We start from the raw sequence: 56,933 nt of genomic DNA, 5'->3' as shown, positions 1-56,933 counted from the left end.
CTTTTTAATATTTAAAAGGTTAAACAGCTTACATATTACTACATGTTAATATAACAGATAACAACTGTTATAATAATTAACAATTATTGAAATTGCTAATTTTTATCAAATATTTCATTCGATTGGTACAAAACCGTATCATATAAAATAGCCGTAATAATAAAATTAATTAACTTGTGAATATTTGATAGAAAAATTACAAAATAGACTCTCTCTTTTTCATTATACGACACGTGTTAAATATTTGTGATTACAAAATACTCTATGGCGTGAAATAGATGAGTATGTTTCGTTTAGCTTGCATGTGTGTGAGAATTGAAGTTGTCTTTTCACTTGTAGGACATACTAAAGAGTGGCTTGGCTCAGCAGCTGATGAATTTCTCAGCAATGGCTTCTCCAGGGAAACGTAAAAAAAAAATCCTTTTTTCACAAATTGTAGCATGCAAAAAAATTATACATATCTTCAACGATCAAATTTCACAGATTCAGTGTAACTATGAACTGTTCTATGTAATTCCACCATAAGAAAACGCCAGAAAATCAAAAGAAAGGATGTTAATATCAGACTTGAGTCTAACTTTCGAAAGATGTCAGACTTCAGTCTCCTTGTTTCCTACCCTTTCTAACACTAACAGACATTCTATGCTTATTGAAAACGTGAAGAAAAATAAAGTTGAAATGTCAAGATAATTTATTTTCTTCTGCTTAATCAGTGAGTAAGGAAACACATTGAACAAACTAAACATACCAAGATTCCAAACAAAATTAAAGATTAAATAGTAAAACTTCTCACACATCATGTTAGGACCCCGGCAATAAAATTACAAGAATAATTACAGCAGCAGAAAATTATGACACACAGAAATTTACGTGATCCATCCTTAACTGTTTAAGGCGACGTCTACAGGACAAATCCGAATTATTCTTCCACTGTACAAATAGTAGGCTTACAAAGAGAGTAGTATAAAAATAGTAGCACTCAAAGTGTTTTTAGAAAACACCCCAAAATAATTTTCTCACTATTTTCTCTCCCCTAATTTTAGGAAACCCTTCCTAAAACTAAAGAACTCTTTCTAAGTATGAGTTCTCTTCTTCTTATTGTGTGTATTGATGAAGCAAACTTCTCCTCTATTTACAGGAGAAGTTAGGGTCCCAATTGAGTTGGCACACCACTTGCACTCATGTGGATACACCACTTCTTCATAATTGTTGTGGATTCCACTTAAGTAGGCACATCACAACACATCACAAGTTCTCACACTCATTAAACAACAAAGAAGTAACTTCACTCAGCAATTTATTTCCAGCAAAAAGAATTTTGAACAAAGAAATTAACAAAAAGAAACGTATCAAAAGCTAAAATAATGGAGCACTGTACTTAATTCTTCCGTTCTTGTTTACCGTTTAATCACGAAAGTGCATCAGTTGGATATTTTGATTCGCTTTGCCTCACTTGGATTGCTTGTATCGATTGCCCTTACAGTTTCTTTGTCAAGCAATACTAAGCTTTACACATAACTATGAATAGAATTTTGTGGCAGTGCCCACTCAGTGCGACCCATACACATGTATGAAAGAAAGAAAGAAAAGAAAAAGGAAAGTAAATAATGGAGGCAATTGTTTTTGACAAAATGGAGAGCCGTGAATGAGTTATACACGGTTCATTCGTTAACCTCTCCTATAAATAGAGGTAGCGAATCCTCAAGCAAACACACACAATAGCAAAACAAAGAAAAACAAAAGATATATAGAGAGAATTATCTAATTTTAGGAAGGTTTTCCTAAAATTAAGGGAGAGAAAAATAATGAGAAAATTATTTTTATTGGTTTTGGAAAACACTTTTGAGTGTCACTATTTTTGTATTACTCTCTTTGTAAGCCTACTATTTTAATAGTGGAAGAAATATTCGGAGTTGATCCCGTAGACGTAACCCTAAACAGTTAAGGGTGAACCACGTAAATTTCTGTCACAATTTTCTATTTTCACTGCATAATTATTCTCGTAATTTTATTGCCAGGACCCTAACAAGTGGTATCAGAGCTGAAGGTTTTAGCCAGTCTAGCCGGTCAGATAGCGGTATCGGATCCGTGGATATATTTTGAAAATAATTATACCACGACGACGAGAAAATTATGAGTCCATTGGTGCAGTCCTTCGAAAAGACGTTGCAGAATCAATTTAATGATGAATAGTAAAAGAGTAACTCTGGTGAATAGTAATATTGGCGTTACTATTGCTGATCCAGCACCATTCACGTATAGTACTATTCACGCATACATGTACTATTTACGTATAGTACTATTCATGTATATTACTATTCACGTATACATTTACTACTCTCGTATATTGATACTATTTATATATACGGATACTATTCACTCAAAAAGTTATAGAGGCTAGGACAAGCAGAATGATCAGTCTAAATGGCGCAAAACCATATATGGAGAAATAAAATGAGAGATCTCCTTATGGTAACCAAAATGCATCTGCCCGTGTTTGGTTCAAGTAAATCGGAAGACAAGACTGATGAAGAATGGGCTTTTGAGCATGAGCAAGTTTGCAGCTATATTTGACAATTTATCGATGATAATGTGTACAACCACATTTGTAATGAAATTCATGCCAGAACATTATAGGACAAACTTAAACAGCTATATGCCTCCAAATCTGGTAACAACCAATTGTTTTATTTGACAAAGCAGATAAATTTCAAATACCAAGAAAGTACTTCTGTAGGAGATCATTTGAGTGAAATGCAGGCGACTATTCACAGCTGTCAAATATGGGCATAAAATTTGATGATAAAATCCTAGGCCTTATGGTGCTTACCTCCTTACCAGAGTCATGGGAGACTTTGAAGATATCAATAACAAACTCTACACGACATAATGGAGTTAGCTGGGAATTTGTTAAAAATGCTGTTCTGAATGAAGAAATGAGACGCAAAGCACATAATTCTTCTTCATCTCAGTCAGACATTCTTTTAGCAGACGCTAAAAGAAATGATCGGCCCAGAGGGAGGAGCCAATCTAGAAGTTCAAATACAAAAGATAAGAGCAGGGGTAAATCAAATAGATTTGCCAATATTGTGTGCCATCACTATGGGAAGAAGGGGCACATTAAAAGGTATTGCTCGAAGTTCAAAAGTGATCAGGAGAAGATCAAAGGCAAAACAAAGAAAGAAGAAAGCAGTGATGATGAAGCTAATGTTATTACTGAGTTCCAATTGTTCATTAAAGACACTATCAACCTTGTAGCCCAGGAGACTAGTTCGGTAATTGATAGTGGGGCTACACTTCATGCAACATCCTGGAGAGAAAATTTTTCATCTTACACACCAGACAATCTGGGTGTGATCAAGATAGCAGACGACAAACTGTTGAAAGTCGTCGATAAGGGAGATATTTGTTTGGAGACAGAAAATGGTTCGAGATTAATTCAAAAAGATGTCGTGCATGTACCAGACATGCATTCTAAATTAATCTCGGTTGGTAGACTTGATGCTGAAGATTTCTATAGCACCTTCAGAAATGGTAAGTGGAAGCTCACAAAAGGTTCCATGGTGATAGCCAATGGAAGAAAAGACCCAAAGTTGAATGTAATGCATGCGAAGCTCTCCCAAGACACTTTAAATGTAGCAGAGGATGACAGTACGATTGAATTGTGGCATAAACGACTAGGCCACATGAGTGAGAAAGGAATGACAACTTTGGTTAGAAACAACATGTTATCTGGATTGAATAAAGTCCATTTAGGGAAGTGTTCTGATTGTATAGCAGGAAAACAGAATAGAGTAACTTTTAAGACTTCTCAACCTTCCAGAATGAAGAATGTGTTAGATCTGGTACATTCAGATCTATGTGGACCTTTGATGATGTCATATGGTGGAAATCGATACTTCGTAACATTTATCGATGACCATTCTAGGAAGACCTGGGTATATTCTTTGAAGTCTAAAGATCAAGTTTTAGATGTTTTCAAACAATTTCTAAACTTGGTTGAGAGACAGACAAGTAAAAAGTTGAAGTGCAGCAGAATAGATAATGGTAGATAATACACTAGGCCATTTGATGCTTTCTGCAAAGAGCATGTTATTCGACATCAAACAACACCTCCCAAGACTCCGCAATTGAATGGTTGGGCTGAGAGGATGAACAGAACTTTGATGGAGAGAGTCAGATGTTTACTCTCACATGCAAAATTGTCTAAAAGATTTTGGGGTGAAGCTCTTCTTACAGCAGTTCACCTTATAAATCGTTCACCTTGTGTTCCTCTACAGTATGATACTCCAGAAAGAGTATGGTCAGGAAAGGATGTTTCCTATGATCATTTGCAGGTGTTTGATTGCAAAGCCTTCGTGCATATTCCTAAGGATGAGAGGTTTAAGCTTGATGTTAAGACTCGACAATGTGTATTCATTGGCTATGGCCAAGATCAATTTGGCTATAGATTTTATCGTCCAGTCTAGAAAAAGATGATAAGAAGTAGAGATGTTGTATTTGTTGAAAATCAGACTATTGAAGATGTTAAAAAGACTTAGAAGCAAGCTGCTGATAGATTTGAAGATGATTCAACACATGTGCAAATAGTTCCTCCAACAACAGATCAAAGACAAGTTGGAGACGAAAAAAATGCTCTACAAGAACAAGAGCCAGAGTTAGAAAATCTAGAAGTTCCTTATCAAAATGAACTAGAAGATGATTTTGATGGTGTTCATGTTCAGCCACCAGCCCTAGAAGGTTCTCGAACATTAAGAGAGTCTAGTAGAGTCAGAAAACCATCTACTAGATATCCAGCAAATGAATATATATTGATGACTGACGGGGGAGAACCTGAATGCTTTGAAGAAGCAATGGAAAGTGAACATAAAAGGAACTGGATTGAAGCCATGCAAGATGAAATGAAATCCTTGCATGAGAATAAAACATTTTAGCTGGTGATGTTGCCCAAAGGCAAGAAAGCTTTGAAGAACAAGTGGGTGTTCAGGATCAATCAGGAAGAACATATCTCCCAACCACGATTCAAAGTGAGATTGGTTGTGAAAGGATTCACTCAGAAGAAAGGAGTTGACTTTGAAGAAATTTTCTCACCCGTAGTCAAGATGTCTTCTATCAGAGTTGTGCTCGGTTTAGCAGCTAGCTTAAATTCGTAGATCGAACAACTTGATGTAAAGACCGCTTTCTTTCATGGTGACTTAGAGGAGGAAATTTATATGGAGTAGCTAGAAGGGTTTAGAGTCAAAGGCAAAGAACACTTGGTGTGTAAATCGCAGAAGAGCTTGTATGGCCTCAAACAAGCTCCCAGACAATGGTACAATAAGTTTGACTCTTTCATGGTAAATTACGGGTATGAGAAAACTACTTCTGATCATTGTGTGTTTGTGAAAAAGTTCGAAGAAGGTGACTTTATTATTCTCTTGTTATATGTGGATGATATGCTAATTGTAGGCCATGATACTAAGAAAATTGAGAGTTTGAAAAAAGAGCTTGGAAAATCCTTTGCCCTGAAGGATTTGGGATCGGCAAAACAGATTCTCAAAATGAAGATCTCTAGAGACAGGAAAAAGAGAAAGTTGTGGTTGTCTCAAGAGAAGTACATCGAGAAAGTTGTCAGCAGATTCAATATGAGCAATGTGAAACTAGTTTGTACTCCACTTGCAGGTCATTTCAAATTAAGTCTCAGTCAATGTCCTTCAAGTGAGAAAGAAAAAGAAGAACTGAAGAAAATTCGTTATGCATCCACTGTTGGCAGCTTGATGTACGCCATGGTATGCACAAGACCGGATATTGCTCATGCTGTTGGTTTTGTTAGCCGATTTATTTTAAATTCAGGTAAAGAACACTGGAATACAGTGAAGTGGATTCTCAGGTATCTTAAGGGCACTTCCAAAATCTGCTTATGTTTTAGTAATAATAGACCTGTATTAGATGGTTATACAGATGCAGATATGGGTGGTGATGTTGATTCACGCAAATCAACTTCTGGATATCTGATGATCTTTGCAGGAGCAGCAGTTTCTTGGCAATCTAAATTACAAAAATGCGTTGCACTCTCATCCATTGAGGCGAGATATATCGCCATTACAGAAGCTAGCAAAGAACTCTTGTGGATAAAGAAATTCCTATAAGAATTGGGTATAGAACAAGAAAAGTACATTCTATGTGATAGTCAAAGCGCGATACATCTCAGCAAGAATTTGACTGTTCATTCAAGGTCAAAGCACATTGATGTGAGGTATCATTGGATACATAATGCGCTGGAGATGAAGTTATTTCAGATAGAAAAGATTCATACTGATAATAATGGCGCTGATATGATGACCAAAGCTTTGCCTATGGAGAAGCTTGTCACTTGTAGAAAAATAGCCGGTATGGCTAACGTCCTCACTTGAGCATGCAGGGGGAGATTTGCTGTGGCGGTGCCCACTCAGTGGGACCCACACACATGTATGAAAGAAAGTAAGAAAAGAAAAAGGAGAGTAAACAATGGCAGGCAATTGTTTTTGACAAAATGGAGAGCCGTGAATGAGTTATACATGGCTCATTCATTAACCTCTCCTATAAATAGAGGTAGCGAATCCTCAAGCAAACACTCACAATAGCAAAAAAAAGAAAAAAAAAAAAAGATATAGATAGAGTTATCTAGTTTTAGGAAGAGTTTCCTAAGATTAAGAAAGAGAAAAATAATGAGGAAATTATTTTTTGGGTGTTTTTGGGAAACACTTTTAAGTGCCACTATTTTTGTATTACTCTCTTTGTAAGCCTACTACTTTAATAGTGGAAGAAATATTCGGAGTTGGTTCCGTGAACGTGGCCCTAAACAGTTAAGGGTGAACCATGTAAATTTTTATATCAGAATTTTCTATTTTCGCTCCATAATTATTCTTATAATTTTATTGTCGGAGCCCTAACATAGAAGATCTAGCTTTTTTATCCGTAACAATTAGATTTTTTATCCATTGGCTCTCTAAGTTCTATGAAGCTATGCCTTCACGATCAAATTGCAAACCACACCTCCATTATTCCTAAAACCCAACACCTTTGACCTTCCTCCCCAGCGTTTGTCCATGGTTCCCAACATCGACCACGATGCCACTACACCATACTCTTTCATCATCCATATATCAGACTTCTTGATGTCTCTCCAATCTTTATAAAGAACTGGAATTGATGATTTCCCAAATACATAAACCAATCTCGAAACCAAATATTCAGGCAGCATTATCTCGAGAAAGACCTCATCTCCTAAATCAAACACCATAATAAAACTTTCCCACCCATTGTTATTTTTCTTATCAGTAATCCAATCACAAGTTTGAAGTATATACATTTTTTAGTTCAGGGCATATTGACAATCAAATTTCAGAATATTAATCTAATATCAGCATATCACATAAACTCTTGAAATTGGAAAGATCATAATAGCAGAACAAGTACATATACATTTAGCATCTGAGTCTGATATTAAGAAATTCACTCTCCATCATAGAAAAAGAGTCATATTAGAAATACAAAATCAATCAAGTACCCACAAAAATCCATGATCCTATATATGATCGGCAGTACTATAATTCTTGGTTAGAGTGTCAACACTTTCACAATTCACCAACAGCTATATGATCCTGCAAAGAAATTTAAAACCTAGCCCAAGTCAGGCCAAAATCAAATTAAATCAAAGATAATACTGAAAACAGAGTAAAGAATAGAACTTAACTCCGTGTCGGATCTTCTGGCTCTCTTTGGACGTTTTTCTTCTACAGCATTTCCTTTGTCCAGTAATGCTAGGCTCTCCACATAGGTATCAATGGAAGCATATGCACTTGAAAGAGTTAATGGTTTACGAAAAAATTTTGGTATGACTTCTCCATTTCTTTTGAACCCCAACACTGTCAATCTCCCTCTCCTTTGATCACCATCAACCTCTATTAATTTCTCCCACGACTCCACAACGCGATACTCTTTCATCACCCATATATGAGCCGAATGGAGATCAATACTGTTAATAACTGCAATTGATGAGTCCCTAAATACCTTGAGACACAATTGAGATGCAACATCTTTTGCCAAACATTCTGGCAACATAATTTCACGAAGAACCTCATCTTTCATATCAAACACCAAGATAAGTTTATATTTCGAATGATTCACAATCCAATGCAATGCATTATTCAAACAAGCCGCTCTCTTTATTAAACGAAGACGAGAACCATATGGCCATTGGTTTTCTATCCAATCTGTAGGTACATCACCAGTAACAATCTTCCAAGAATTCATGTTAAATGAGTAAATTTCGATCTGAAACTTAAGTTCTTCATCATTGTCGTGGTGCTCATTTAGGTGTATCATCATTCTGAGGACTTTGTAGTCATTAGTGTTGGAATCAAACCCAAAACCAACATAATCATTGCAGAAGACACAAAGGGAAAACGCAAAATTGGGTTGAGGAACTGTGAATGATTTTCTAATAGAGGGATTCCAGAGGATAAATTTGTCTTCATACCTGCCTAATGCGACACGCCTATCCAAGAGGCATAACAGTCCGTTAGAATAACCCATTGCGTGAGGGAGCCTGGAGCCGGACTTGAACGGGAAATGTAGTGGGATGTACTTCTTTAACTCTTGATTTTCAAAACCCACGGAGTATTCATCGGCATGGATGTGAGATAGCAGTAATCGATTAGGGTTGCTTTCGATGTTAATCAATGAGGTTTTGGCAATTTGGGCGGAAATGAAATGAGGGTTTTTGATTAGAGAGTACCATAGCTTGCAAACACTAGTGCATCGAATCAAGGACTTAACAGGTAGATTGTGTAAGATCTTTGTGATCACTTCTTCAGATAAGTAGTCCGACATGTTTTCCGTCCTTTTCGTCTCTGAACACAGTAGCAGGGATCAAGAACAAGATCAAGACCAGGGATCTTGGGAGAGAGAAAGGAAACTTGCAGGCTACTCAAGTTACTGTTAGCCAATAAGCTTGCAAGTGGACGTAAGGGCAATAGGAATTAGGAAGAGCTGGGCAGTTATAATTCCGAATTTCAAGTATACAACTAGTTACTAATTGAAGTCACGAAAGTAGTAACTAAGTAATTTTCATTTTAATTTATATTACCATTAGATGTTTGAATAAACATATTTATTAATATTAACATAAAATATTATTTAAATTACAGATGTTATAGTAGCTTTTTTGAATAGAGAACTAAAAGTGTTAATTAAAATTTACTTTAGAACCAATGTCTGTTTTACTCTCAAGATAACAGTTAAATTTGGCACACTATCCCTTTCTTTTTTTTTTTTTTTTTTTTTAAAGGAATTTAATACTATACTAGATTAGAAAAAAAAACAAGGAAAAAAATCCTTAGCATTGGAAAAAAAAAAGGTTTTTAATGCGAAATAACAACTTTCTTTTATAGAAATTGAACATTTAAAATGATAAAAATATGTTCTTGATATCAAATATTCACATATTACACAGGCCAAGGTATAATTTGATGAAAGTACATATACGATCTGACAATTGATTTAGGTTCGAATTCTCCTCCCCAATGCTAAAAAAAAAAAAAAAAAAAAATTCACATATTACATATTAGATGAAATTAATAAATATCATGTATTATAAAACAAACATTGGCTTATCCATTAACAAGACAGTCGATGGTTTACCTTCAATTTTAACCTGGAAATAAAAAAAAAGAGAAAAGAGAAGTGATAGTGAATCAGTTGCAAGTTTCAGTGCTCTTTGCCTTAACAAAGAAATATGATGTATAAGATTGAAAAACATTCTAGCAAGATAATCTCTTAAGAAAATCCTATCTCTTAGATCAGGTGGCATGACTATTAAATGTATGAGTTACAGTCCAATGCAATGCATGTCATTAACAATACTTGAAACAACAGGCCCTTTTATTCTAAACTTCAGAGCAATTTGAGAGACGTTCTTCCAAGAATTTGCATTAAGCTAGTTTCATTCTCAGTTTTAGATTGAACTTTATGATTTATGATTCTTGAGACATTACATTCATGGTTTTAGAATCGAACCTAATCCCAATAAGATTATCATCGCATTGAAAAGAATTTCCGTCTTTTTGTATGTTTTTTTTTTTGTTAAGAATTAATCTCAAATAATTCAATAATAACCTAGATCGTGCAAACCACTAGATTCAACAAAATAGATTGAATAAGAAAATGTTGCGTACCTGGCATCGTTGTTCGTCGATCTTGATGTATAGAATTAGGTTTGCAGCCTTGCAGAGAATTGAAGAATCGATTTAGCGGAAGCAGTACGAAAGGAATGAATCGTATTCAACTCCTCTGGGGACCACGACCTTTATATACCTGTAGGGTTAGTACAATTCCTATTTCGGTCCTTTAACGAAATAGGAATTATATAATGGTCTCTACACTTAATATCTATAATTAGTTGATACCTCAATAGTCAATTATTCACAATCAAGACCACATTTAAAATTGACTTTACAATTGGACTGCTGTACATATTTAATTTTACATATTAAGCCCACAATAGAAAATTAAATCCAACAATCTCCCACTTGGGCGAACATATGTTAAATAAAATACATACACCAAAATGAGCTCAACAAACGCAGTCATATAAGGTATCCAAAAACAATCTCGTCCATTAGTTATATTGATAAAGAGCCGAAGAAACATTCGCCATAGATCTCATGACTAAGTCCATCATCAACTACATTACCAATATCCCTAAATGACATAGATTCATTATAGAAGTGTAGCATGAAAACTAGATGCAATGTGATCATCATGTCTGTTTCCAACTGATCACCAACAAAAGTGAGATCAAGCAAAACAACAATAATAATACAGAGTGTAACCATCAACCAAAATGAGTACTCAACAAAATTTCATAATAAAACATATCCAAAACAAAATAGAGCATTCAAAAACATAATGCATACATAAAGAGCAAACTCCCACTAAAACTAGACAGTCTCAAACAAAACGATACCCATATGAGCGGTGTGCTCATGGAAAACTTTCGGTATTACTGCCTTTGTAAGCGGATCCGCAATCATAGAGTTTGTTCCAATATGCTCTAAGGATATTTGTCCACTCTGTACCCTCTCCTTCACAGCCAAGAACTTAATCTCAATGTGTTTTGATCGAGAAGAGCTCCTGTTGTTGTTGGAGAATAAAACGGCTGACCTGCTGTCACAATACAACTTCAATGGTCTTTCTATTCCACCTACTACACGCAGCCCAGTGACAAGGTTTCTCAGCCAAATAGCTTGATTGGATGCCTCATAAGATGCTACAAATTCAGCTTCCATGGTGGAGGTTGCTACTAGAGTTTGTTTCACACTCTTCCAAGAAATAGCACCGCCAGCCAATAGAAAAACGTAGCCAGATGTGGATTTTCTACTGTCTTGGCATCCAGAGAAATCAGAATTAGTATACCCAATGATCTCAAGCTGATCTGATCTCCTATATGTGAGCATATGTCCCTTAGTCCTCTGAAGATATCTCATGACTCTTTTGGCTGCTTTCCAATGATCCATTCCTGGATTGCTAAGATATCTACCTAACATGCCAACTATAAAAGAAATGTCTGGACGAGTACAAACTTGAACATACATAAGACTTCCTACAACTGACGCATAAGGAACCTTTTGCATTTCCTAAATTTCAAGTTCACTCTTTGGACACTGTTGATTACTAAATTTATCACCTTTTGCAATAGGGGTATCCAATGTTCTAGAATTCTGCATACCAAATCTCTTGAGCACTTTATCAATATAGCTCTTTTGTGATAATCCAAGAATACCTCGAGAACGGTCTCGATGTATCTGAATCCCTAAAACAAAAGAAGCTTCACCTAAATCTTTCATCTCAAAATGCTTTGAAAGAAAAACTTTGGTTTCATGCAGCAAGACTTTACAATTAGTAGCAAGAAGTATGTCATCCACATATAAGACCAAAAAGATAAACCTACTCCCACTGAACTTATGGTACACACAATTTTCAACAGCATTTGCCTCAAAGCCAAACGAGACAATTACTTGGTTGAACTTAAAGTACCATTGACGAGAAGCTTGCTTGAGTCCATAAATGGATTTCTTTAATTTGCATACCAGATGTTTTGGATCTCCAATTACAAAATTTTCTGGTTTCACCATATATATTGTTTCATCAATGTCGCCATTGAGAAACGCAGCCTTAACATCCATTTGATGAAGCTCAAGATCAAGATTTGCAACTAAGGCCATGATTGTCCTAAAAGAATCCTTCGAAGAAACTGGAGAGAAGGTTTCTTTATAGTCAATCCCTTCCTTTTGAGTAAAGCCTTTTGCTACAAGACGTGCTTTATATCTTTCCACATTACCTTGAGAATCCCTTTTGGTTTTAAATATCCATTTGCAACCAATGGGTTTCTTTCCTTCAGGTAATTGAACAAGATCCCAAACTTGATTGTCTTGCATAGACTTATACTCTTCGTTCATTGCCTCAATCCACTTATGAGAGTCAAAACTATGCATGGCATGATAGAAACTAACTGGATCATCATCTATGTCTACAGTATCCTCATGTTCCTGAACAAACACTATATAATCATCTGGAATAGCACTTCTTCTCTCCCTAGTAGATCTCCTCAAAGGCATTTGAACAGGCTCTAATTCTTAAGGTTATTGAATTTGTTCTTGAGGAAGAATAGCATTGTCTTGAATTGGATCTTGAATAACGACAGGAGCAACTGGAGTCTGTACGCTATCAGAAACAACAAAAGGAATGAGAATCGAATCATCCTTACTTGGTTCCTCTTCAAAGACAATGTTTCTTTCTTTATTTCTCCCTCCAAAATCAACATCCTCAAAAAATGTTGCAATTCTCGTTTCAAAAAAAGTTCTGGAAGTAGGATTATAAAACTTGTAACCCCTAGACCGCTCAGAATATCCAACAAAGTAGCTGCTAATAGTTTTGGAGTCCAGTTTTGTTTCATTCGGCTTATAAGGCCTTGCTTCAGCTGGACATCCCCAAACATGAAGATGCTTTAGACTAGGCTTACGTCCAGTCCAAAATTCATAAGGTGTTTTAGCAACTGCTTTAGATGGAATCCTATTGAGAAGATAAGCTGCTGTCTTTAACGCTTCACCCCACAGAGACTCTGGTAAAGTAGAATGACTAATCATACTCCTTACCATATCCATAAGAGTCCTATTACGTCTCTCAGATACACCATTCATGCTGGGAGTACCAGGCATTGTATATTGAGGGACAATTCCACATTCCTGTAGGAAAAGCGCAAAAGGTCCTGGACGTTGTTCGCCTGAACCGTCATATTTACCATAATATTCACCACCACGGTCAGATCGAACAGATTTAATCTTCTTTCCTAGTTGATTTTCAACTTCGGCTTTATAAGATTTGAACACGTCCAAAGACTCAGATTTTTCATGAATGAGATATAAGTAACCATAACGAGAATAGTCATCAATGAATGATATAAAATATCTTTGGCCATTTCTAGCTGCAATGTGGAATGGACCGCAAATATCTGTATGAATCAGTTCTAAAACATTGGATGACCGAATGGCACCTAGTCTCTTTTGTTTAGTCTGTTTTCCTTTAATACACTCAATACAAGAATCCAAACCTGTGTAATCAAGTGTATCTAAGATACCATCAGAAACAAGACGCTCAATTCTTGATTTGGATACATGACCCAAACGTCTATGCCAAAGTACAGCTGAGTTATCAATATTCAACTTTCTTTTGGTACCTCTTGTAGTAACATGCAGGGATTCATGATAACTAGTATCAATGTCTAACATATATAGATTATCACATTCATTCAAGCAACCAGTACCCAAAACTTTTGAATTCATAGATAAAGTGAATACACTGTCTCCAAAAGAACAATGAAAACCAGATTTGTCCAAAAAGGAAACAGAAATCAAATTCCTTCTAAAAGAGGGAATAACAAAAGTATCTATAAGATCCAAAAAATAGCCAGTACTTAAACATAATCTAAAATGTCCAATTGCCTCTACTTCAACCAGATCGCCATTTCCCACATAGATGTATCTTTCACCGTCAGTTGGCTTTCTGTAGTTGAGGCAGCCCTGCAATGAAACACTTATATGAGCGGTAGCACCAGAATCCACCCAATAAGTGTTTTTAGGAGCTGAAGTTAAATTAACTTCACAACAGACTAAAACAAGGCACTTACCCTTCTTTGCAAGTCAAATAATTTAGGACAGTCCTTTCTCAAGTGATCCGTCTTTCCACAAAAGAAGCATTTTGGCACATAAGGCTTCTTTTGTACTGGATCTACAGCAGTAGCAGCAGCAGGTTTCTCAATAGCCTTTTCAACAGTCTTTGCAAAAGGCCTCTTTCTTTTCTTGTTCTTGCCCTTTCCAGCTGAAGAAACAAAATGAGCACTCTCTCTTTTGTTAGAATTCATCTTTTCCTCCTCATCAACACAATGAGAAATGAGCTCGTTAAGAGTCCATTTATTCGGCTGACAATTATAGGAAGTCCTAATTTGTCCATACTGAGAAGGAAGAGAATTCATAACCAAATGGACTAAAAGGTCATCTGGTAAAGCCATACCCAGCGCCTTCAGTCTCTTTGCAATCTTAGACATGCTAAGAATATGCTCCCGAACACCACCATTGCCAGCAACCTTCATGGAGGTTAATTTTCCTAAAAGTGTTCCCACTTCGGCTTTGTCATTCTTGACATAAGCCCTCTCCAGCTCGGCAAGATAGTTTTGAGCATTGTTCTTTTCAGCTAAGACAGAGTCTCGAACATGTTCTGGGACTCCTTTCTGCATGATCATCAGACCTAAGCGATTAGAACGCTCCCACTTCTCATACTGAAACCTTTGAACTTCAGTGCTCATATCAGTAAGAGGAGCAGGTTCGTCCATCCTGAATGCAAGATCCAAATCCATACAGCCCAGAAAGATCATAATGTCTGATTTCCAAGACTCAAAATTTGATCCCTCAAGTTTAGGGACACAATCAGGATTAAATGACATGTTAGCTGACATCAGAGAAAATAAACAAATAGACAAGTATAAGCTCACAATCCACAAATGAAACAATTCACATAAGTAGAGATCAAAAATTGGAAATAAGACACAGACACAATATTAATATTCTCATCTTTGGATGTAAAACATTAATTTGTAATTAGTATCTCAACGCAGCAATCAATATTGATAACATAGTCCTGACAAATAATAAATCTTCCTTTGGGCCGACATATCATTGTCATGGAAAATAATCAAACAATTATCACATACTTATTGCCAAACATGTATTCAAAACTCAGCCAGATAGCAACCTTCCTTTGGGCCGATTAACTATCCGCAATGAATTTTAATACACCTGTCTAATATTCTAAAATAAATCAATTCAAGCAATAGAGGTTACTTTGGTGACTTATTGATCAAATCAATTTATTTTAACAAATATCAAACACAATAGGGACTTAATCACTCCAAAATTTAATCTCAAGTCGACAAATTAAATCATTTAATTGTAATTAAAACAAAACAATTGCAATTAAATGAATTGATTGTCTAAATATTTAATAATCTAAAATTATTTAGCCCCAAAAAAATTATAATCTAGTCTTTAAGTCACTAAATTAGAGACTAAGTTATAAAATAGGACTAAATAAATTTGAATAAATAAAGTTCGGGGTCTAATGTAATTAAATATATGTCCATGGGTCTAGACGAAAGAAAACAGAAAATTAAGAGCCTAATCTGAAGTTACAGAAAATTAGGGGCCTAATCTGAAGTTACAGAAACTTAAAGGCCTAATCTGAAGTTACAGAAAAATTAAGGACCTAATACGAAATTTTCCAGGGACCTAACTGTTATTTTCCATCCCTAACCCTAAAAACACAAAAACGATTAAAGAGGAAAATAACAGGTGCCGCCGACTTCCTCTTTTTTTTTTTTTTTTTTTTAATAAAATCCTGCCAAAAAAAAAAATACCAAACGAACAAGTAATCATCAATGGCGTTAGTCCAAAACCTCTTAACTGTTCTTGGAGAATCCGAAGAACAGTGAGAACAAAAAAAAAAAAATTTTTTTTTTTTTATTAAACAAAACCCTCAATCCGTAAACAATAGGGTAAACAAATAAAAAAAAAACATACGAAAATCAATCTAAAATCTAGCAATTATGCACAAGGCTCTGATACCACTTGTTAAGAATTAATCTCAAATAATTCAATAATAACCTAGATCGTGCAAACCACTAGATTCAACAAAATAGATTGAATAAGAAAAGGTTGCGTACCTGACATCGTTGTTCGTCGATCTTGATGTATAGAATTAGGTTTGTAGCCTTCCAGAGAATTAAAGAATCGATTTAGCGGAAGCAGTACGAAAGGAATGTAAAACTGAATCGTATTCAACTCCTCTGGGGACCACGACCTTTATATACCTGTAGGGTTAGTACAATTCCTATTTCGGTCCTTTAACGAAATAGGAATTATATAATGGTCTCTACACTTAATATCTATAATTAGTTGATACCTCAATAGTCAATTATTCACAATCAAGACCACATTTAAAATTGACTTTACAATTGGACTGCTGTACATATTTAATTTTACATATTAAGCCCACAATAGAAAATTAAATCCAACATTTTTTAAATAAGAGAGACCATCAAAAATCAAATTTTAAAATACTCGTTGACTATCCAATTTGATAGGTTAAAAAATGAACTATCAAAAACTCTCTTTCCTCAAAATATTTTCCTAGAATCCAAAAAACTTAATCTTATTTTATTCTCATAAACCTCCCAAAATCATCCATTCATACAAGTTATGAAGTAAGGAATTATGAGAGTAATGGGTATAATGAACCTATCAAAAAACTTTAACATCCATGTAGGATATATAAATTTAATGCCAACACAAAGTATGACCTGTTTTAGCTAATGAATGCACTAATGAACCTGAGTCATAAACATCAATCCCAGACATTGTCAAGGTTGTCCTATTCACTTAAATTGGAGGGTGCTAACCAGTAAATTACACTTGAAGAGAGCGTCATAATTTTTGTAACAAGCAACTGCAAGTTATAACTCCCCATAAGCGTAAAAGATGATCAAAGAATATACACGAAGCTCTCTAGCAATTGGGACCTCGCAGAAATCTCATAGCAATATACAGAGCTAAAGTTTCTATAATGAAGCTTCTCTCTCAATAATGGAGTGCAGTAGATGACCTCATTAACAAAAGTTTAGCCACTGCCTATTTATCTATAGCAGTAACACTATTGGTGTGATCAATTGGAAGAATTAACTTAAATCAACGACATTGCCAATTCAAAATCAACCACAAATGCCAAAATGCTAATCCAATCAAATGCAATTTCAGATTACATAGTGAATGTTAACACAAATAACGTATCAGAACAGACATTTGCTTTATCCATTAACTAACATTGGAAGAATCTAAGAAGAAGTTTGTACTGTTACCTTCAGTCTCATGGAACCGGAATCAATCAACACAAAAACAGAGAAAAGCTGCACATATTTAAAGCTTCTGTTCCAGACTTTCTAAGTCATGAAGTACTTAGTGTTGGTAGTGGTGTGCCCACCCACGTGATAAAAAAAAAAAAAAAAGACGAAAAAAACGTGTTATTTAAAAGTTTGGCAGAAGGTTGGCAACCAACCTTCTGCCTAACTGGAGAGCCGTGTCACATTATCTCTCATTCCCTCTCCTATAAATAGGAGAGGATGCTTCACAGTTCAGTGTACCAACAATAAGTGAGAGACATTAGAGAGCCACAGATATAACAAATTAATCTGTGAAGAATATTTGAGAGTTATTAGTTTTAAGAAGGGTTCTTAAAACTAAGGGTTTAGAAAATAGTGAAAGGATGTTTCCTATGATCACTTGCGGGTGTTTGGTTGTAAAGCATTTGTGCATATTCCTAAGGATGAGAGGTCTAAGCTTGATGTCAAAACTCGACGATGTGTATTCATTGGCTATGGCCAAGATCAATTTGGCTATAGATTTTATGATCCAGTCCAGAAAAAGATGATAAGAAGTAGAGATGCTGTATTTGTTGAAAATCATACTATTGAAGATGTTGAAAAGACTCAGAAGCAAGCTGCCGATAGATCTGAAGATGATTCAACAGATGTGCAGATAGTTCCTCCAACAACAGAACAAAGACAAGTTGGAGATGAAGAAAATGTTCCACAGGAACAAGAGCCAGAGTTAGAAAATCCAGAAGTTCCTCATCAAAATGAACCACAAGACGATTTTGATGGTGTTCAGCCACCAGCACCAGAAGGTTCTCAAATATTAAGAAGGTCTAGTAGAATCAGACAATCATCTACTAGATATTCAGCAAATGAATATGTATTGATGACTGACGGGGGAGAACCTGAATGTTTTGAAGAAGCAATGGAAAGTGAACACAAAAGAAACTGGATTGAAGCCATGCAAGAAGAAATGAAATCCTTGCATGAAAATAAAACATTTGAGCTGGTAAAGTTGCCCAAAGGCAAGAAAGCTTTGAAGAACAAGTGGGTGTTCAGGATCAAGCAGGAAGAACACAGCTCCCAACCACGATTCAAAGCTAGACTGGTTGTGAAAGGATTCAATCAAAGAAAGGGTATAGATTTTGATGAGATCTTTTCACCAGTTGTGAAAATGACATCCATTCGGACAGTGCTCGGAATGGCCGCCAGTTTTGATCTGGAAATCGAGCAAATGGATGTAAAGACTGCCTTCCTACATGGAGACTTGGAAGAAGAAATATACATGGAGCAGCCAGAGGGTTTCATAAAAAAGGGGAAAGAAGATTGTGTTTGTAAACTGAAGAAGAGCCTGTACGGCTTGAAGCAGGCACCAAGACAGTGGTACAAGAAGTTTGAATCTGTTATGGGGGAGCAAGGTTACAAAAAGACTACTTCAGATCACTGTGTCTTCGTAAAGAAATTCTCTGATGATGACGACTACATTATTCTCTTGCTCTATGTAGATGATATGTTGATTGTTGGTCAAAATTCTATCAGAATTAATAGCTTGAAGAAACAGCTAAATAAGTCTTTTGCTATGAAAGACTTGGGACCAGCAAAACAGATTCTTGGTATGAAGATTACAAGAAATCGAAGAACCAAGAAATTATGGTTGTCACAGGAGAAGTACATTGAGAAAGTACTTCAAAGGTTTAAAATGGAGAATTCTAAAGCGGTTAGTTGCCCTCTTGCTAATCACTTTAAATTAAGCTCAAAATAGTGCCCTTCTACTGATGGAGAGAAGGAAGAGATGGAAAAGATCCCATATGCTTCAGCTGTTGGAAGCTTGATGTATGCCATGGTCTGTACACGGCCAGATATTGCTTACTCAGTCGGAGCAGTGAGTCGGTTTCTTTCAAATCCGGGAAAGGAACATTGGGCTGCAGTGAAATGGATTTTCAGGTATCTTCGAGGTACGACTAAAGTATGTTTATGTTTTGGAGATGAAAAGCCAGTATTAGTCGGTTATACTGATGCAGATATGGCTGGGGATGTTGACTCGAGAAAGTCCACATCAGGATATCTAATTACATTTGCAGGGGGAGCCGTGTCATGGCAATCAAGATTGCAGAAATGTATTGCTCTATCAACAACTGAGGCAGAATTCATAGCACTAACAGAAGCATGCAAAGAGTTGCTGTGGATGAAGAAGTTCTTGAATGAACTCGGAATTCATCAAGAACGATATTTGATTTTCTGCGATAGTCAGAGTGCGATTCATCTTGGGAAGAATTCCTCCTTTCATTCAAGATCAAAGCACATTGATGTTAGATATCATTGGATCAGGGATGTACTGGAGATGAAGCAGTTACAGCTTGAGAAGATCCATACAAATGAAAATGGATCAGATATGTTAACGAAGATTCTTCCAAAAGACAAGTTTGAATATTGTCGATTAGCTTCAGGGATGATGGAGAATATGGCTGACGTCCCCACTTGAGCGTGCAGGGGGAGATTTGTTGGTAGTGGTGTGCCCACTCAAGTGGGACCCACATATTTGTTAGTAGTGTGAATATTTGTTAGTGGCGTGGCGGTGCCCACCCACGTGATAAAAAAAAAAAAAGGAGGAAAGAAAAGTGTTATTTAAAAGTTTGGCAGAAGGTTGGCAACCAACCTTCTGCCTAACTGGAGAGCCGTGTCACATTATCTCTCATTCCCTCTCCTATAAATAGGAGAGGATGCTTCACAGTTCAGTGTACCAACAATAAGTGAGAGACATTAGAGAGCCACAGATATAACAAATTAATCTGTGAAGAATATTTGAGAGTTATTAGTTTTAAGAAGGGTTCTTAAAACTAAGGGTTTAGAAAATAGTGAAGATTATTAGGGTGTTTTTGGGAAACACTTGTGAGTGCCACTATTTTATATTACTCTCATTGTAAGCCTATTATTTTGTAATAGTAGAAGAATTATTCGGAGTTGGTCCCGTGGACGTAGCCCTAAACAGTTGAGGGTGAACCACGTAAATCTCTGTGTGTCCCATTTTTATTTTTCCGCTGCCGTAATTATTCTCGTAATTTTATTGCCGGTATCCTAACACTTAGGCACAAGTTTTAGCCCAGTTGAAACCTGGGTATCATCATTTCCTCTGTCAAGTATATATGTTTTTAGCATCTGAGTTGATACTGAGACAGTTACATTCTATTCTACCGAAAGAACCGTTCACATTATGAATACATAAATCAAGTACCCCCAAAAAATATTATCCTATATGTGATCAAAACTGCTGTAAATTCTTGGTTAGAGTCTCAACACTTTCGCATACTTTAGCAGTTCATCGTCAGCCTCTCGTTTGGAAAGTTTTTCTTCTACCGCATTTCCTTTGATCACCACACTTTGGTAATTTCTCCCTCGACTCCACAGCACCATACTCTGTCATCACCCATGCATTAGCGAAATAGGAATTAATACGGCCAATAACTGCAATTGATGAGTTCCCAAATACCTTGACACACGATCCATAACCAATACGTTCTTCCAAAGAAAAAGGCAACAAAATTTCAAAAAGAACCTCATCTTTCATATCAAACACCATAATACAACTACACACCCTCTCTATTTTTTCGTCCCAATAATTCACAATCCAATGCAATGCATTATTCAAAAAAGCTGCTCTCTGCTCTATCCAATGGGTGGAAGCAGTAATAATCTTCCAAGAATTCATGTTAAATGAGTAAATTTCAATCTGAGTTTCTTCAAACTTTACAGTACGGGGCATGGTGCATCCTGATTCTGAGGAGTTTGTAGTCATCAGTGTCAGAATCAAATCCAAAACCAATATAATCATTGCAAGAGAAGTAACAAATGGCTGAAAGGCCAAGAAAGGGTTGAGGAACTTTGAATGATTTTCTAATGGAGGGATTCCAGAGGATAAATTCGTCTTCATACATGTTGAATAGGATACGCCTATGGCAGAGGCATAACAATCCGTTAGAATAACCCATTGCGCGAAAGAATCTTGAGCCTTACTTGAACGGGAAATGTATGTGCTCCTTAAAGTCCAGATTTTCAAAAAACAAATAGTATTGATGATCTTGGAAGTGAGATAGCAGTAATGGGGTAGGGTTGCTTGAGGTTTTGGCAATTTGGGCGGAAATGAAATGAGGGTTTTTGATTAGGGAGTACCACAGCTTGCAAACACTAGTGCATTGAATCAAGGACTTAACAGGTAGGTTCTGTAAGATCTCTATGATCATATATCTTCAGGCAAGTAGTCGGACATTTTTTCCGTCCTTTTCCTCTCTGATCACATACAGAACACAGTAGCAAGGATCAAGAACAAGAACAAGAACAAGAACGGGATCTTGTGAGAGAGAAAAAGGAAACTTGCAGGCTACTCAAGCTTACAGGAGGACGTAAGGGCAATAAGAAGTAGAAAGAGCTGGGCAGTTATATTCCCAATTTCCATTACTCACAAATTCTAACAAAATAAAATATAATTTCACCACGATAAAGCTAAACTGCACTTATATCCATAGATTATATTCTAATTAATATTTTCATCCCTTACTTTTTGAAAACTAACATCATGCGTTTAACTTTTGCTTCAAATTAATTATCAGGTCCTTACATCTAAAAATCTAAATTAATACTGAACTAGATTGAAAAAAACAAAAAGAAAATCCTTACCATTGGAAAAAAAAAAAAAAGAAAGTTTTTAATGCGAAACAAACTTTTTTTTTTTTTTTATAGAGTTGAACATATAAAATAATAAATTTTTTTTTATAGAGTTGAACATATAAAATGATAAAATCAAAAAATCAGAACAGACATTTTTGCATTATCCATTAACCAACATAGGAAGCATCTAAGAAGAAGTTTGTACTGTTACCTTCAGTTCTATCAGTTTTTAAAACAGAGAAAACAGGAAACAAACAACACAAAACAGAGAAAAGAACAGCTGCACATTTTTAAAAACTGTGTCCCATGCTTTCTAAATCTTGAAGTACACAGTTGCAAGTTTTAGCCTGCTTCACTTCACTTTGACCGGTTGTATCAGTTGGAAACCTAGTATCCTCATTTACTTTACAAAGTACATTTCCTCTGTCAAGTAATGCTAGGCTCTCCAGGTAGCTATGAGCATATACAGCATGATAAGCAGGACATCCACTTAAGGTAACAAGATTCTTAATAAGTTCAGTCTCTACATTTTGTGAAGATACTATAGGTCCATGAGAAAACTGCACCAAGATTTCTCCATCATCCCTAAAACCCAGAACACGGGGGATTCCACCAACCATAGCTAACTTAACCCACGACCCGATTACACCATACTCTTTCATCAACCAAATAGACTGATACTGTTGATTATTGAGATCTGTACAAACAATTGCAATTGATGACTTCTTATATACCTTAAGAGACAAATATGATAAATATGATGCATGCTGAATGGACAAACATTCCGGCAACACAATCTCTCGAAAAACCTTATCTTTCACATCAAAAGCCACAATAAAACTCTTCGCAGAATTGTTTCCCTCAATCTGGGGAATCACAAAAAAATGCAATGCACCATTCACAAAAGCTGGAACAGATAGCTCATCTTCTATCCAATAATATTTAGGAGTAATTTGAGTAATATCTTCCCAACAATCTGCATTAAGTGAGTAAAGCTCAGCCTTTATTTCAGGTGCAATATTAGATGTAGTTTGTGAGGTCATGATCCTTAACACTCTATAATCATGGGTCCTTGAATCAAATCCAAACCCAAAAAGACCATCATCAAAACCGTAACAATTCTTTGAATAATCATGCATAAAATTGGGTTTTGGAAGATTTAGGAATTTTCCTATGGAGGGATTCCAGAGAATGAGTTGTGACAACTCATTTACGCTACCTGAGTGTGTACCACAAACGAGACAGACTAGGCCATTGCAAGAACCAGCAACACGAAATTGTTTGAAGGGGAAATGGAGAGGCATGTATTGCTTGAACTCTTTATTGTCAAAATGTAAGGAGTATTGAAATTCACATTCTGAGAAGTATGGAACTTCTGCTTCCGGTGAGTATTCAACTTCTGGTTCTGGTAAGAAACAACGGTTATGGATAAGGAATTGGGGAGTTTTGTTTGAGGAGAGGGTTTTAATGAGGTGGGTGGAAATGAAGTTGCGGCTCTTGATGAGGAAGTACCATGATTTGCATACACTGGTGCATTTCAACAAACACTTGGTAGGCAGCTTGTATAAGATTTCTGCTATAACTGCTTCCGGCAAATTATCCGACATTTTTTTTCCTGATGGATTATTGGCTCTCGCAAAAATCACTCGGTGGGCTTCTGATGAGGGAATACTCGTCTTCTAGATGGGTTAGGATTTGTGTTTTTGTTGTTTTTGTTTGCTTGTTCTTCGACTATGACGCCTCAAAACTCAAAGTCCTACTTTTTCTTAGAAACGGGTCTGTCTGTTTTTCTTATAATTTCAACTTTAGCCCCATCCAATTTTGTTTTATTGTTTTAGCCATAGTATAATATTTATTTAGTCTTTATTGTTATATCTTTTTTCATTTTACTCATGAAAAAAACTCCATTTGACCCGTCTACATTTTTTATTTAATTGTTTTGGCCCTATTAGATTATAATGGAACCAGGAAGAAATAAATAATCAGACAACCTTGATCAAGGAAAAACATATTTATTCAAAAATTACTACACCAAGGATCCTATATGGTTATTTGAAAATTTTGATTTAGAACTTTTTTTTCTACTATACTTAAATTTATATTGAATTTAAACTCAATATTGCTCTTATTAAAAAAACATTACTCTTGTTAAATTACTATAACAAAATTTTTTTTAAAAAACTCTTTTTCCAATGTACTGGACTAAGCCAAGGCTATTATTTTGTTAATGCTTACTTGTATATATTTTTTTTTGAGTACTGGAAGAAGAAGGATTTAAATCCGGATCTATTGTCAGATCGTATATGCACTGCAATACTTATATTGAGTGCTTATCGATTCTTCGTACATCCAATTAATAGTTGATTATCATCTTAAAAAAAATAAGAAATCTGGGAAAACTCCCAGTGTACAACAAGTTCATCTGGATTTATTTCCAGGTATACAAAACAGCTAGAAATAAGTTAATATTATATATCATATAAATTCTTGAAATTGAAAACATGGCCGCAGAACGATGACATATATTCTTGACATCTATGTCTAATATTTATGCAGTCAAATTCCATTCTAGCAAAAGAAACATTCACATCACAAATACAAAATTAACCAAAGTATCCACAAAAAGCTATGATCCTATATTTGATCATCAGTATTATAAATTCTTGGTTATGGCGTCTAACCCTTTCAGAATTCATCAACCTATACGATCCTGCAAAGATGTCTAAAACCCAGGTTAGGCCAAAATTAAATTAATTCAAAGATAAAACTGAAAATATAGTAAAGAATAGAACTTCAACTCTGTGTTGGATCTTCTGCCTCTCCTTGTACCTTTTTTTTCTACAGCATTACCTTTGTCAAGTAATGCGAGACTCTCCACATAAGTATCAACAAAAGCATATGCAATTGAAGAAGTTAATCTTCTACGATAAAATTTCAATAAGATCTCTCCATTTCTTGTGAACCCCAACACTCTTACTTTCCCTCTCTTCTTGTCACCAACGTCTGGTAAATTCACCCATGACTCCACAACACCATACTCTCTCATCACCCATACACGAGTGAAATAAGAATCATCAAATTCAACAACAGCAATTGATGAGTCCCCAAATACCTTAACAGACCATCCAGATGCAAAAGGGTTCGCCTAACAATTTGACAACATAATTTCACCAAAAACCTCATCTTTCATATCAAACTACCAGCTTTACCATTCTCCATAGAAAAACAAGTCACAGTCCAATGCAGTACATTGTTTACATAAGCTGCTACACAATGTTTCCGTGAGGGACACACACCCACAATCCGGTTTTCTATCCAATATCTGGGTGCCTCACCACCAGAATAATCTTCCAAGAATTCCTGTTAAATGAGTAAATTTCAATCTGAACCTCAGGTTCTTGAACATTTTTACAGTCGTTCTAGTAGCTGCATCATCATTCTAAAGACTGTGTAGTCATTACTGTTAGAATCAAACCCAAAACCAACATAATCAATGCATAAAGAACAGAAGGCCAAAAAGGAAAAATTGGGTTGGGGAAGTGTGAAAGATTTTCTGATAGAGGGATTCCAGAAGATAAATTTATCTTCATACCTGTCCAATGCGACATGTCTATCGCAGAGACGTAACAAGCCATTAGAATAACCCACTGGGCGAAAGCAGGGCTTGAACGGGAAATGCAGCGGCATGTAATCCTTGAACTCTTGATTTTCAAAACCCAAAGAATACTGACTGGCGTAGAAATGAGATAGGAGTAATGGGTTAGGGTTGCTTTCGGTGTTAATAGATGAGGTTTTGGCAATTTGGGTGGAAACGAAATCAGGGTTTTTGATGATACAGTACCACAGCTTGCTAACAGTAGTTCATTGAATCAAGGACTTAACTGGTAGTCTGTAAGATTTGTATGATCACGCCTTCAGGCAAGTAGTCCGACATTTCTTAAGTTGTTTCTCCCTCTCAGATTGCTTTTACAAAACAGTGTAACCCTCAGCCAGATGAAATAGGAAGGGTAAAGAAGACGATGGTAGTTATATAATAGATATCCAAACTTGAAAGCTTCTCAAGCTACAGTAACCAATATTGAAATTTAAAACAAAAATCTGCAAACGGGTCTGCTGCTGCAGGACAACAGGTACAATTGGATGTGATGCTATGGCTAGGCTTTCTTAGAATGAACTGTACCATTCAGTTACGTCTGATTATAGCTTTTTAGTGTTTTAATCTATCCTTTGTAATCAAACAGCTTTTAATTAACTCAAGAAGAGAATTTTTTAGCTTTCTTTTTCTGTTTTGCACTTACATGTTTAGTTTCACTATATTTTTTTTTTCACTTAATTTTTTTTAGTTATGGGTGTTGTAACTTTTTAGTTCACGTTGGTTTGTTTGAATAAATTAAGTTTTTCTAGTTATATTAATAAAATAAATTCATTTTTCTGAAAAAGAAAATATAAAAAATGCTTATAATTATAAATTTGAAGAACATATATGTTTTAGTTGAGGACATATTGATAATCAAATTTGAGAACAATAAATTAACATCAATATATCATATAAACTCTTGAAATTGGAAACTTTATATTATATGATAGGAGAACGACTGAACAAGTAATTATCTGATATTTAGCATCTAAGTCTAATAGTTACACCGTTACATTCCATTCTAGCAAAATAACCATTCATATGAAAAATACAGAATCCATCAAGTACCCACAAAAAAAATATGATTCCAAATTTGATCAGCACTACTGTAAATTCTTGGTTAGGGAGTCGACACTTTCACACTTTTCCACATTTCATCAACGCCAATGATCCTGCAAATATACTTCAATTGTTATTGGCTGAATTAATTAAAAATCGAGGTCGGGTCAGAATTAAATCAATTCAAAGATAATACTGAAAATAGAGAAAAGAATAGAACTTTAACTCTGTGTTGGATCTTCTGCCTCTCTTTGTACTTTTCTTTTCCACAGCTTTACCTTTGTCAAGTAATGCTAGGCTCTCCACATAATAATAAATAAAAGCATCTCCATTTGATTTAGTAAGCAATGGTCTGCGATAAAATTTCAATATGATTTCTCCATTTTTTTTAAATCCCAAAACTCTTACTTTCCGTTTCTTTTCATCAACAACCTTTGGTAAATTCACCCAAGACTCCACGACACCATACTCTTTCATCACCCATGGAATAGCGAAAGGGGAAACCGAAGCAATTTGGATAATTGCAATAGATGACTCCCCATATACCTTAACACACTTTTGACTACCACTAGATGGTTCCAGATGATGTGGAAACATAATTTCACCAAAACCTCGTCTTTCATGTCAAACACCAGAATAAAATCTTTGTTTCTGAAATCAGGAATAACTTCATCATCATCATGATAATTTACAATCCAATGCAATGCATTGTTCACGTAAGCTGCTTTCCGTGAGGGATCTTCATTTGTCATTTCCTTTTTTATCCAACACGTGGGTGGATTAACAGTAATAATCTTCAAAGAATTCATGTTGAAAGAGTAAATTTCAATGTGAATCTTAGTTTCTTCGACATTTTTCCAGAAAGGGGCTTGATGTATCATCAGTCTGAAGACTTTGTAGTCGTTGCTATAGGAATCAAACCCAAAACCAACATAATCATAGCAGGACCAAAGGCTGGCCGGAAAGGCAAAATTGGGCTAAGGATGTGTGAATGGTTTTCTAATAGAGGGATTCCCAAGGATGAATTTGTCTTCTTACCTGTCCAATACGACATTTCTATCAGAGAGGCATAACAAGCCACTAGAATAACCCACTGCGCGAAAGAACCTGGAGCCGGGCTTGAACGGGAAATGAAGTGGCATGTACTCCTTGAACTCTTGATCACCAAAACCCAAAGAGTATTGATCGGCATCGAAGTGAAATAGGAGTAATGGTTAGTGTTGTTTTTGAGATGAATCGAAGAGATTTTGGCAATTTGGGTGGAAATGAAATCAGGGCTTTTGATGAGAGAGTTCCATAACTTGCAAACACTAGTACATTGAATCAAGGACTTAACTGGTAGTTTCTGTAAGATTTGTATGATCACTCCTGCGGGCAAGTAGTCCGACATTTCTTAAGTTGTTTTTCCTCTCCTACCACATTTACAACACAGTGAAACCCTCAGCCAGGTGAAATAGGCAGGAGAAAGAAGACGATGGTACATATAAATAATAGATACCGTAATAAAATTAGTAATTAGTAATAATAATAAAACGAAAACTTGAAAGCTACTCAATTTCATATTCAATTTGATTTAAAAATTATTAGTTTATCAATTTAGCACTTAAACTTTTCTATATAAACCAATTTAACTCAATTCTTATTAAAAAAAATATTTTTTTAATATTTTTAAGTAATAAAAACCTTTTAACTTTAAAACTAATCATCTTAAAAATTTAAAAAAGATTTCAAATTTTAAAACGGAACCATTTGTCTTTAAATTAACATTTTTTTTCTAGCTTTTCTCCATTTTCTTTTTCTCCATTTTCTTTAACTTTCTCATGAATCTATATACCCATTCTCATGAAATTTTTAAATCTATACATTCCAAATCTATGCTTAATTTTCTCTTTTCTTTCATAGTTTTAAAATCCCAACAACACTTCTCCGCTATTCCTAAATCCCAACACTATTAACCTTCGACTCCAAAGTTTACCCAATGTCGCCAATTTCATCTGCAATCCTGCTATGCATGATATTTCATCACCCATTAAAGGGATACAGGTTATTATCATAATGCTTACCACTAATAATCGCTATTGTCAAGTCAACAAATATTCAATGAACCAAAATCAACCAATCAACATTCTGCCAACATAATCTCAAGAAAGACCTCATCTTACAAATCAAACACCATAACAAAAAAGTAATACCCTCAAATTTCTTAGTCCAGTAAGTTACAGGTCAGTGCAATGCATAATTAACAAAAGCAGGAACAACACGATGATCCATATCAAACTTACTAGGAGCAAGCAATATCAGTAACATCCATGCAAGAATTTGAATTTGAAGAACATACCTCAGCTTTAAACTGAGCTTGAACTCTAACATCAAATTGAGCAGGGCAGCTCATAAATTTTGACAATGTATAAACATTTGTACTATAATCAAACCCTATCCAATAAATTTCTACAACGAGAGAAAAATTTATATCAAACACCATTCAGGCAACATAATGTCAAGAAAAGACTCATCTTTCCAATCAAACACCATTACTGATGAACTCGCACCAGTAACATCTTCCTGATTAGCTATAATCCAATGTAATGCACCAAAAGCAATTGAAAAGAAGAAAACAGAGGAGAAAATGCAAAACCATTCAGCAAGATTCATTGCCCACGTTCATTATACCATCATAAAGCACCTTCAAAGAACAACCACAACTAAGCAACATGTAGACCATGGAAATTGGGAAGCAAAAAGACATCCTTCATGCAGATTTCTGCAAAAAGGAGCATAATAACTTGACAAGTATCTTGACATTTCATATGGTTTACAAAATGCAAATAAATTTGCAATATTGTAAATATGGAATTCCAATACTAATACCATTAAGCAATGGTATTAATGAGGTAATGCACTAGAATAGTAGACATGCCAAAAGACTTCTACTACCCGTGCAAGATGACATCTACGCTGAAAACATCTGGCCATTTTGTGGCCACTTTACCACCAGCAGCTTTCACTAAGGAAAAACATTTTTGCACTTGACAAAGTCATTACACAGGAAGATGAAAAACGGACAGATGGTAGAGTATAAATATCCACATTTCGGAACAAACTAGACGAAATCATATATTATCCAATACAAGCTGGTATACATGGCACATTAGAACTGAATTTACTTTCTCAATTAACAAGCATGAAACACTTAACACTAAGAAACTAATGTGAAAACAAGTTTGAACTATTTACCTTCATATGCAACACAAAGCCAAGCAACACTAAATAGCAAACCAAATGTCTGTATCACATAAAATAAATAAAATACTCTACTCCAGTCCACTTGCTTCTCTAATCCAAAGTCCAAATCAGCTACCGGCTGTAGAACAAATCATATTACTGGGACTACTTGTACCTGCTCAAATCCTTTGATTGTGTCCTTTATCGAGTAATGCTAGGCTCTCCACATATCTATAAACAAAAGAACCTCCACCTTGCACTTTCATAAGATTGCTAGTTTGCAGGCTATGTGGGTCATGTGAGACAATTTGTCCATCATAAAGTTCCAATAATACTTCTCCATCATTCCTAAATCCCATCACTCTTCTGTTATTCCTAAATCCCAACACTAATGACCTTTGTCTCCCAACATTACCCAAGGTTGGCCCAACATTACCCAATTCCGGCAATTTCACCCACGACCCTGCTGCGCCATAATCTTTCATCACCCATATATCAGAATTCTTATCATCAATAACCGCTATTGTCGATTCTTCAAATGCCTTAAGAAATATGTAAGCTGAATCCAGATTAACCAAACATTCAGGCAACATAATCTCATGAAAGACCTCATCTTTCAAATCAAACACCATAACAAAAGTACGAGCCTCTTTCTCATTCCAATGAGTTACAGGCCAATGCAATGCGCCATTTACAAAAGCGGGAACAACATAATCAGCGATATAAAACTCAGTAGGAACAATATCAGTAATATCCCTCCAAGAATTCGAATTTAGCGAATATAACTCAGCTTTAAACTGAAAGGTAGGGCAACTCATAAATCTTAACAATTTATAATCATTTGTACTGTCATCAAACCCTAAACCAATAAAACTTCTACAACAAGAGGAAAAATATACAAAATTAGGTTGCGGAACAAAAAAGGATTTTCTAATGGAAGGATTCCAGAGAACGAACAGACAGCGAGAATGGAGTGAAACCACACCGTTGCAAGAACCGGCTACATGAAGATAATGACCAACGGTCTTCGGGTAAAGGACTGGCATGTAATCTGTAAATTTTTTGTCGTCGAAACGCAGAGTATAGCGTTGTTCGATGGAGCCTATAGAGGCGACAGGGAAGCGATGGAGAATCAACTGAAGCTTGGGCTTTTTAAGATGGGTGTGAATGAAATTAGGGTTTTTAATTAGAGAATTCCATGATTTACAGACAGAGGTGCATCGTATTATGGATTTAATTGGCAATTTGCAGAATATTTCTGCCATTACTTCTACAGGCAAATTGTGCCAAATATCTGATTTTCGTTTTTCCCTCTGCAGAGGCATCGCGAAACATAGAAATCTGAAAGGTCTGGCTTTTCTTTATCACTACTGTGCGAGGGTCTGGCTTTTCTTTATAAGGATAAATATTGTGCACTGTGTATTATTTAGAAATGTAGAAGAAAATAAGGCTAAATATAAGAGTTTTGTTATAACTTTATAAATATCTGAAATATTTTTTCAAAATGAAAAAAATAAATTGGTCATGACTTATAGTCAAATTAATATATACAAATTTTTATTTTTATTTTTAAAAATTAATTATGAAGGTCCTAACGTATGGATTTTGTAAACACGATGATCCTATCAAAAATATTTTATAAACAGGATGGTCTTATCAAAAATATCTTTTTTTAATTGTCAATTGACTAAAAATTTGGTCTTTAAATTAACAGCCGATCTCAAACTTATGGTTTCTATTAACACTTTAATCATTCTCTTATAATTTCCCCTAATATTTTTTCTCTATTTTGGACAAAAGGATTGATGCGTTAATAAAATCATAATTTAGAAATTTCATAATATTTTAAGAAGAGAGGTCCTCACGAGTTAATTTAATTATAATCAAAGGATCAATTTATTTTTTTTTTTCATTTTCAATAATAAGTTATTTGTATATTCAAGATGAAATCTTAGATTTGTTGTCGCATTACACTTTTTGTAGAGAGAAGAGTGCTGATTAAGGTAAATCTCTAGATGATTAATTGATATAGCTTATTTTCTCATTCAAAATTGTCAAGTATATATTAACTTTTCTATAATCAATATTTATCTATTACTCTCGTAAGAAATTCAATTCTCTTCAAGATTTTCTATATTCGGTTAATACTCTTCAAGGTTTTCTATATTTGGCTGTAAGAAATTTAATACTCTTCAAGGTTTGTATACTTAGGTGCAATGTTTTTTATTACTTCTATAAGAAATTTAGCAGTTTTCAATAAGGTTACGAAGCAAAGCGAGTTTTCGTGCATATCCAAAGCGGGTTTGAGCATTGATCAAATGATTTTGGGACAAAATTTATTAAATAAAATAATAAATATGTAAATTGATTCTTTTTTTTTTTTTCTATATTTAAGTAGAATATTTAACTATTTCTTTTATAAAAGATTTTTAATCCTCTTCGATCAACATGTTGGATGAGGTTCAAAAAAATCTTAATTACTGATAATATTATTAAAAAACTAATATTTTAACTTACCAACTCAATTAGAAATCTTAAAATTTAATTAACATTAAAATGATTATAATATTTATCTTTTAACCATGATTAAGACTTAACAGTCAGATTTGGAAGTTTGAAAATCTATTCAAAGCGAACTTATAAGTGTCACCACTTGCAAATTAAATCTCAGGACACCAAGGGAAAGTTGCATATACGACTAACATTGCATATACAACCATCAGGAGAGTACTAAATGATTCTCTTTCAACTAATCATCCTACATAGCTAAGATTGCATCATTGATATATGATATTATAATAGAAAAGATTATAGTAGCAGAACAATGCATATCGTAACTGAAAAAGAAGAAAAAAAAAAAAAAAAAAAAAAAAGAAACATAGAATGTAAACCTAACAGCAAGCTTGATAAACTAAAAGAAATTATGACAACCAAAAATCATGAACTCAACATTTTTCGAAAACAAAATTTCATAGGATCAAGTTAAAGTTTGGGTACTACTCAACAAAATATATCTTTCAATTCAAGCATGTGATAACACACTTTGCTTAATTGTTTTTCATAAGAAGAAGTTGCCTGCTGATTCAGAAACAGGAAAAAATATCTGGAGGACACCACATAAATAACCTCTACATTGGTATAAGCAGACATATGATCAAAAGAAGGAAAACAAAAAACAGTCAGATATATTGCATGTGAAGAGCAAACCATAAAATATTCAAGAAAAAATAACTGCAGAAAGTACCTGTGCATACCTTGGAATCAGAATGAATTCTAAGGCCTTATCCAGGAAAACATTTTGGATCAATCAAGGTGCATCCAGGTCCTAGTGCTCTAGCAACAGCACCATCGTATCTGTTGACAGTTTATACTGTATTATAGATCACACAATGGATTTGCTATAGAATTTGTGAAAGATATCAACACTGCTTGGTCCCAATATTGACCTGAAATCTTTGCTTTTAAGATTTTTTTTATGGTTTTGCAATAGAGCGTGCCTTAGGAAAGGAAAGAAACAGAGACAGAAGAAAGATAGGTAGGTTGTCTTACTCTAATCAATGGGATAGCTAAGCTCCATTTATTTGTTCCTTTTGTGGCCAAGAACTTTAACAATTACAAGCATGTGTTGTTCAAAAAAAAAAAAAAAAAAAAAAAAAAAAAAAAAAAAAAACGGCACATTTTGTTCATTGGTTTCAACTTTCATTATTATGAGAGATCAACGCCGGTGCTTAATGGAATGCAAAATAGAGCTTTTCACACCAAAAAACTACACATTTTACAGATAAACAGGAGAAGATGTTCCTTTTGCAGATTCTAAACATACTATTGCCAATACATAATTCAATATTTAAAATTCCTTTCACTTTCTCACCAAGTTCTGACAATCATTGCAAGGGAGTTCAAAATCTGTTATGAACATTACCACAGTACTGAATATTCATTGCCACAGGGCTTTAATAATGATTTAGTAAGATGGGAGGAAATGGAGTTGAATCTTCCAAAGGGAGCATCATGACTTGAAGAATTCACATGCTAGTGCATTTCAAATATATATGATGTGCGAATTTTAAACGGTTTCTATTGCAAATGTTTCAAAGGAGTGATTACTATATTCCACCTACTTAACCAACTGTCATAAAAGATGCTGCAGGTATTCTCCGTACAAACATGCTAAATACTTTAACTCGATCAACATTTAAGCACAACTAAAAGGATATATTAACAGATTTTAACTGAAATTTCGCTTAAATGCATTGACCAACATGGAAAATAAAGAAGCATCGCTACTTATAGATTAAAGGTTGATACAAGTTTCAATTGCCATCTTCGCATGTGAAAGCTAAATAACATAGTGTTTGTGTGTGTGTGTGTGTGTGTGTGTATACCAAAACCAAAATGGCAAATAGCAAACAGAAAAGCTTAAGGCACTTAACTTCTACTCAGAAAGTGCATCAGTTAAATCTGTTACTTAGCTTTGCATCACCTGTTCTGTGGCCTGTATCAGTTGCAATCATTGCACCATTTCCTTAATTGAGGAGAATTAGGCTCTCGACATGGGAAAAATAACATGAATACCTACGTATGTGATTAACCACAAGATTCTTAAATCGTTGGCTAACAAGGTCAAAGGAAGCTATTTGCCCCCGATCAAATTTCATCAAGACTTGGCCATTTGCTCTAAACCCCAACACTGTTGACCTTCCTTTCCAACGTTTACCTACAGTAAACTTCTCCCATGAATTCCTTACACCGTACTCTTTCATCATCCATATATGCGAATGATAAGGATCAGTGCCGTTTGGTTCTTTAATAACTGCAATTGATGACTTTGCAAATGCAATAACAGATAATTTAAACGCAGCAACCTTTACCAAGCACTCTGGCAGCATAATCTCCCGAAAGACTTCATCTTTTACATCAAACACCATGACTATACTCTTGAACCCAACATCCTTGTCTCCGTCACCCACAACCCAATGCAATGCACCATTTACAGAAGCCCCAGTGACATGCCCTTTAATCTTGTAAAAGGGAGCAATTTCTGTTATATCCTTCCAAGATCCTGAATTCAAAGAGTAAAGCTCAGTCTTAAATGGATGTCCGTACAACATTCTAAACACTTTGTAATCGTTGGTGCTTGAATCAAAGCCAAAACCAACTATTCCTCTAGAGTTGAAAGCGGCTTGTGGAAGAATTAAGGATTTTCTAATGGATGGATTCCAGAGAATGATATTCAACTCATACATGTTAGAGAAGCAAACTATGCCATTGCAAGAGCCGACGATCTCAAAGTGCTCGATGGGAATTAATGGGATTGATGGGCCAGGTAGAGACATGTACTTTTCTAACGCTTTGTTGTCAAAATGCAAAGAGTATTGATCAGGGCAATCGACGCGGACTAATACCAATTGTCGATTACGATTTCTGTTAACGGCGGCAAGGTGGGTGGAAATGAATTGGGGGCTTTTGATCAGAGAATACCATGACTTGCACACGATTGTGCATTTTATCAAACACTTGGGTGGCAAATGGGAGAGAATTTCCAGTATCACCTCATCAAGCAAGTGATCTGTCACTTTTAGGGCTTTCATTGTTGACTCACTATGTGGAAGAAGAAGAAGAGAAGAAGAAGAGAAGACGAAAGAGCAGAGTCCCCAAATTATTATGTTGAAAGGAAATGTTTGATTTGCCTCTCAGAAAGCATTGTACAATTTGCCTCAAAATCAATTTCTTTTTATGATATAAAACTATAATTATAGAAATTTAAAATTTTATATCCAGTATACATTTATCATTAAATTTAAGCTACTTAATCATGACTTTTAGATTAAAAAAACATTTAATAATTCATTACCTATAAAATAGGTGATTAATTATTATTCATGTATCTTATTATTAAACACTAATAAAAATTATTCAATAACAATAAAAAATATGAATTTTCCTTTTAATAAACAATTAAAATAAAGAAACCAATTCAGTTTACCTGTAAAATAAAATTAAAAACCAATCATAATCAAACCGTGACAATCATATTTTGAAGTTTGAACATCTATTCAAAGTGAATTTCTAAATGTCACCACCTGCAAATTAAATTTCAGGACACTTAAAATGGCAAGTAGCATGTATAACTATCCTTGCATACATAACCATCGACGGAACTAAATAATTTTCTTTGAACGAATCATCCCACTTAGCTAGATCTTACGATATAAAAGATTATAGAGTAAACCATTAAAAATACCATGAAATTTAGGATTTGTTATAATTATATCATATTCTTAAGTTAATTCAGGTATTTTAACTTTTAACTTTTATAATAATTACATTCTTAATTCAAATTTATCCTTTATAAATGAATAAAATAATAGAATATGAGACCCATCCGGTGCTATTGTATTAAAATTTAACCATTTATAGTTAAGTAAAATAGTGCATTGAATTGTTTAGACGAACCCTAAATACTCTCCCTCATCGATTTGAACTGTTGAGAGACCATACAAAACTTGCTTTTTCTCTCATCCCTCGCTACTGTTATACTTGATTATGTTGGTCAATTGATCTATTTGGTAGCTTGAGTGATATTGGATGCGGAAACTAGATTACAGAAGGCGAAATGACAACAGGGAAGAAGAGAGGATTGCTGGAGCTAGAGAGCTCCATTGAAGATATTTCTAGTTTCTAGTTGCTTGCACCCACATGATACAGCAGACTAGTTTGTTCTTGAATTACTGGAGCTAGAAAGCAATATTGAAGATATTTCTGCAAACTAAGAGAGGACCTGAGCTTTGTGAGAGGCAGGTTAGAACCGATAAAAAGGAGAAATTTTGTATGTTCGATTAAGTTTTAAAGCACTACGTTTTCAAAACTTAACTATGATGGTTAGCTTTTAACTCGGCCTTTTGTGGTGGGATCCACATATAGTATTATTTTATTTATTTATAAATGATAAATTTGAATTAGGGTGCAATTATTACAAAAGTTAGAAATTTGGGTGCTTAAGGGTTAATTTAAAAATAAGGTGCAATTATAATAAAATGCAAATTTCAGGGTATTTTTAGTAGATTACTCAAAGATTATAGTAGCAGAATAATGGATATCGTAACTGACAAAGAAGAAAAAAAAAAAAAAAAACATAGAATGTAAAAGTTACAGCAAGCTTTATAAACTAAAACAAATTATGGCAACCAAAAATCATGAACTTAACATTCCTCGAAAACAAAGTTTCATAAGGTCAAGTTAAATTTTTGTTACTACTCAACAAAATATATCTTTCAATTAATGCATATGATAGCACATAGTGTTACTTAAATCGCCGTACGCCATGATATGTATATAGATACAGATATAGATACGGGGTATGATACTTTTTAACTTTGTGATACGTGATGAGTTACACGGATATGTAACATGATAAAAATTTTTATTGAATTAGCTTTGAATTATATGCATGATAAATAATATAATTAAAAGCAATTATTTAAAAATCTATTAAACATACTAATTGACTAACTACTATAATTAAAAGTCTGAAATTTAGAGGTATTTAACTAGAATTTTGACCCTAAGTATCCTATAATAACCTATTCGCTCCATTGGCTAATTTTTGGTATTTTGGTATGCATTTATATCGCGACTGGGTACTGCGTTTTGAAAACGCGGTACAGAGGGCAAACCACCGATTTAAGTAACACTGATAGCACACTTGCTTAATTGTTTTTCATATGAAGAAGTTGTCTGCTGATCCAGAAACAGGAAAATATCTTGGAGAGAACAGTTTGTCCCCATATTTTCCTTTTGTGGCCAAGAACTTTAACAATCACAGGCATATGTTGTTCTAAAAAAAAAAAAACAAATTATAAACAAATTTAGTTCGCTTTTGCTTTTCTTGGACTACTTCTCTTGGTCAGTAGCGAATCATACGAGCAGCAACCACTGTATCATTCTCTTTGTCGAGCAATGCCAGGCTCTCAACGTAATTGTAAATAGAATCAGCAAACATTCTAGCTTTCCAAGGATTAGAGGTTGGAATAATCTTGTCAATCTCTCGTTGACTCTCCAGTTCGTATGAAGCTATTTGATTAGCAGTACCAATGAACAGCTCTCTATAATTTCTGAACCCCAAAACTGTTAGTTTTTGTCGGCAGCTTCCTTTAACAGTTGCTAGCTTCATCCATGTCTCTGTTACACCATACTCTTTCATCACCCATATATGAAAATGAGACTGACTACCCAAATCTTTATAAATAATCGCAATTGATGACTCCAAAAATGGCTTTATTGAAGTAAATAATGGACAAGCATCAGAAACACGTTCAGGTAACATCATCTCACGAAAAAGCTCATCTTTCATATCAAACAGCATTATTGATAAACTCGTACCAAAAGCATCTTTTTTTCCACTAGCTATAATCCAATGCAATGCACCTTTAAAATAAACTGCAGGATTCACCATCTTATTCGTTATATAAAATTTTGGAGGAAGGCTAGTGATATTCTTCCAACAATTCGAATTAAGCGAGTAGAGCTCAGCCTTAATCTCAGTTTCGCTCCTAATGATGCTTAAAACTTTATAATCTTTGGTTGTATAACGAAATCCAAAGCCAATCAATTTGGTATATTTATTTGCAGCCAGAAAGCGTCCAGGTGTAAACTAAATTGGAAATTGGAAGAGCTAAAAATTTTCTGATGGAAGGATTCCAGAGAATGAAGTTGAACTCATGCTTATAATTTCTATAAGAATCAACAAAGAGAGAGACTAGGCCATTGCAAGAACCAGCTATACGATAGTTTTCGAAGGGGAATTGGATAGGGATATGCTCTTGAAATTCATTGTTGTCAAAATACAAGGAACATTGAACCTCTCGATACGAATAGGAGCGACGAACAAGGAAATAATGGGAATTTTTGTTCGAGGAGGGGTAGACAGAATTGAAATAAGGGCTTTTGAGAAGAGAGAATATGAGTTACACACGCTGGTGAGTCTCAACAAACTTCTGGCCGCAACCTGCATAAGATTTGTACTACCAGTTCATCAGGCAAACTATGTGACAGATCCTGCTTTTGTTTTTCGCTTTCCCTTGCAAATCCGAGCTCAAACATGTAGGCAGATGGGATGGGAATCGGTGTGTGATGATAAAAAGAAAAGGCGACTGTGTAGAACTAGAAATAAGAACAAGAGAAGCAATAATTCCCAATTGTATTATTGAGAATAATTTTGTATCATGAAAATAACAGGGCCTATTTATAGTGTTCGCAATTGCATAAACAATGATTCAAAAGCAAAACAAAATAAGAAAACAACTATTCAACAAGACTTATCGCCTCGTTCATTATCCCAACTTCAAAGAACCGCCACAACTAAGTAGAGTGAAGCAAAAATAAATCTTTCATGAAGCAAAAATACCAAGTAGCGTGAACCACCGGAATAATTTGTACACTTGACTTATGCACCATATGCAGTACTATTCCTTTTACAAAAATTAGTTTTTTCTTTTTTTTTGTGAGCTGTGTTGCATGTTGCCATTATTTTTTATTTACTTGTTATATAGATTTTTATTATATTAAAGTATGATTTCATATTGAGATTAAGATAAATACGATGACTAATTACATTAAACTTCATAAATTAATACAATGAGTGCTTATATTTTTGTTACACATTTGTTACTGTAACAATAAATTTAAAAGAAGAAAAATAGCAATTTGAATATGAAATATATATATCAAAACTAATATTAAGTTATTCAATAAAGAAAAATATTACATGAATTTGTATAATTAGAAAGTTATTGATAATGCATGAAGATGTTAAAATTAATAATTAATTAAATGTAATTAAATATAAGAATCAATTGACTATCGATCGCCTATAAATTTCAAGAGAAATATTTAACGGAAAATAAATATGGAAACTTACAACTAATATATGGGAGGAATATCTTAGATTCATATTCAAAATTTATTATTATTACTTAATTTGTACGTTGCTATTATTTTTTTAAGTAAAAATTATTTAATGTAAGCATATTTTAGAGAATCTGCTAGTCCCCTCCTTCTTACATCTGTATATGTTATTAATATATAATATTACTAATTTATTATAGATGAGTAATTAAGTTTGTTGAGTTTTAATTTTAAATAAAATTATAATGTATTTATTATTTTATTAGTCATAGTTGTTAGCTTTTTTAAATAAATCATATTAATAAATTAATTAATTAAAATAGATAAATAATATATTTTGATTATTTTAAATAAATCTTATTAATTAAATTAATTAATTAAAAATGAGTAATCATCTTAATTTGATTATTTTTAATAATCATATCAATTTGATTTTTCAGATAATGCATATTTAATTAAATTAATTGACATTTTTTTGAGAATAATTAAATTAATTAACATTGCTAATGATATTAATTTAATATTTAAATCAAAAATAAAAAATTAATCAAATAGTATTTTGTATTTTTTAAATTAAAATCTTTTAATATTGGCTATGACTAAGGATAATATAGGATACTAAAATTTAAATAAGTATATTTTAGAAAATTCTATTATTTTCCCCTCAATTCCATTTTTACGTATATTATGGTTTATAAATTATATATATAAAAGTAAAAGTATATATATATAATGCAGGTTATGAAACTCCAATTTTGATAATTAACGAGGCGAGTATAAAATAATACAAACATTTTTTAATTCTTAATTTTATTTTATGTTTTATTTATTTATTTATTTTAGTCTCCGGAATCAATCCAGGACTTCTTTCTCATGATCCAACTTCTATTAGATGTCCTAATCCGAGTCCAGTAAGAAAATCACCCTATAAATAGTGTGTTTTTGCTTCATGAATTTCCACATTCTAATTTAGCGTTTCTGTCTCTAATCTATTCCTCTGCGTTCTGTTTTTACTCTTTTGGAGTCATTGAGAATGTCTTCCTCTTCGTCAACAAAGAAGATCACGCTCAAAACCTCCGATGAGGAGATATTCGAACTGGAGGAGCAATTCGCTTTGGCATCCGAAACAATCAAGCATATGATAGAGGACGGGTGCGCCGAAACTACTATTCCGTTGCCCAATGTGAACAGCCGTACAATGGCAAAGGTGATTGAGTACATCAAGAAGCATCATGAGTTGGCCGCTGAAGGCAAGGATAAGAATTATGCCGGCGAGGAATCTGAAGAACTCAAGAACTGGGATGCTAATTTTGCCAAGGAAATTCGGGCTGATCAGGAGATTCTTTTTAATGTAATTTTGGCTTCAAATTTTTTGGACATTAAAGACCTTTTGGATTTGCTTTGCAAAGAAGTGGCTAGTATGATGAGTGGAAAGACTGTTGATCAGATTCGACAGATTTTTCACATCAAGAATGACTACACTCCAGAGGAAGAGGAAGAGGTTCGTAGAGAGAACCAATGGGCTTTTGAGTAGCTTAGTTACTTGAGTATCACCATGCATCTGTCTATATATTACAAATACACAGTATGTTACATCTGATAGGGATGGTTTTAGGTTCAGTATGCTAATTCTGGGGTTTATATTGTTAATGGTTTGTGATGGGTGAGATTTTGGTTACATTAGTATTTGGTTTTAGACTTTAGTAAAGGATTTAGTGTAATCTTTAACTTGCCCATTATTCATATATTCATATATTCCAGTTTCAACTTTCAATTAACGGTTTTCAAGAATCCTAAACATGGATCAAATTGATGGACTTGGTAATACACGAGTTTCTCTGCATAAATTTTGAAGGCCCATGAAAATTAAGGCACAAACCAAAATAAAAAATAAAAAAGAAGTACAGGAAACTCAGTTAATGGTTTTTTTGACCGGTGTGTTCATTAATTTAGTAGAGTAACTTGGTTTTCATCTGACTACATGGATTAAGTTGAGGACACAGAAGGAGATTTCATGGCCTCCCTCCTGATCTAAAAAAAATGTTCTGTTGGGAAGTTATATTTAGCTTTTCTTGAAACTGGCTTTCAATTTTTCTATTTCAGCTGTTTGTTGTTTTTCCGCTGGGAGTATAGAAATGGAGGGGTCAGACTCTTGTATGGGATAAATTATGTTTTTAATAAAATTGAAAAAATCAATAAATAAGGCTGGTTAATTCGGACAATTTTACGGCACGTGGAAACCTTCTGTTTTTGCATCATCACACTACTCGCATTACACAGAGTGCCCCGAAAGGGCGAAATCTTGTTCTGCTGAGCTTTCAAGTACACAAGAGGTTTTGTGTTTGGGGATGTATTTAAGTTCAATGAAAGTGATAATCTGAGTATTAATGATTGTCTTGAAAAATGCTCAAGAAATTGTTCTTTGTGTTGCCTATGCACCTGCAAATGAAATTGATGGCACTGGCTGTGAGATTTGGAGCAAAGCGACAATTGAGATATCAGTATACAGAAAATATTGGCAGGCCATTTATGTCCTAAAATCCAAAAGTAAGATCACTTAGTTACATGGAAAAAAAAATTCTTGAAGGTATATAATAAGTCTTCTAATTTTATTGGCATAAATCAATAACACAAATTATCGCATCCCCTACAAAATTTCCTTTATCAAAGTAACACTAGGCTCTCCATATAGCTATAAACAAAAGAAGAATCCATTCTCACTCGATTCTTGATAAGATTCTGAATATTCCTAGTCTCAAAGTCAAATGAAACTATTTCTCCACTTTCAAATTGCAATAACATTTCTGTATTATTCCTAAATCCCAGCAATCTTGAGTTTTCTGTCAACTGTTTACCCTCAAGTTCTATCAAAATCCAACCCAGTTCTTTCTCCTACGTTTCACCTACTCCGTCAACCTGTAACTTGACCCGTGATTCAACTACTCCATACTCTTCTATCACCCATATTCCCGAGTTAAAATTACCATTTTCACGCTTGTCAACAACTGCAATGGATGTGTTCATAAATTCCATTGTACACATTTTATACAATCCCAAAGACTTCAAATTCTCCATGCACTTCGGCAAAGAATCCTCCGAAAGACCTCATTTCTCATATCAAATACCACAATTTCACCATTAGTAATCCAATGCAACGCATGGTCAACGAAAACCGGAACCACTCGTTCATTTACATAATAATATCGTTTAGTATTATAAATATTCTTCCAACGACCTGCAGAAACCGAATAGAGCTCAGCCTTAACGGATGATTCTTGTTCTTGTTCGCTTCTGTGCATTGTAATTCGTAAAACTTTGTAGTCGCCAATGCTTGAATCGAACCCAAAACCAATCATGTCAATATCATTTCTTTCTTTGGAAATAAAATTGGGATTGGAAGTGTTAAGTGTTTTCTAATGGAGGGGTTCCAGAGGATGGCTTCACAATAATTGTCATCGTAGAAGCTGATCAAGTCATTACAGTAACCGAAAAGGCGAAAATCTATGGTGTTCAGTGGCACAAGAAGAGGCATATACTCGTCTAACTGGTCATTGTTGAAATGTAAGGAGTATTGCTCCTGGTAATTGTCGTAAAAGCCTAATAAAAGCAATTTGGGATTGTTTATGGATCTGTAAAAATGGGTGGAAATGACATAAGGGCTTTTTATGAGAAAGTATAATGACTTGCATATGGATGTGCACTGCAATATGAACTTGATGGGTAGGTTAAACAAGATTTCTGCTGTCACTTCTTGTGGAAGACGATCTCACATTTTCTTGGATTTTTGTTTTTCTTCAGAGAGTAGCCACTGGAGGGTCTATTTATAGATAGAAATTTAGCAGGCAATGAAATTAATTTTGCTGATTAATGTTATAATGCTCAAAAATGAACTTTTTCTTTTTGTTTTAGCATACTAAACTATGGATGGTCTGATATTGCTATTACATATAGTTGATTTTGTTTTAATTACGAGTAATTCTATTGGCCAAATAATTTTAGTTTCTTGCAATTTCGTTTTTTATATTCCAAAAGCTTATTTTAATTTCTGGATTATTCATAATTAGAATTATTTGGTTATTTCTAATCATCTCAGATCCAGAAAAATCAGGATCAATCCAGAAAAAATGCAAGATCTTACACCAACTGTAATCACAGTATATTGTTTGTTTTGGGAGATTTCCGAATTGATGGTGTTTTTAATTTTGTTCATCAAATTATCAATATTTTAAGTTCCATTGCAAGTCAAAAAAATAAACATGACCCATTTAACAGCATTTGGTATCCATTTCTCAAACCCATGCATATAAAATAAGTATATGTGTTTGCATAAATAAACTATAATAAAAGATAAATATTTTTATTAACACTGTTGATGAAATTATAAAATAAATATTATTTTAAATTTGTTAATAAAATTAGCATTTTATAGTAATATAAATTATTGATAAAAGTATATATATATATATATATATATATATATATATATATATAAATTACTAGTCAAATTAATTTTAGGTTTTGTTATTTTTATTAGACTACATAGTTGGTTTTAGATTTTATTTCTCTCTCTTGAATGTAATAAGTACGAGTAATGCAACTGTTAATCGTTCACTTTATTTTTGATATTTTATTTTTTCTTAATAAAAACAAAATTAATTCTTGATTTGGGAAATTTAAGTAAAAAGAAACTCCAATTTTCAGAATTACACTAATACAGCGGCCAAAGAAGAAACTCAATTTTATATTGAAAGAAACCCTCGATAACACGAGGATATTTGCAATGTAGTTTGACAATATACCGATAGATTAGCAATTAATTTTTTATTAAAATTTTGTATTTCAGACTGTATAAATGTACGTTAAATGATAAAATTTAGTGATAAAATTATTGACTCATTAGGGACAAAACTTTCCGTGAGTAAAACTAGTAAACTTATATATTTGAAATAAATATTATAATTGATCCAAATATGAAATCTTATTTGCAAACATAATGTTATTGTGATATATGAACTTATATCTTAGAAGAGGAAAACATCTAATTATATATATTTGAACAATTGGGAAATTCTTGCAGACAAGAAAGAATACAAAACTAACACAACAAAAAGTCTTGCAGGTTGAACTAATCCTTTTCCCCTGCACATTTAAGATCTTCAATTGCCTCATGTCCATACCTAGTTTAATCAAAGCTCAAGCAACACCAGGCTTTCCATAAAAGTATCCACAAAAGAATACCCAGAAGAAGCAGAATGAATTCCAAGACCTTCAATCTCTAAGCTTTTTGCATCAACTGAAACTAAATCTCCATTATATAATTCAAAAATCACACCACCATTTCTCCTAAATCCCAATGCTCTTGGAACACCACCTTCATATCTCCCAACAGTTAGTATCTTTTCCCAGGATTCTGCTACACCATACTCTTTCATCACCCATATATCGCTATCGGAGAATCTAACGTAATTTCTTCTAAACACTGCAATGCTTGAATCTTCGTAAATAGAAATTGTCAAAAACATAGGATTTTCATTAACCAGACATTCTGGCAATATTAATTCACGAAAATTCTCATTGCTCATGTTAAGGCTCATAACCAAATTATTACACTCGCCATTGCTTTTTCTTTTGGTTGCAATCCAATGGACTGCTCCATTGACAAAAGCTTGTGAACTTCTTTCAACAATGTCATACTGGGGTGCTATATCAGTAATAACTTTCCAAGAATTCTTTCTAAGTGAGAAAATCTCAACCTCAATTGCTACTTCATCATCTTCTTCACTTTCGTTTTCATATTCCAGAAGTCTCAAAACTCTTACCACTTTATAATCATAACTGCAAGAATCAAATCCAAAACCCACAAAAGCCTCAAAAGCACCATGAGAGTCAAACTTGATGTTCGGTTCAGGGAGTTCCAGAGATTTTCCAATCACTGGATTCCATAATACGAAAGTGTAGTTGTAAGTGTATAGATTGTGCATAAGGCAAACCAATCCATTACAAGAACCAACAATGGAGAAAGATTGATTGTTTTCTTTAAAAGGAACTCCAAGCTGCAAGTATTTGCTGAATTTTTCGTTGTCAAAATGCAAAGAATATTGTATTTCTTGTGTTTCCTGAGAGGAAAGCTTAAGCAAGAACAAATGTTCTTTGTTGGAAGAAATTGTTTGGATAAGGTGAGTAGAAACAAAGCTGGGGTTCTTTATGAGAGAGAGCCAATATTTGCAGACACAGATGCATCTTCCGATGGATTTGTTTGGAAGCCTGTGAAAGATGTTTAGTAACACTTCTTGGGGCAAATAGTCTTCCATTATTAGGTTCAAAAACCAAGATTTCGATATAATTAAGAAGATGCAGAGGAAACAGAGTGTGGAAGTTATAACATTGTCTAGTCAATTACTTGTCAACTAGTTTACGCGTTCATGACAATAGAAAAATCCCAATTTCTGCTTAGGTTTCAGTTTTCAACATTTGAATGCTAATCACTGATGTGTACATAGAAATTTCCTGGAAAGAAAATTGTGTTTCAGTCAAGTAAAGAATAGATAAAGAAAAAGCATTTGGAGATTCTAGAAGCCAATTAGTCTTCAATTCTTAATGCTGTCACCAAACTTACAACAAACAATGTTAAGTTACCCTTCTGCCCTTCGTTTAACTAAAACAATTTGAAATTCCAGCGAATTTGTGCAAAATCATTTACAACACGTCTTCGTGGAATGTTGAGTAACAGCTATTTTTATAATAGTTAGCCATTAGCTATTTGAGTAGTTTTTCACGAAATACTAAAGTTATATTCGGCAACAGTTTTTTAAGTAGTTTTTAGCGATTTAATTGGTCAAACCGCTAAACGCTACTTAAAAAGTTGTTCGATAACATAGTATTTGAACTAATTTTTAAAAGTTAGGATAACGTTTGATGAAAAATTTAACTCATGTGATGTTTAACTTTTAGTATTTTATAAATAGCTAGTCAAATAGCTAACAATTAAATACTACTAAAACAGCTAATAGCTGTCAAAATAATTAATTTTGCCGAACAAACTATAAAAACTAAATGTTATATGAGAATTTTTTATCAAACACTAACTTAACTTCTAAAAACTAATTCAAATTCTATGTTATCGAATATTATAAATAATGGGATTTAGCGTTTTGATAAGTGAAAATACTAAAAGTTATTTAAAAAGCTACTGTCAACGCCACGAAGGTTGCAAAAGAATAGCTTAAAATGCACTATGTCTCAAAACAAATTCCAAAGCCATTTCTCTTTCAAAAAACAAGACATCATTTGTTATTATTATTATTCGAAGAAATTAATTAAAATTTATTTAATTATATACCATAAAATTTTTTTACTCTATGCATGTGTGCATGAGAATAGAATTTTCAAATATTAATATTTACTCTATTATTGCATAGTGCACTGTTGTTTGTACAATCTGATCTAATTCATTTCACTTCTTGAGTTCTTTCAAGGTTGAATTGATTTTAAATCCATTTGAGTTTAGTTGAATCATCGAATATTATTTGCAAAGCTAAACATTTTTTTGCTTTGTAATTTTCTAGTCTGGTTGGAAATACGTTGGGTCCCTTTTTAATCCAGTTCTTTTTTTTTTTTTTTTGGATTCTACCGATTCCTTGGGCCGAATGGATCAGGCCCAATTGAGTTCAAGGAGAAAGCCAGGTGAGTGGGCTTTCGGCTAGTTAATTCCCATTTGCAATGTTGAACCTCTGTAAACATTTCTACAGCAACCATAAACTACATGCAACTAATGTCTAAAGGTTTAATCATACATATAAATTAAGAAAATATATTTAATTATATTCCTCTTAAAGTTATATATATAATTTTAATTATTAAGCTGAATATATATACATATATATATCGTGATATTTCTTTATTATCATATTCTTCTTTGTTATTCATCTAAATTTGTTCAAGTTTAAACTCTTATTTTCTTGTGGTATAAAATATGTATAAGATAGACACTGGACTAATCACATTTGAATTTTAGGTTAACGACTTAATTTTTGAGGCTAAACTAATTTGATAAAATAATTTGATTAAAGCAGCAATTCTTTTTCAAAGGTATCATGATAAAATAGAAAATGAGTAAGTCCACAAAGTTGCATATTTTCAAGTAATTAAGATAAGGATGCTACAAAATCTCTTAATGTCCTTTTAATCAAGGACATTAGATAGGCAACTCAATAAGTAATAACATAGAGAAAATATAGTTTAAAAAATTTGACTCCAAATAAAATAATCCCAAAAATTATAATAGTTTATTATTGGGTATGACTGTTAAAAACTATATGAGGAGAACTTATTTTTGTTTGCTTCTAAAGTTCTAATCTTTAAATTATTTGGGATTTTCTTTTCATTCTTGGGTATTTAATTTTTTTACATTATTAAATAAATTTAAATCAAGAATATTGAATGGGAGAATACAAATTGGCTTAAAATGAAAATGGATAGTGAAAGGAGTATTTTTAACGAGTTTAAGTCAAGAAAGGGTAGTTTAAAATTTATAAATATCTGATATGTTTAAGAGATATTTTAAATGAGTTTGAAAAAAATATAAATGATAAAACTTTTAATAGATCCAAATCAGGTGTAAACGAGTCAAGTTGGATTAAATTCAAATTCAATTCGTGAAAAAGTCTTCAAATTTGAAAAAACAAGTTTGAACTCGGGTTGTTTACAGTTTACAATTAAAATAAAAAAAGTTCTCGTTAGAAGCTCAAACTCAAACTTAAGTTTAACTCATTTAGTAACTACACTCCATAAACATATTTCAATTTGGTTCATTAAACTTATCAAAAGAGCTCCATTAATCTTCTTTCGAATTGAGTTTCTAACAACTCACTACTAGTTTAGCTTATGCATAACTCAAAATTTATGTATGGATATTTTAAACAGAATTTTAAATATATTGAGAACAAATAAATTTATTAAAATTTTAAACAGAAGTGAATATAAATTGTTTAAAATTAGTAATATACGCCCTTTCTCTATCTCCAGCTTTTCACATGTTGCTCAATTTTTATGCATTGAAAATTTTTTAACGAAAATGGAAGTTGACTTTCAACTCTTAACTTGGTACAACTATGAATAAATGTCTTGATAATTAGAAAACAAATCCAGTAGTATTATATTTATTTGTGTATTTTTAAAAATGGCTCGAGTGGTCTTCTCATTTACGTGGAAAATTACTTTTTGATGGCAAGAGATTTCACTAATTTCATGAGTAAACCGGAGGAGAAGTACCTTTTTATATAGCATATGATGTTCTTTCGACTCATTGTCCTCCTAACGAATAAGAAGAAAGAATCACTCAAGTGAAATATATGTATAATCCAAAACAAGCAAAAGATAATTTTGAGAAAGAATCAAACAAAAATGTGCCGTCATCTCTACAGAGGATAAGTTTAACCTTTCTCTTTTCTTTTTTGTTTTTTTGTTTGTTGAGATAGAAGTTTAACCTTCCTAGAAAACCTATTAATTTCTTACTACAGGACCATTAATGGGTTACGGTTCAAACATGGCTCAGATCACAATCAAACACTAAAGTCACCTTTCATGGTGGTGAAAAACTGAAAAGAGATAAGAGCAATTGACAGATGATCACCATTATTATTTGATGATTACATTTAATTAATTAAGATAAGATTATTTTCTGGGTTTGCTGCAATTTTTTGAAGGAACTTGAATGCAGTCATAATATTTCTTAACTGGTTGGTTGCAGACTGTAGCTATTTTTGTCCTTAATTACAAAAATGGCAAGTAATTCTATTAATTAAATAAAAATCAGGTTGAAAAAGCTGTTTATGAAAGCAACATTATATTGCATATCACATCACATTTTCTTTATTAAGGTAAAGCAAAAATTTATCATTAACACCTCATTGTTTGCCTTTGTTAAGACCTATACTTATTGAGTCACCAATCACCATAATTTGCTTTGTTAATATATATCTTTCCTAAGTTGAAAGGGATAATTAATCTCTTTCTTATTATTAATATCATTAATTAAAACTGATGGTGGCATGACACAAGTGATTTGTTTAAGACTAATCAATGTTTTAATCATGTAAAATTTATTAATTTCATTTATAAATAAAAAAAACAGTTTGTAGTATTGGAGTTTGTGGTGTTAGGCCGTATTCAACAACAGCTTTTTAAGTAACTTTTAGCGTTTTAACTAGCTTTATTTTTTTATAGTGTTCGGTAACATAGCGTTTGAACTAGCCTTTAAAGGTTAATATAGCATTTTATAAAAAGTTTAACTCATGTAACGTTTAACTTTTAGCGTTTTATGAAAAACTACTCAAATAGATAATAGTCAAACGCTACTAAAACGGCTAACAACTACTAAAACAATTAATTTTACCGAATAGATCCTAGTATATGTGTGTGGTCAAAATGGTGGTGTAATTATGTGTACTAATTAAGTTTGGAATTAGCTGTCTTACACGTTTAATTAGCTTTCCAAATGCAAAGAAAACAACTTCTGTGCATGCTAATTAAAATGATCACTACAGTTTCTGTAAGTGGAAAAACTTGACATAAACTGAGCAAGAAAATATTTTTTCTTTTATCCACTAATTATAATATAATGAGCTCTCTTAATTTATAGTCTTCTTAATGTGATAATTTGATGGCTGTTCAATCAGTCAAAGGGTATTTTGATGCTTCTTCGTATGTGCAAGCTTTAGGCCTACTCCGTCTTAATGAGTGTATATCCTGGTTTCGCATATTTGTCGCAAAGGTGCCCATTGGTAGTAACTTATGCTTCTTCAAAACCTCTGAATATTCAAATCCTGCAGGATCTTCTTGATATATCTGGCTAGTTTGTTCGAGGTAGTGTAATTGTTAGTCTTTTGCTTTCACTTCCATTCAACAGATTTATATTTTTGATTTTGGCTTCGGTAGCAACTTTTTAAATTTCGCTTTTAATTGTATTTAGTAAAATACTATTTTTTATAGTGTTCGGTGACATAATATTTGAATTAATTTTTGTATATTAAGATAACATTTATAAAAGATTAACCCATATAAGGTTTAAATTTTAAGTGTCTTACGAAAAATTACTAAAAACAGCTATTAGCTACTAAAATAACTAAACGTTACTAAAACAGCTAACATCTATAAAAATAACTAAGTTGGTTCTTGAACAAGTCTGGTTCTTGAAAAATGGATTATAGTTTTGATTTGGCAACAACTATATCAAATTAGCAACTTGCCAGTGCGTTGACTAAGAACTTATCTCATATGATAATAGGAAAATATAACTAGAACTTTTAGAATTTCAATTTGAAGATTTCAGATTAAGATCAATTAAACATATAACACAATTGTTACTTTTCAATCTAATGCGAGTAGTTCAATCATTAAATTTTTTTGAAAAAAAAAAAAAAAAAAAAAAAAAAAAGGAGTAAAGAAAAGGCTTCGAGTTTTATAAACCCATATTCCCTTTTGATAGCAGCTTTTGTATTTTGTAGGCAAAGGGCATAGACCAGTTTCTTTGATGGCTAATCCAAATTCTTATTGTAGAAAAATGAAATCATTTCATCTACTTTCAGTTACTTCCATCTTCTTAGATACCAAAAGGGGAAAGCTTCAAAAGCTTGAAACCCTTATATATCTAGATAACTAGTTTGACATTTGAACTATACTTTACACATGTTTATGCACATGGACTTTCTTCCTCTTTCCCGTCTTTGAAAAAAAGGGATCTTTCGTAATCATAGACTTCCACTTCTTGATATTTTAGGGGGACTGAGGTATAAATGTCAATGAATTTTCCATTGCAAATTTTTCCTGTTGAGTTAGCAAATTTTATTTTTTCAAGGTTACTGGTTATCGTTGACTCTACCAATATATAACCAATTTCTTATGCTATAAAAATCTGTTTCACTGCTAATGAGTTCTTTTGGTGCAATGAAACTAAAGTTACTGACTTCAAACTCTATCGGAATTTAATTAACTAAACAAAATTATATCACTATGAACATTGTTATACAGTTCATCTATAGTCATATGAGTGGATTTGGTAGCTAATTGTGACTTGTAAATAAGTCAATTTGCAAGTGAAAACAATCGCAGGTTTCAATTTATGAAGAAATTTGCGGGTTATGCATGCAAGAACTTTGTAAATTTTGGCATTTCCGAAACTTAATCGCCATCCATAGATAGATCTTTAAGTATAAATGGTGTAAACAAGTTGAGCATAGCTCAAACATGCCAGGCTCAAAACTTGGATCAAGACTCGAGAAAACCTAAAATAAATCTTATAACAATTCACGAGTGAGAACAATTGCAGGTTTCAATCTATAATGAATATTGCAGGTTATGCATGCAAGGTCTTCGGAAATTTTGGCATTTTCAAAACTTAATCTCTATCTATGAATAGGTCTCTAAATTTAAGAGTGTAAATGAGTTGAGTTGAGCCGAGCTCGAACTTGTCAGGCTTGAGCTCGGCTCGAGTAAGCTGAAAATAAATATTATACGTATGTACATAAAAAAGACTCAGCAAGACTTAATAAAGCTCGATGAGCTTTCAAGTTGAATATCATTAGACTCAAGTTCAATTCGAGCTAAACTTTTATAACTTTTTTCGATCCAAGCTCGAACAGCTCGTGAGCCGGTTTAGCTCATATATACTCTACCTATGTATATTGAAATTCAATATAACAAGATAAATGTTGGACCGTTTGAGCTACTATATAATCCATTTTCTATTGGTAGATGATTTGCTTCTCTACGAAAACTAAATTCCATTAGGGCGACAAATTTTTTGGTAAGCTTTTTTCTTTGAGTTTGTAAATTCATCAATTCAAGAGATAATAACAACAATGGTACTAAGTATTAATTAATTAAATAATTAATAATCCTTTTTAATATGTGTTGTAACGTGTAAGAATTAATTTGCGGCTTTAGGCCTCAAGTAGAACGTGGGATGAAAGTATAACTATAATTTGGTATACAAGCAGAGAAGTTGAAGAGAAGTACTCATAACTAAGTTTTAGCATTACTGGTATTATTACAAAATTTCTTCTAGTCTTTGACCATGGAGATGCTTAATTTCATTGCTGTCACATTCTCTAGCTAGCTAGCTTTCAGATGTATATATAAAGCTAGGCAATCACTCATGAAAATGATTTTGATAACTTCTGCCCTCATTAATTAAATGGCAATACACTAATTTCCCATCTAATGGGACAAATTTCGTGAATCTTAAATTTTGGATATACAAAAAATCCTATCACATATGCCGTGTTGGATAACAACATTTTAACTAGCTTTTGTTAAAAATTTAAACGATCTGTTTGATAACATAATCTTTAAATTAGCTTTTAGAGGTTTATACAGCGTTTTATAAAAGGTTAATCCACATAACATTTAGTTTTTTATGTTTTATGAAAAGCTACTCAAGCAGCTGTTAGATACTTAAACAGCTAAGGTATGTTCGATAAAAGTAGTTGTTCTAATAACTGTTAGTTGTTTTAGTATTGTTTAGCTGTTAGCTATTTCAACAGCTTTTCATAAAACGCTAAAAGTTAAACCTTACATGAGTTAATTTTTTTATAAAATATTATATTAACATTTACACGCTAGTTCAAATACTATGTTACCGAACACTATAAAAAATAACGTTTGGCGTTTTGACTAAAAGCAATCTAAAAAACGGTTGCTGAATATGCCTAAATGCTAGTAAACTACTAACATCTACAAAAACAGCTAATTTTACCAAACAGTCTCATATTCATGCACATATAAATGACACATCAATAATCATCAAATTTATCAACTCATATATAAAATGAGAATATCAGATACACTGAATATATAATTGGTGGTCAAAATTAGGAAAATTAACGAAAAGTCTTAATATTCAATGCCCCTATCCATGCTATTGAAAGTTGTCATGTAAGAAACGAAACCCTAATGGCCTCATGCGTTGGTTTATGTATGACAATGATGTTTTGTGATATAGGAAAGCAAAAGGAGTTGGCAGAGATTAAGGGCATTGGTGTAAGGAAAAGTTGAAGATTGATTTAGTTGCATAATTTGGTGTAATGTGCCAAATTGATGACCAGGTGTTTCATGTATGGATAATGGCTCGTAACAAATTATAGAAAGGTCTATTTCACTTAATTTTCACCAAAAAAATAATAATAAAATTTATTAAAAGATGGAGAAAATTAGGCCTTTCTTATGGCATAATCTTTGGAGCTTGTCCTTTAGACTTGTTTGGCATTAATAATTAATTTCAGTGGAAAAGAAAGCTACAAAGGGAAAAAGGGTTATCAAGAAAATATCAAATCGAAATTATTTTTTATCCAAATTAAGAAAGATAAAATTTTCTAACCATTATACAATGCTTGCCAAAAGGTTTACTCATTTCTGAAGAAAAGGGTATATCAGTAAAGCTTTACATGTATTCATTTAATATAATGGGACAAATAATAAAATATTCTAATTAATTTTTTTTTTTAATTATTGAAAGTCAAGAGAATTGGAATAATATTCAAAGGGAAATGTATATATTCTGCGTATAAATTCCGAACATTCTCTATTTTTCTAAACTTTTTACCCATATTTAATTAAACGGAAAAGCAAAAATTGGGTTCCTCTTTAAGCTTTTTATGTACAACTCTTCAAAGGAAGGATCACAAACTTCTGTGGTGTGTTTACATATACAATCTCCGAATATATATTAAAAGTCAATTATTTTTGAAAAAGTTGCAGATATTATTATATTAACTTGAGACAAGCTAGATGTCAACTTTTAGTCAGTTGAATAAAAAAACATAAGATATCCTAATTTCATATCTTATCTTATCATTAATCACCATGTAAAATTCCTGTATTAAGAATCTGACCTTTAAAAATAATTAACTAAATTCAATTAATGTACCTTTAACACAAAATGATCTAAGTCATTTTAGTTCGTTTATCTTTTTCATTATATATCAACTCAACTTATATTTATTCAATATGGGATTATCCACGCACTTTTACATATTGATTTGGTTTATAGATGAGGTCATAGACCGAATTTAAGCAAACTTAAACTTGCCCTTAAATCTCAAAAAAAATTTGTAGGCTGAAAATTCTAAAATTTAATTAATTGTAATAATAACAATAAAGAAAACAACCCATATTCCTGAAAGCTTTAGTCCACATACATGTTATATGTAACTCGCTTTATTCATAGACATGGAGATTATATAAAAGAAGATAGTTAATAACTATACATAGATATAGATATCTTCAAATCAATGTGATAGTGATTAGGGTTGTATTTATAAACTCATAATTAAGTATTAAAGATTTGAAGGGATCCACAATTACATCACAAAAACTACATAACAAAATATTTAGTTGGGCGGCTTGCAACTTGTAAAAGTATTTATTTTTTATTATAACATAAGATTTAGTTTTATCTCTTTAATTATTTGCAGTTTCAGTTGATATGGACGCATGCAAGTTGTACAAATCAAATGCCTTTCATTGTAATTATTGCAAGTTTTTTTTTTTTTTTCTTTTTCTTTTTTTGTTCTTGCTAATATTTATAATATTTCTTTGGAGATAATTTCACTTTTTGTTATTTATTACATAGAATATTATATATAATAAGGGAGTAAAACGTGTAACAATTGCTCCCGTCTATACCCAACCTGTTATAAAAATTTGGAATAAGGACCTATGAATATTGTTCGTTCACTATCTTTTTTCTTTTCAGTATAAAGGGGAAAGCAAGCTTAAAAAAAAAAAGAAAAAAAAGAAAAAAAAGAAAGAAGAAGCCTTAACTAATATAACTACGACGACCGAAACTCACTCCACTGATGTCGTAATCTATCCAAAAAAAGGATGGAGAGAAGCTTGCAACCGTGCCGATAGATTCCTATTGTAAAAGAAGAAGCCCACTTTCTTTCTTTCTTTCTTTTTTATTTATTTCAAATTATTTTTATGAATTTAATTACTTAATTACATTTTGAGTTAAATTAAACAAATTTATAAATAGAATATGTACTAATTAACAAGTTAGTAAGATAACAAATTTAAAATAAATTTAATTTCTAATACATAACACAACGGACATGAAAATTTTTCCTAAAATTATTCAAAATTAGAAGAATTTTGAGTTTGATTAATTGATATTAAACCTAAATTTCGAACTAAAAAACAAGCATCGACTGTATGTGTGATTGTATGTGAACTAAAGCTGAAGTGACGAATTTAATGCTGACCAATTTGGACGGTATGGATAAGTCATAGTCATAGTCTTTGTTTTACTAATAAGAAAAAGAAGATTGTATGTGTGATTTTGTTATTCAACATCTACGTGTCTGATCTGATGTTTGGTGACTTGTTGGCTGTGCCATTGCCATTACATTCTATTCACCCTTTTCGCATGCTAAGGATATTCTTTTCTATCACTAATTAAAGTTACCCATGTCTTAGATTCCATTTACCACTCCAACAATGCTTATTTATTTATTTATTTATTTATACAATTTATCATATTTGAAAATCCATTTCATTAAGATTTTTTAATCTAAAAAAATAAATATATTTATGCTATGTTAATTTGGATGAAGGTTAACGATTGAGAAAGAAGTTAAAATCTACTTCTAGCAATAAAACTTATGGATGATTTTGTTTGTGATTAATTTAGTATATAGGCGAGCTCATGCACCAAACAATAGATAAATCTTTCTCATTAAAAAATTAATATCAATCAATTAAGTTTTTAACTTTTCATTCTTATATGTCATTTGTAATGTAAGTAATGTCCGGTTGATCTAGTAAGATGATTCAGTTTTTAATTTTAAACAATGTCCAGGATTCGAATCATGACGTTGTGCCCAGGATTCGAATCATGACGTTGTGAACGAAGAAAACTAGGTTAAAATGATCGCTCCATAATAAATTTCTGCA

General features: G+C 33.1%; 9 protein-coding genes and 1 non-coding gene across 10 annotated transcripts; 2 read left to right on the top strand and 8 right to left on the bottom strand.

The window, feature by feature from the left end:
• The first annotated feature begins 2,783 nt into the window (after positions 1 to 2,783).
• On the top strand, positions 2,784 to 6,128 carry LOC149494979 (uncharacterized). Its single transcript, XM_089724473.1, has 5 exons — positions 2,784 to 3,651; positions 3,757 to 3,845; positions 4,338 to 4,412; positions 4,542 to 4,740; positions 5,449 to 6,128. The coding sequence occupies exons 1-5, from the start codon at positions 2,784 to 2,786 to the stop codon at positions 6,126 to 6,128; spliced, it is 1,911 nt and encodes a 636-aa protein (XP_089580599.1).
• Positions 6,129 to 7,389: 1,261 nt separating this feature from the next.
• On the bottom strand, positions 7,390 to 9,013 carry LOC105633200 (F-box protein CPR1). Its single transcript, XM_012215782.4, has 2 exons — positions 7,715 to 9,013; positions 7,390 to 7,622 (listed from the first exon to the last, which is right to left on the bottom strand). The coding sequence occupies exons 1-2, from the start codon at positions 8,851 to 8,853 to the stop codon at positions 7,613 to 7,615; spliced, it is 1,149 nt and encodes a 382-aa protein (XP_012071172.2). The 5' UTR covers positions 8,854 to 9,013; the 3' UTR covers positions 7,390 to 7,612.
• Positions 9,014 to 22,283: 13,270 nt separating this feature from the next.
• On the bottom strand, positions 22,284 to 24,030 carry LOC149494978 (F-box/kelch-repeat protein At3g23880-like). Its single transcript, XM_089723786.1, has one exon. The coding sequence runs from the start codon at positions 23,764 to 23,766 to the stop codon at positions 22,450 to 22,452; it is 1,317 nt and encodes a 438-aa protein (XP_089579912.1). The 5' UTR covers positions 23,767 to 24,030; the 3' UTR covers positions 22,284 to 22,449.
• Positions 24,031 to 24,610: 580 nt separating this feature from the next.
• On the bottom strand, positions 24,611 to 26,449 carry LOC149494977 (uncharacterized). Its single transcript, XM_089724472.1, is given in 4 exon segments — positions 24,611 to 25,304; positions 25,409 to 25,519; positions 25,571 to 26,051; positions 26,053 to 26,449. Coding segments are annotated over 4 exon segments (1,023 nt in total). The 5' UTR covers positions 26,094 to 26,449; the 3' UTR covers positions 24,611 to 24,914.
• A 259-nt stretch (positions 26,450 to 26,708) lies between these two features.
• Positions 26,709 to 33,458, bottom strand: LOC149494976 (uncharacterized). The gene is made up of 4 exons (XM_089724471.1): positions 33,322 to 33,458; positions 27,749 to 28,267; positions 27,082 to 27,471; positions 26,709 to 26,968 (listed from the first exon to the last, which is right to left on the bottom strand). Exons 2-4 carry the CDS (start codon positions 28,243 to 28,245, stop codon positions 26,917 to 26,919), a joined length of 939 nt encoding a protein of 312 aa, XP_089580597.1. The 5' UTR covers positions 28,246 to 28,267; positions 33,322 to 33,458; the 3' UTR covers positions 26,709 to 26,916.
• On the bottom strand, positions 29,944 to 31,501 carry LOC105632785 (F-box/kelch-repeat protein At3g23880). The gene has a single exon (XM_020678874.3). The coding sequence runs from the start codon at positions 31,400 to 31,402 to the stop codon at positions 30,257 to 30,259; it is 1,146 nt and encodes a 381-aa protein (XP_020534533.1). The 5' UTR covers positions 31,403 to 31,501; the 3' UTR covers positions 29,944 to 30,256.
• LOC105632784 (F-box protein CPR1) lies at positions 33,029 to 35,812 on the bottom strand. The gene is made up of 2 exons (XM_037639789.2): positions 34,561 to 35,812; positions 33,029 to 33,431 (listed from the first exon to the last, which is right to left on the bottom strand). The coding sequence occupies exon 1, from the start codon at positions 35,666 to 35,668 to the stop codon at positions 34,604 to 34,606; it is 1,065 nt and encodes a 354-aa protein (XP_037495717.1). The 5' UTR covers positions 35,669 to 35,812; the 3' UTR covers positions 33,029 to 33,431; positions 34,561 to 34,603.
• A 2,171-nt stretch (positions 35,813 to 37,983) lies between these two features.
• LOC105633199 (F-box/kelch-repeat protein At3g06240) lies at positions 37,984 to 38,532 on the bottom strand. The gene has a single exon (XM_012215781.4). It carries the CDS (start codon positions 38,530 to 38,532, stop codon positions 37,984 to 37,986), a length of 549 nt encoding a protein of 182 aa, XP_012071171.3.
• A 2,308-nt stretch (positions 38,533 to 40,840) lies between these two features.
• LOC105632782 (SKP1-like protein 1A) lies at positions 40,841 to 41,757 on the top strand. Its single transcript, XR_016321774.1, has one exon. It is a non-coding gene; the product is annotated as an SKP1-like protein 1A (transcript).
• A 3,183-nt stretch (positions 41,758 to 44,940) lies between these two features.
• On the bottom strand, positions 44,941 to 46,332 carry LOC105632783 (F-box protein At3g07870). The gene has a single exon (XM_012215226.4). The coding sequence runs from the start codon at positions 46,292 to 46,294 to the stop codon at positions 45,170 to 45,172; it is 1,125 nt and encodes a 374-aa protein (XP_012070616.1). The 5' UTR covers positions 46,295 to 46,332; the 3' UTR covers positions 44,941 to 45,169.
• Between the last annotated feature and the right edge of the window lie 10,601 nt (positions 46,333 to 56,933).

The sequence above is a fragment of the Jatropha curcas genome, chromosome 7 (assembly GCF_041381405.1).
Source record: "Jatropha curcas cultivar XTBG-Jc1 chromosome 7, XTBG_Jcur_1.0, whole genome shotgun sequence".
NCBI lineage: Eukaryota > Viridiplantae > Streptophyta > Magnoliopsida > Malpighiales > Euphorbiaceae > Jatropha > Jatropha curcas.
This window is presented reverse-complemented; position numbering and strand designations above follow the sequence as displayed.

Bases quoted from the DNA above. Each gene is read 5' to 3' on its own strand.
- LOC105632784 (XM_037639789.2), bottom strand. From the start codon at position 35,668: ATGAAAGCCCTAAAAGTGACAGATCACTTGCTTGATGAGGTGATACTG.
- LOC105633199 (XM_012215781.4), bottom strand. From the start codon at position 38,532: ATGGTGAATCCTGCAGTTTATTTTAAAGGTGCATTGCATTGGATTATA.
- LOC149494978 (XM_089723786.1), bottom strand. From the start codon at position 23,766: ATGTCGGATAATTTGCCGGAAGCAGTTATAGCAGAAATCTTATACAAG.
- LOC105632785 (XM_020678874.3), bottom strand. From the start codon at position 31,402: ATGCCTCTGCAGAGGGAAAAACGAAAATCAGATATTTGGCACAATTTG.
- LOC149494979 (XM_089724473.1), top strand. From the start codon at position 2,784: ATGGGCATAAAATTTGATGATAAAATCCTAGGCCTTATGGTGCTTACC. The intron at 3,652-3,756 runs GTACGATTGAAT...AAGTCCATTTAG, and splicing joins AAATGTAGCAGAGGATGACA to GGAAGTGTTCTGATTGTATA. The intron at 4,413-4,541 runs GTATTCATTGGC...AAAAAGACTTAG, and splicing joins ATGTTAAGACTCGACAATGT to AAGCAAGCTGCTGATAGATT.
- LOC149494976 (XM_089724471.1), bottom strand. From the start codon at position 28,245: ATGTCGGACTACTTGCCCGCAGGAGTGATCATACAAATCTTACAGAAA. The intron at 27,472-27,748 runs GTCTTCAGACTG...TTGACATGAAAG, and splicing joins CCTATAGCAACGACTACAAA to ACGAGGTTTTGGTGAAATTA. The intron at 26,969-27,081 runs GTTAAAGTTCTA...GTATATTTGCAG, and splicing joins GGCAGAAGATCCAACACAGA to GATCATTGGCGTTGATGAAA.
- LOC105633200 (XM_012215782.4), bottom strand. From the start codon at position 8,853: ATGTCGGACTACTTATCTGAAGAAGTGATCACAAAGATCTTACACAAT.
- LOC105632783 (XM_012215226.4), bottom strand. From the start codon at position 46,294: ATGGAAGACTATTTGCCCCAAGAAGTGTTACTAAACATCTTTCACAGG.